Source organism: Rutidosis leptorrhynchoides, chromosome 4 (assembly GCF_046630445.1).
Source record: "Rutidosis leptorrhynchoides isolate AG116_Rl617_1_P2 chromosome 4, CSIRO_AGI_Rlap_v1, whole genome shotgun sequence".
NCBI classification, from domain to species: domain Eukaryota; kingdom Viridiplantae; phylum Streptophyta; class Magnoliopsida; order Asterales; family Asteraceae; genus Rutidosis; species Rutidosis leptorrhynchoides.
In genome coordinates this window covers 237,490,373-237,562,461 of record NC_092336.1, presented here as the reverse complement: position 1 = coordinate 237,562,461, position 72,089 = coordinate 237,490,373, and the positions used below count along the sequence as shown (strand labels likewise).

The 72,089-nt window shown below is 33.2% G+C and overlaps 1 protein-coding gene and 1 non-coding gene across 2 annotated transcripts; one reads left to right on the top strand and one right to left on the bottom strand.

Moving 5' to 3' along the window:
* The first annotated feature begins 32,876 nt into the window (after positions 1–32,876).
* On the top strand, positions 32,877–41,064 carry LOC139843390 (ion channel CASTOR-like). The gene is made up of 12 exons (XM_071833459.1): positions 32,877–33,317; positions 33,422–33,493; positions 34,058–34,666; positions 35,379–35,561; positions 35,887–35,946; positions 36,033–36,236; positions 37,269–37,517; positions 38,150–38,248; positions 38,841–39,035; positions 39,176–39,268; positions 39,512–39,778; positions 40,466–41,064. Exons 1-12 carry the CDS (start codon positions 32,877–32,879, stop codon positions 40,682–40,684), a joined length of 2,691 nt encoding a protein of 896 aa, XP_071689560.1. The 3' UTR covers positions 40,685–41,064.
* A 16,310-nt stretch (positions 41,065–57,374) lies between these two features.
* LOC139845892 (small nucleolar RNA R71) lies at positions 57,375–57,481 on the bottom strand. The gene has a single exon (XR_011758645.1). It is a non-coding gene; the product is annotated as a small nucleolar RNA R71 (small nucleolar RNA).
* Between the last annotated feature and the right edge of the window lie 14,608 nt (positions 57,482–72,089).

The window sequence follows — 72,089 nt, the reverse complement described above, 5'->3', positions numbered from 1 at the left end:
GTAACAATTAAATAAATAAAGCCCAAGTAATTAACTAGTTACATTAGTTAATTAAAAATGATTAATAATAATTAATCATGAACGTAAATAATATTCAAAATATTATTCGTGAAAAGCACGTGTCGAAAAGACGAGTCGGGCCATGAAAAGCCAAATACGGTAACAAGTAATATGTATAAAAATACATTTATTAATGCACAAGTATTAATAATAAGTATTAATAATTATACGTTAGAAAATCCAGGGTTGTTACATTACCCACCTGTTAAAGAAAATTTCGTCCCAAAATTTTAAGCTGAGGTAGATGGAGGAGTTGGGAAAAGGTGAGGATACTTCTGCATCATTTGATCCTCTCATTCCCAGGTAAACTCGGGTCCTCGTTTGGCATTCCATCGAACTCAGACGATCGGAATCTTGTTGCATTTCAAAGTCTTGACCTCATGGTTCATAATTTCAACAGGTTCTTCCACGAAGTGGAGTTTGTCATCAATCGTAAGTTCTTCTAGTGGTATTACAAGTTCCAGTTCAGTAAGACACTTCTTCAAATTCGATACGTGAAAAGTAGGATGTACTAAGCTCAATTGAGTCGGAAGATCCATACGGTAAGCAACGGTTCCAACACGCTCCAAGATTTCGAAAGGACCAATGTATCACGGGTTTAACTTCCCACGTTTTTCGAAACGAAACACACCTTTCCAAGGTGCGACCTTCAACATTACACAGTCACCCACGTTGAATTCAAAGTCTTTACGTTTAAGGTCGGCATAACTCTTTTGGCGATCACGGGCCGTCTTAAGTCTCGCTTGAATTTGGACAATCTTTTCGGTTGTTTCATGGACTACCTCGGGTCCGGTGATTTGCTTTTCGCCTACTTCGGCCCAACAAATAGGAGAACGACACTTGCGGCCATACAACGCTTCGAAAGGTGGAGCATTAATACTTGAATGATAACTGTTGTTGTAAGAGAATTCGGCTAGTGGCAAATGCTTTTCCCAAGCCTTTCCGAAATTAATGACACATGTGCGCAACATGTCCTCTAAAGTCTGGATCGTTCATTTGCTTTGTCCGTTGGTCTGTGGGTGATACGCAGTACTCATGTCGAGACGAGTCCTCAAGGATTCTTGCAAAGAACGCCAAAATCTAGAAGCAAAACTGGCATCTCGGTCTAAAATAATCGATAAGGGCACGCCATGACGAGATACAACCTCTTTTATGTATAGTTGAGTGAGTTTCTCCATCGTATCCGTTTCCTTCATGGCTAAGAAATGTGCAGATTTGGTAAGACGATCAACGATAACCCAGATGGTATCATAACCTCCTACCGTCTTTGGTAGCTTTGTAATGAAGTCCATTGTTATCCTTTCCCACTTCCATTGCGGGATTTCCAGTTACTGAAGTAAACCAGAGGGCCTCTAATGTTCGGCCTTAACTTTCGAGCAAGTCAAACACTTTCCAACGTAAGTAGCAACGTCCTTCTTAAGATTAGGCCACCAATACTGTTCCTTAAGATCGTGGTACATCTTACTAGCTCCGGGATGAATCGAATATCTTGACTTGTGGGTTCGTCTAGAATAAGGCTTCGCAAATCCCCATAACTAGGCACCCAAATCCTTCCGGCAAAGTATCGGAGTCCAGTCTCCTTAACCTCGAATCGAGAGACGAGAACATTCAAGTGTTCATGAGAAATATTCTCCTCCTTGAGAGCCTCATCTTGGGCTACTCGGATCTGGTTGTTGAGATTCGAATGGATGGTGATGTTTAAGGCGCGGACACGAAGAGGAACCGTCCTCTCCTTTTGGCTCAAGGCATCGGCTACAACATTCGCCTTGCCAGGATGGTAAAAAAGTTCACAATCATAGTCGTTCAGCGTCTCAATCCATCGGCGCTGTCTCATGTTCAGTTGTTTCTGATCGAATATGTGTTGGAGGCTTTTATGGTCGGTGAAGATAGTACTTTTAGTTCCATAAAGATAGTGTCTCCACAATTTGAGCGCAAAGACAATGGCTCCAAGTTCGAGATCATGAGTAATGTAGTTTCGCTCGTGAATCTTCAGTTGACGAGAAGCATAAGCAATAACCCTCGCTCTTTGCATTAATACGTAACAAAAACCATTTTTCGAGGCATCGCAATATACGACGAAATCGTCACTGCCTTCAGGAAGTGATAAGATAGGTGCGGTGGTCAATTTCTACTTCAAGGTTTGAAATGCTGATTCTTGTTCATTTTCCCAAACGAACTTCTTCCCTTTGTGAGTTAGTGCGGTTAAAGGACATGCAATCAGAGAGAAACCTTCAATAAATCTTCGGTAGTAACCGGCGAGACCTAAAAATTGGCGAATATGTGTCGGAGTAGTGGGGGTTTCCCACTTGCTGATATCTTCGATCTTCATGGGATCAACTTTGATACCCTGGTCGCTTACAATATGACCCAGAAATTGGACTTCCTTCAACTAAACTTCACACTTGGAGAATTTGGCATAGAGTTGTTCGTGTCTCAAGAGTTCAAGTACTAGCCGAAGATGTCGCTCATGTTCTTCTTCACTTTTGGAGTAGATGAGGATATCATCTATGAAGACGATAACGAACTTATCCAGGTATGTCTTGCATACACGATTCATGAGATCTATAAACACGGTAGGTGCATTGGGTAAACCGAATGGCATCACGAGGAACTCATAATGACCATAACAGGTTCCGAACGCAGTCTTCATCACATCACTCTCCTTCACCCTCAACTGGTGATAACCTGATCGTAAATTGATCTTAGAGTATACGCTTGATCCTTGCAGCTGATCGAAAAGATCGTCAATTCTGGAAAGGGGATACCGATTCTTGATCATCAATTTGTTGAGTTCGCGGTAGTCGATACACATGCGAAAAGATCCGTCCTTCTTCTTCACAAACAAAACAGGAGCATCCCAAGGCGAAGAACTTGGTTGGATAAATCCACGGTCTAATAATTCTTGTAGTTAACTCTGCAACTCTTGCATCTCGGAAGGTGCGAGTCGATAAGGTGCGCGAGCTACAGGTGCAGCTCCTGGCACTAAATCAATCTGAAACTCCACTGCTCTCGAGGGCGGTAATCCAGGCAACTCTTCTAGAAAGACATCGGGAAATTCGTTCATAATTCGTACCTCATCCACACTCTTCACCTCGGTTTCTAATGTTTTCACATGTGCTAAAACAGCAAGACGTCCTTTCATCATGATCTTTTGTGCTTTCATGCAACTAATGAGATTCAAATTCGAGTTACATTTCTCCCCGTAAATAATCAGTGGCACACCATTCTCACGAGGTATTCGGTGGATCTTCTCCCCACAGAAAACCTCGGCTCTTACCTTGGACAACCAGTCCATACCGACTATCACATCAAAGCTTCCTAATTTGATAGGTATCAGATCAATCTCAAAATCTACACCAGCTAAGTTGATAATAGCTCCTCGACCAACTTGGTCAACTTTCTCAATTTTCCCATTGGCTAACTCAACAAGCATACTTTCATCTAAAGGAACTAACGACCAGTCTATCTTAGAGCAAAAGTGTCTACATACATAACTCCTATCGGCACCAGTATCAAATAAGACAGAAGCAAGTAGATTATTCATAGTGAATGTACCTGTGACCAAATCAGGATCCTCACGGGCATCCCTAGCGTTCACGTTGAAAACCCTTCCAGGTGCTGGTCCACCATCCTTTTTCTTGTTCGAGCACTCATTCTTGAAGTGGCCCTGTTGTCCGCATTCATAACACTTCCTTGGACCGGTAGGGTTTATCTTCACAGTTGGGGTGGAGATCTTGCAGCCCTTGCCAATATGCCCAGTCCATTTGCACTTTTCACATACCACGTTGCAGTACCCGGTATAATGCTTGTAGCATCTCTTGCACTGCAGCATACTACACTTGTAGTTTGGGTTCGAGCTGGTGTTCGGGTTGGGGTTGTTTCCCTTGAAACCTTTATGCCTCTTAGTTGGGTTTTGATCGCTTCCCTTGTTGTTGTCCCACTTACGTTTCTCACCACTAGCTCCCGATTCTGATTTTACTTTCTCTGGCTCTTGTTGGGTGATTTGGTTCATCAGGGTGTGTGCCATGTGCATAGCTTCTGGGACATTAGCTGGTTTTGAAGAGGCGACATTTCCCTGAATGGACTTGGGAAGTCCCCACAAATACCGTTCCATTCTCTTAAATTTTGGGGTAACCATCGTGGGGCACATCAGATCTAATTCCAGGTACCTTCAGTTATAACTATCGAGATCGTTTTCTACCACTTTCAATCCCCAAAACTCAGTTTCCATCTTCTGTATTTCCATTCTGGGCCAGTACTCTTCGATCATGGCCCCCTTAAATTCCTCCCACAGTGTAGCATAGGCTTTGTCAATACCCTTAGCCTGAGCAAATGTGTTCCACCAGGTTAACGTACCGTCTGATAGTGAACATGAGGCATACTTAGTTTTGTTCGTCTCTGAGCAGTTGCTTACACGGAACACAGCTTCTAATTTCTCAAACCACCTTGTCAGTCCAACTGGCCCCTCGGTACCACTAAAATTGTGGGGCTTACAGCTTTGAAATTCCTTATAGGTACACCCGTTATGATTGTTCTGGATAACCGGTGGAGCTCGGGGGTTCATATCCGCTATGGCAGCGGCTACTCGTTCAGCTATCATTTCCTCGATATGTGCTGCTGTGGGCGTTGATCTTCCGTTTGCCATTAATCTTCTAAACAAAAATTTTGACTTAAGTCAAAATCCAGCATTTAATAAATAATAATATAATATATGGTAACCAACATGGAATCAACACAGCACATGTTAATTAAGTAATGCAACTAGATACAGATACCACAAAATCATCATACAGTACGTAAATAGAACACCGTACAAAGTTAAACAACATTAAGTTCCATTCATTAATAAGAAAGTTGCATACATCCGCATAAGGTTCGTACAATACATGAGTAAAACATGAAACTACAAATTAGATTACATAATGAAATCTAATACAATAGCCCTATGGTGACGGTGGGATGGGGGATACTGGTGGGGCAGGCGGTGTTGACGGTGCTGGTGGTGATGGTGGTACAGACGGTCCAGTTCCAGAAGTAGATGGTGCGTAACGGGAAGCCTTACGTACAAATGGATTGGCAGGATATGCACAACCTGCTTACGGGCGGTAACCTTAACCCTCAGTCCATGTGCGTTAACAAACGACCTACCTCCATTAACCCCTGGAATAACAGTACCATTGAAACGATACCGCTTCTTCGGCGAGGTGGAGGGTGGCTGCACGAGCGCCTCCTCAGGGTCCTCGTCAGAATCCTCGCCGTTGGAGTCATCGGAGGATGAGTCGTCGGATGATGAGTCGTAGGAATCATCGGAGGGTGGATCTACTCGGCCAGTAGTCATCAGTCGGTATCTGCCAGGTGGGATCGGCACGACACGTCTATCAGGAAGGCGTCTAACCCAATGCCTAAGCTCATTACGGAACACACCCTCCTCATTTCCCCCAGGAATCACAGCACCACTTGAATGGTGTTATGGCTCCGGGAGTCCTGAGTTGGGCGGAGCTGGAATCTCCTGTGGATCCTCGCCTCCGTCTGAGATGGCTATCGGGTCAGGTGCATGGCTACTGTCTCCAGAGGATGAATTGCCAGAGTCGCTGGAAGGTAGCGACGATGGGATCGGTGAATCGACAGCAGCAACAGGTGAGGTGCTAGATGATTCCGAGTCGCTCGCCAAATCAATGATAATGCGTGGAATGTCCGACATCTGAACAAGGAAAATAACTTTTTCCATGTCAGTAAGTCATATAGCAAGCACGTATTAGGCAAAGTAACTACAACAGTCTAGAGCATCTATAGCAGTAAATAGCATGGCAATAATAACGAGTACTACATAAGTATCATGCAATCGAAAGCAGATAGTATCATGCAGTAGTGAAAGCAGGTAGCAGTATATGACATATAGCAGTAAAAGTAAGCAGCAGCATGCAGCAAGTTCCGCAGAAACAAGTAAACTAGCAAGTTGTAGATTAGTCCTATTAGTGAATCCTATTCGGTCGGGTCCAGACTCACTAATGCAACCAAATTCCCTACAACCAATGCTCTGATACCAAATGTGATACCCCGTACAAAATCAACGTGTACGGATCATCAACAACTAGATCATTACAAGGTCAAACACTATATGCTGTTTCAAAATAAGTTTGCATTCATAAAAAGGGTGACGTCTTAACCAACGTCAAATGTTTAACATACGAAAGCGTGCTTCTGCAAATAGAAGGCAATAATAATAGTACGTGACCCATAGGTTGTTACAAATTCATTGTTTCAAAAGTAACATAGTTTGAATGCAAAATAAATGTTTCATGCGGAGACATCTCTAAAAGCAGCGGGAGTCTACAGCAAGACTAGTACAGCGGAAGCAATCATACCTCTAAGCACCTGAGAAAAACATGCTTAAAAATGTCAACACGGATATTGGTGAGCTATAGTTAAGTTGTAACAGTAATGTAAGGTAGGCTACTAGATTTCGTATTTCAAAACAGTATGAAAAGTATATGTTCAACCGTGGGCACTTGGTAACTAACTTAACGTATATCACCCCCCTAATAGTACACTTGGCGAGTAAGTATATTTACAAAGTATTAAACACTCGTTAAATGCTAGCGCGACTAGCCCGAGTAGGGATGTCAAACCCTATGGATCCATATCTAAGATTCGCGTTCACCGGTTCAAAGACCAATGACTAAACGTTATCGAGCTAAGGGGAAAGTTTATGCCGTTGTATAACCCACACATATAATAAGTTTAAGTACTCATGCCTAGTATGTAAAATGTAAAATTGCGCAAGTATTCTCAGTCCCAAAACAGTTAAAGTAAAAAGGGATGTTATAACTCACAGTAGAAAGTAGTAAAGTCGATACGCGGTAGGTAATCAAGTAGTTGATCCGAAAGGTCCTCAACCTAAGTCAAAAGTTACTAAGTCAGAAAATCATTCCCAAAGGTTTAAAAGTATGTAAATTAGGTCTTAAGTATCATCATCATTCATCATTCATCAAAAAGGGTAAAGTAAGTTTCATTCAAGAATAGAGTTTAAAACACAGGCTGACTTCGTTCAGTCGCCACGGCCTCTATACAAACTGAAATGAGGTGAGACCAGTGGCCATAGCTCCGTATATGAGTCCCCTAGTAGCTGACCAAATTCCAGAACCAAATTCATCTTCTTTGACCGTGGTGACGGTTTAAGTGCGAGTAGGTCAGAAATTTCGGCACAACGTTAATAGGGTGTAGTGACTTTCGGGAGGCCATAAATCCTAAACCGTAACTCGGATTAAGATGAGGTCTAAATGGAAAATCATCTAATTGAACCGAACTAACTGAAAATCAACTTTCCAGTAGCCCATGTGGTCTGATAAAACCCATAAAATAGTAGGTAAGGTGTTCCGATGGGTTCTTGGTGCTTGATGCTCATCACGGTTCTCATCCTTGATGCTTGTAGCTTCAAGTGTACAACTCATTGATGTGTTTGTATCATCTTTACCAAGTTTTGACCATCATAACACTAGTAAAAGTCTAAGATATGTAGCACAACTCAATTAAGGGTTGTATGAAGGTTGTTGAACCAAAGTTACATCAAGATCTTAGATCCGACACATCCCTGAACTCTAATGGTAATATTAAGCTACAAACTTGAAAGTAAACTAAATAAACAAGATCTTAAGTTGTAGAACTTAGTTATTAGTTAGATCTTGAAGATCCTAGACCAAAATTCTAGATCTAATATAAGTGTATAAAGTTATAATTAAAAGTTTACTTCCATGTTCTTGAACTTACAAGTTTAACTTTAATTTCAAGAAATATGAGATCAAGTTTAACTAGTAATACTTGACCAAAGTAATAATTAAAATACTTACAAAAGAAAGAAATAAACTAAAGTTACAAGTATTATGTTCATGTTTGTTTCATACTTAAGAAGATTCAAATCAAAGTTTGGATCTTAGGAGAGTAAACTTTAAGTCTACAAAACATGAACACAAGTAAGATCTTAAAGCTTATGAACTTTAGATCTTTAAAATATTTAAGTGTAGAACCATAAGTTATAGAAACTTAGATCCTTGTTCTTGGTTTTTCATCAAATAAAGATGGAAGTAACAAGATTACATGAAGATTCAAGCTATATAACTTGATCTTTAACAACAACAAACAACAAGTAACAAAACAAGTAACTAAAATGATGATGATAGATTCGGTTTTAAGGAAGAAAAGAAAGAATAAATTAAGATGTTACTTACAAAGTTTTGAGAGAAAAAGAGAGAAAAGAGTAGTAAGTAAGTGTGTGTGTGTGTGTGTGAAAAATGAAGCAAGACACTAGTAGATATGTAACAAAAAAATAAAAAAGAACTCTCCTCCCTCCTAGCTATGGCCGACGGTATTGAGGGATCAAAGAGGGAGGTCAAATGCTCACTTTCATGCATGGGAGCTTGGTGTATGATAAGAAGGGGTAATAAGGTTAAATGTATGGAAAATTGGTCATGCATGCTTGTACATTTTGTCTCCTCATTTCACTAATTAATCTAGTTTAAGCCTTAATAATTCACTAGCTTAATGATGGGCTAACTAGTCCATTAAGAAAGTAGGGTGGGCTTCCAAGTCCATGTCCATTAATAAAGGCACAAGTCCAAGTATGTAACAATTAAATAAATAAAGCCCAAGTAATTAACTAGTTACATTAGTTAATTAAAAATGATTAATAATAATTAATCATGAACGTAAATAATATTCAAAATATTATTCGTGAAAAGCACGTGTCGAAAAGACGAGTCGGGCCATGAAAAGTCAAATACGGTAACAAGTAAAATGTATAAAAATACATTTATTAATGCATAAGTATTAATAATAAATATTAATAATTATACGTTGGAAAATCCAGGGTTGTTACATACGTATCCCAACTTCTACATATCATGAGTTTCACCTCCGCTTCCTTGCCAATTTCGAGCTGCCTAAGAAAGGCGTATGCTTTTCTCTCAACACTGCCGCCGGATGTTTCTTTAGCATGTGCCATTGTAATATTATTAATTTAATATTCTGTTGCAGGTGATATTGTACACAATACTGAGTGACCTTGCAATTTATACCCATCCCAAACATCTATCTGGTAATGCAGGAAACCAATGGCCTCTTCAACAGATGAATTGAATTAAAATATTCAATTGGACAAACGAAGGGCTCTGCAACAGGCACATTCAATTCAGATATTGAATTGGAGTAATATTAAACAGAGTAACCGACCAATTTTTTAGCAAACCAAATATCTTGAATTAAAATTGACTGTAATATACGAATTGAATTGGGTTCGCGTTGGGAAAATTGGGGTTACCGAATACAGATCTGGGATGAAGGGAGGTGGTCAATTGAATTATGTGGAAGGTAGGGTTCATGCAGGAGATGCAATTTCATAACCGTCCAACATGAATCTGCAATTTAAGTCGAATAAGGAGAAGAAACGGTGGAGAGATAGAGTTGTGGCCAGTAGCGGGATATAACAATTTAATTAAATAAATTTATCATTTTTAAATGTAATTTAGAATCCTTTTTATGTATGAATTGAATTTTTATATATATAGTAATATAGTAAACGTATTAAAATTCCAATTGTATGAATAATTAGCATGAAATAAAGGAATAAATAGTATGGAATTAATTAGGCTGATTTATGACACAGGGTGTCACTATTTAGGTAGTAATAGATTATTATTATTGTTAGTATTATGATTGTTTTTGTTATTATTAGTATTATAACCATTATTATTATTATTATTATTATTATTGTTATTATTATTATTATTATTATGACTATTATTATTATTATTATTATTATTATTATTATTATTATTATTATTATTATTATTATTATTATTATCATCATCATTTTTAATGTAAGTAGTATTATTATTGAAACTAATTTTTTTTATAAAAATTATCATTTTATTATTAGAACTATCATTATTATTAATATTAGAATTATCATTATTATTTTTATTATCATTTTTATTATTTCTAACACTAATATCATTATTTTTATCATTATTATTATTAGTATTAATTATTAATATATCAAATAAAGATTTTTATATAAAAATATATTATTTACATAAAAATAACTATATTAATATGTTTGTAATAAATATTAATTATCTATTTAATGTATATAAAAATAAATATAGTTAATTTAGTTATTAAAGAAACGTACAAGTTACTGAAATAACAATTAATAATAATATCTAAACTTGTTCGATTACAAGTATATGTTTTAATAAATATATGAATAATATAGGTTCGTGAATCCGAGACCAACCCTACACTTGTTAAATGACGTCATATGTATTTTTACTACAAAATACAGTATGGTGAGTTCATTTGATTCCCTTTTTACTCTTTTACAATATATGTTTTGGACTGAGAATACATGCGCAACTTTTATAAATGTTTAACGAAATAGAAACAATTACTTAAAAACATTCTACGAATGAGTCATTATGAGTACACCGGATATCACCCCTTTATAGTCTGGTAATCTAAGAATTAGAAAACCGAGCTCCTAATTGACGTGAATCCTAAAGATAGATCTATGGGCACTAACGAGCTCGAGTCAGAGAATTTGAACTTCTTTAGTACTTCGAAATAGGTATACAACCTCCAGCTTTAAAAGATATGATCTTTTTGTGAGGTGTACACAACCATCATATTTAAAAGAGTGGCCTGATTGTATGTCTTTGCATGACCGTGCGAAATGCCGGTATGCAGGGGATATTCTATATGCATCTTGTTAAGGTCGATTACCAGGTGTTTGTAGTTTGTATGAATGACTTTTATCTCCATGCCGTGCGAAATGCCTGATACGAGATGATGTTTATGAAAGATATTAAAAATCACGAGGCAACCTACGGGGGAGAAAATGATACGAACCTACTCTACTAAGCATTATGAAATATAGTTTTGTACACGAGATAGGTGTACTGTATTTAAATCTTGTGGTGTATTAAAATGATGAATTTTATTGTTTACGATAAACCTATGAACTCACCAACCTTTTGGTTGACACTTTAAAGCATGTTTATTCTCAGGTATGAAAGAAATCTTCCGCTGTACATTTGCTCATTTTAGAGATATTACTTGAAGTCATTCATGGCATATTTCAAAAGACGTTGCATTCGAGTCGTTGAGTTTCTCAAGATTATTATTAAGTCAATTATAGTTGGATATATTATGAAATGGGATGTATGCCGTCAACTTTCGATGAAATGAAAGTTTGTCTTTTAAAAACGAATGCAATGTTTGTAAAATTTAAAAAAAAAGGGTCAAGTACCTCGCGATGTAACCAAATGTTATTGTATTCGTCCTTATGGATTAGGACGGGTCGTCTCATGTGGTATCATAGCGGTGGTCGTAGCGAACCAGGTCTTGCATTAGTGTGTCTAACTAGTAGTTATTAGGATGCATTAATGAGTCTGGAGTTCGACCTAGTAGTTGTTAGGTTACCTTAATAAGTCTGGACTTAAACCTGGTCCGCATGTCAACAGTTTTGCTTATCATTCTTGTCAAAAATTATCTGCTTACCATCTTTAGTCTAGACACATCTTACTGCATTGATTGCATGAATAGCGTATAGACAACAATTCATATCTTAGCGTATCTGCTAATTCATATCTTAGCGTATCGGTTACTGTAAACTTTGCCTGACATATTCCGTAAACTCCTCCGTAATCTACGGGATCTTCTGTACTATATTTAGATATTCTATGCAATTGGAATATCATCCGTTATCCAAAAATCATTTCATATCGAAAACCCTTTATCTAACCGTACAAGGTGGAACTCACAACTAGTTCAAGTCCCTCGAATTCCTACAGCTATTCCGATATGGATTTCCACTTGAACTCCGAAAGCAGTATAACCTGAATGGATCAACCAATCAGCCATCATCTATTCTGGATGAATTGGGGGTGGGTTCGTAGTCGACTTAATTAATGGAGATGCGAAGAAGGCGATCCTTTCCACCAATCGAATTCACCTATTGGCCAAGAACCTGAAGCACTTACACGTGAATCTGTTCGTAATACCATTTTCTCTCTCAATTTCAGAATATCACGTCATGATTATATACTATCTTGTATTCTAGATCTTATTCATCCGCTCGTTTCGACCGACAATCATCCCGAAATAATAAAATAATTCAATGAGCTTCGCACCCGAGTTGTATCCTTGAAAAAAAATATGGTGCAAAACGTACCAGCTTCAGTAACATCACTGGCACCAACAGTACCACTAATAGCAACATCTGCATCCCACACCTCAGCATCACAATCTGTCCCACGAACATCAACATCATACGCACCATAGATACCAAGGATTATCAATAACAATAACCGATGAAGTATTGATCCATAACTTTATTGAAGAAATATTATGCGAAGAATATGTGGTTCCTAATAGTTTTAGAGATTACTTATTCTAGCTCCAAACTGAAAATCACATGAGTTTAATATCATATTAACTCATTAAATTCATGATTACATCTGAAGAAAATATATATGTATATATGTTTTCATAAAGATTGTAATTAAAAATTCCTTTGTACAAACTGTTAATGGTGAAAATATTTTAACGGGTAGGTAATACCCGAGGAATATTTAGATTTCACATTAATAAGTTACACTGTACATTCTTCGAATCTGATTCAACGTTCATTTACTATTCTACTTACATTCACAGATATACGAATCCGTTCACCATAGAGTAATCATTTTCATTCAATTTCACAATTGGATTTGACTTATTAGAATCCAACAAGTGGCATAATGAAGAAAACATTGGACAAAATAAAATTTGTTAGAAACAAACAAATTAACTATGAGAAAAATTTTGTTAAGAATCCAAGCTAACTGTTCCTAGCTAACAGATTACATTTTTATTTATCGCAATTTTATTTATCGTCATTTAAATTCTTTTATTTATTTTACGCACTTTAAATATCGGGACACGTATACAAGGTTTTGACATATCATATCGACTCATCTATATATATTATTTGGAATAACCATAGACACTCTATATGCTGTAACGCTCGAGTTCGCTATACAGGGTGAGGTTGATTCTACAATAATATATATACTTTGAGTTGTGATCGATTCTGAGACATGTACACGGGTCACGACTCGTATTAATTAATTCGAATATTATATATTAAACTATATATGAATTATTGAATTACTAACTGTAGACTACCAATATTGGACAATTAAAATGAATTAAAATATTGATTATAACATATGAAACTAAATAATTCTTCAAGTTTGCCACTTGATTTCATCTTAAACCTCATTTGTATCTTGACAATTACAATCTGCGTTCAAACCTTTCATGATTCTTGAAGACACCTCAATCGAGAGAATGAACCAATCGCACTTCATCTACGGAAGGAAATATTTATGCATACAGTTATGCACCTGAAAAACTCTTGGAAAGTGAGTAAACGTTTAACACGTAGCTATGCTAATTCCTTTAGCGTATTATTACCCAAAATAACTTTGCCGTTCTTTTACAAAATAGCCAATTTTGTCACAGCTCCAGCAAGACAACTTCGACTTTTCATTCAAAACAACCTTATTATAACCTTGATATATATGTGTGCTCATTTATTTGTTACCGGAGAACCTTTTATATTCCACCATATTACCAGTAGACATACCAGCAATCTCGTTGCTCCTAGCTTCAATCTCTCCGACAAATCACTATATTTATCTATTGAAGCCTTATCATGAAACTCATAGGCATCTTGTAATGATAATTACCCTACCAAATGCCGGGAGGCATCTATCGATAACCTCGAATTTTCTCAGCGATTCTACGACAACAATTATATATATATATATATATATATATATATATATATATATATATATATATATATATATATATATATATATATATATATATATATATATATATATATATATATATATAACTCCTATCTCCTGGATTTACGAATTTAAATTCGGAATTTCTAAAAAACGCTCTAGCCTATGAATCAGTTTTCTGAGTTTTGAAAAAGCTGATGAAGCAGCGCAAACTAAAGACTGTTTAAACAGTCAAAAGTTTGATGATAAAGAATGAAATGTTGAAAAAGCTCAAAGATTTGGATACTGAAAAATGAATTGGGCAAACCATGAAGGAGACTCTAAACAAATCACAAGGACTAAACTTGTACATAAAGAATCCTGATGATTCTGTATCTGATGAAATCTTTAGCGAACACCTTGCTTCTAAATCTAAACCCTTACGGACAAATCTTCTTCATCATCCTTCGATATTAGAAATTCTAAGATATCATCGTATCTTTCATTATAAATATCCTCAATATTTCTGAAGATATCTTCATAAATATTCTTGTCCGATATTAATTATCTCTCCGCTCTACCTGTGTTATATCATAAAAGAAAACTGTTTTAGTTTCTAAATCTCTGAAAACTTAGAGTTTGAATTATGAATGATTTTGAAGTAGTGTTGGAAATTGATGCATGAGTTAGTATAATATAATGACACTTGATCAACGTGATTATATTACAGTAAGTCATTCTGAATTTCTAGTTAAACGTGATGATTCACAGACTATAACGTCATCATGTGCCATGTTACACGACTCTTACATTCTAGCTAATCTCTGAACATATCAAGAACATGTTTTTAGTAACAGTTCTATCTTTTTCAGTGAATTCTGAAAATTTGACAAATGTTTTGAAAATATGAATTGAAATATGAAAGATGAGAGTTGCGGAAATAATGGAACGAAAGAGGTTCATTTATAGTGGAAATATCCGACAGAGCAATCAAAACAGATTATCGTATTTAACCAAAGAAGATCCTATTTCCTTAATTATCAAAGAACCAAATATTATTACGAAGATTTTCTCTAAATCCCTTGCATTCTGGAAATCAACCATGACTACGTCAAAAGTTAAATCTCTTTCTCAATCTTTTGTGATAACTTCACTCGTACTTTTCACGAGATCAAATTGATTTATCTATATTACTCGAAGATGATAAAACTCTAAATTTCAACTCATATGAATCATGAAAACATTTTTATTGTTAGCCATGGCCATCCCAATCAAATTTCGGGACGAAATTTCTTTAACGGGTATGTACTGTGACAACCCGAAAATTTCTGACCAAATCTGAAGTTAATCTTAAGTTGTTTCCGACACGATAAGCAAAGTCTGTTAAGTTAAGTCTCAAAAAAATTTTGAACTGTTTACATGAATTCATTTAACATGTGACTATTCCCAACGATTGACGAACATTGATGAATAAATAAATATGTAATATATATATATATATATATATATATATATATATATATATATATATATATATATATATATATATATATATAACTAATAAATATTTAATAAATTGTATAACTAATAAATATTATATAATAAGTGATAATATACTAAACTTAATTACAAGTTGAGTATAAATATTATATTAATACTATTATCATTACTAGTATTATTATTATTATTAGGCAATATTAATAATATAGATTTTTATTATTAGTGTGTGTGTGTGTGTATATATATATATATATATATATATATATATATATATATTATAATGTATAAATATTAAATATTAATTGTATGTTATTACATAACTAATAAATCGTAATATTAAATGAAATTACAAATTAAAACATAAACATTATAATAATGTTATTTTTACTTTCATTATATTAATATTAACAGTAATATTTGTATGATTAGCACTATTATTTTTGATATAAAATATATATATATATATATATATATATATATATATATATATATATATATATATATATATATATATATATATATATATATATATATAATTTGATATATATATATATATATATATATATATATATATATATATATATATATATATATATATATGTTATTATTACTAATATTAGTATCAATAATAATATAATTTGTATTATCATTATTATTATCAACTCCATTAAAATTTTATTATTATTATTATTATTATTATTATTATTATTATTATTATTATTATTTGTATTTAGATTACTATAATTATAATTATCAATTATTAAATAAATCGTACGTACCAATTAACATCCAATTTCAGTTGCAGGCATCTATCAAAAACTGTATTTGATTTTTGTCTGAATCTCCTAATTTGTTAAACATCCAAATCGATTGGTACAATTTGTTAGAAGTCATATTCACCTTTTATTTTTATTTTTTTCTGTACTAAACGAATAATCTGTGTCGAGCAAATCAAGCTATCAAACAAACGTAAGTGAGTCACATTAGCTGTAAATATGCCTTTTAACCTCTATACAACTCTTCACTAATGCAATTCAGTAGAAGAAAAGAAAAGAACAAAATCAAATAAATAAATAAAGAAACCGTTGTCTTCTGTGCTTGAATTCGTTTGAGCCAAAATCATATTGTAAGTATTCATGTCTTCTCTTTAATTTGATGAAACCAAATCAACCACAAACTCACTTACTTTTCTAGTTGGCGATTAACTCATCACCACTTTCGGCTAGAGTCATAGCCAAGAACCATCAACACAAATTCCACCTTGCTTGCTTCCATTCCTTTAATGTCGCTGCTTTGTATCGATTTATGTCATAACTTGAACACCCACATCAACCCCGTAAAGGCTACTACTATGATGGCCTGTTGTTGCACTAAATCGAAACAAACACAATATTAGTTACTATTCGATGATGATCAACTACATGCCTCTTCAACTCTTGATAACCACCACAACGACACCATGATCTCACCATCCTCACCACCTTCACACTATCATCATTCCATAAAACCATCACCCTTCACCAACGAGACCGTCTTAAAACAAATCAACACCTTCTTTCACTACCATTAACCATCACTTCACCTTCATCACAACCACTTAAATTAACTGCTGCAAAAACCACTGTTCCTATATTTTTTTCAACGAACAACCCATCGAACAAACACTTTAATGGTTGCTATAATTTGGTGCTGCAGTTACAGCTACAAAATCACCTGTGATGAACTAAGCTGCTATTCCTTTTCGTGTTTATGCATTCGAAAACCATGTAAATTTATGACACTTTGTTGAAAACTAAGTTGAAGAGTATGTTGTTAATGCAAGTCGACAAGTTTATATAGTTAGGGAGTAAGTGGACGGTATTGGGGTAATTAACTTACTCAAAGATAAAGCTTTCCACTTTGATGATACGAAAGCCCCACCAAGTTGTAGTGCGTACTAAAAAAAGAAAGGAGGTATCTTTTTTTCGGTGTAGTAGATAAAAAGGTGTTCACGATAATGATAAAAATAGATTTAGGTGGGGTCGATGGCGTTGATATTTGAAATGTTCTCTATATTTTTGATCGAATTAGAATAAGTATGATATGATAATGAAACGAATCAAAGAATGATGACGAGTTGATATGATGTTGGTTAACAATGAGATATATAATGAGGATGACAATAGAAGTTAGGAATTAAGTATGATGATGATCATGATTATAATATTGATGATAAAGATGTCGATGATTTGATGATGATGATGGAAACGATCGTGAGATGTTCGATGCTGATAAACATGATGATTATGATTACGGTTACCATGTTTTTTATGATAATAAAGTTATATGATCTTGATGATGATCAATGTAGATGATGGTGGAGTTGGTGAGGATGATGACAAGAGGGTTGTTATGTTTGATTGAAGTCCAAGCAGAAATCAAAAAAAAAAAAAACGTGAACTCTTATTATTATTTGACGTTACTTGGGCCACTAAACCGAATTCATAAAACCCACATTTTAATTGGGCTTAGTAAAATGTTGGGCCACCTCGTTCTAGTTTCTTGTTGGGCTGAATAGAGAATAAATGGAAACAGGAATACGGGTTAAATAGAATTAAGCTGGGAACTAAATCAGAAAACCATGGCAGAGGGATTGGTTTGGTGTGGTGTGGGTTAAACGAGAGGTCATGGGTTCAAGTCCTGTCTGGGCATTTTTTTTTAAAAAAAGCTTGGAAAGGGTATACACTTTTATTTAATTCTATCATTATTATTATTAGTTATCATTATGTTTATTATTATTATTATTATTGTTAGTATTATGATTGTTTTTGTTATTATTAGTATTATAACCATTATTATTATTATTATTATTATTATTATTATTATTATTACTATTACTATTATTATTATTATTATTATTATTATTATTATTATTATCATTTTTAATGTAATTAGTATTATTATTGAAACTAATTTTTTTGTAAAAAATATCATTTTATTATTAGAACTATCATTATTATTAATATTAGAATTATCATTTTTTTTATCATTATTATTTTTATTATCATTTTTATTATTTCTAACACTAATATCATTATTTTTATCATTATTATTATTAGTATTATTAATATATCAAATAAAGATTTTTATATAAAAATATATTATTTACATAAAAAATAACTATATTAATATGTTTGTAATAAATATTAATTATCTATTTAATGCATATAAAAATAAATATAGTTAATTTAGTTATTAAAGAAACGTACAAGTTATTGAAATAACAATTAATAATAATATCTAAACTTGTTCGATTACATGTATATGTTTTAATAAATATATGAATATTATAGGTTCGTGAATCCGAGACCAACCCTACACTTGTTCAATGACGTCATATGTATTTTTACTACAAAATACAGTATGGTGAGTTCATTTGATTCCCTTTTTACTCTTTTACGATATATTTTTTGAAAGGACCCGTTCATATACATTATAAACGATTCACAATAGTTGATTACATCGCGAGGTATTTGACCTCTATATGATACATTTTACAAATATTGCATTCGTTTTCAAAAGACAAACTTTCTTTACATCGAAAATTGACAAGCATGCATACCATTTTATAATATCTACTATTCAACTATAAATAATCTTGATGAACTCAATGACTCGAATGCAACGTCTTTCGAAATATGCCATGAATGACTCCAATTAATATCCTTTAAAATAAGTTAATGCACAGCGGAAGATTTCTTTAATACCTGAGAATAAACATGCTTTAAAGTGTCAACCAAAAGGTTGGTGAGTTTATTAGTTTATCGTAAACAATAAAATTCATCATTTTAATAGACCACAAGATTTAAATACAGTACACATATCTCGTGTACGAAAACATATTTTATTATGCTTAGCAGAGTAGGTTCGTATCTTTTTCTCCCCCGTAGGTTGCCTCGCGAATTTTAATAATTGTACCCGTAACCCGAGTAAATAATAATAGTACGCGTAACCCGCGAATTAAAAGTCATTCATACGAACTATAATTCACCTGGTAATCGACCTTAACAAGATGCATATAGAATATCCCCCGCATACCGGCATTTCGCACGGTCATGCAAAGACATACAATCAGGCCACTCTTTTAAACATGATGGTTGTGTACACCTCACAAACTGATCATATCTTTTAAAGCTGGCGGTTGTATACCTATTTCGAATTACTAAAGCAGTTCAAATTCTCTGACTGGGGCTGGTTAGTGCCCATAGATCTATCTTTAGGGTTCGCGTCAATTTGGAGATCGGTTTCCAAATTCTCAGATTACCAGACTAAAAGGGGTGATATCCGGTGTACGTCATAATAACTCATTCGTAGAATGTTTTTAAGTACTTGTGTCTATTTCGTTAAACATTTATAAAAGTTGCGCATGCATTCTCAGTCCAAAAAAATGTAAAGGGTAAAAAGGGCAAATGAAACTCACTTTCACAGATTTTCACTTTATCGAAAAATAAGACTTGGCCATTGGTCGATTCACGAACCTATAACAATATGTACATATACATTAAAGTATGATCGTGATATATTTACAACATTTGTTATTACGTTTTAATGATCTAAGTTTATTAAGTCAGCTGTCCTCGTTAGTAACCTACAAATAGTTGTCCACGGTTAGATGTACAGAAATAAATCAATATATATTATCTTGAATCAATCCACGACCCAGTGTATACACATCTCAGGCTAGATCACAACTCAAAGTATATATATTTTTGAAATCAACCTCAACTCTGTATAGCGAACTCGAGCATTACACCATATAAAGTGTCTATGGTTGTTCCAAATAATATATATATACATGGGTCGATATGATATGTCAAAACTTTGTATACGTGTCTATGGTATCTCAAGATTACATAATATATGTTAGAATACATGTATAATACAATATAAGTTAGCTAGGATATGATTAATATAGATTTGTTATAAAATTTTCGTAGCTACAACAAGTAAAATTTTCCAATCTTGTTTTACCCATAACTTCTTCGTTTTAAATCCGTTTTGAGTGATTCAAGTTGCTATGGTTTCATAATGAACTTTAATTTATGAAACTAAAAGAAAAAGTATAAGTTTATAGTCAGAAATACAGGTTACAAGTCATTTACTAAAGAGGTAGTCATTTTCGTCGAAAGAACGACATCTTGATGACTATTTTGAAAAAACGTACTTCCACTTTGAGTTTAACCATGATTTTTGGATATAGTTTTATGTTCATAAGAAAAATAATTTTTCCAGAAGGACAACTTTTAAATCAAAGTTTATCCTAGTTTTTAATTATTAAACCCAAAACAGCCCCCGGTTTCAATACGACGGCGTATGTCCGGTTTTAAGGTGTTCTTCGTGTTTACAGATTTTAAATCATTAAGTTAGCATATCATATAAATATAGAACATGTGTTTAGTTGATTTTAAAAGTCAAGTTAGAAGGATTAACTTTGCTTGCGAACAAGTTTAGAATTAACTAAACTATGTTCTAGTGATTACAAGTTTAAATCTTCGAATAAGATAGTTATATATATATGAATCGAATGATGTTATGAACATCATTACTACCTCAAGTTTAGTAGATAAACCTACTAGAAATTATGAAAAAATAACTTGAGCTTTAAAGGATCTTTGATGGCTTGGAAGTTCTTGAAATAGAATCATGACACGAAAACAAGTTCAAGTAAGATTATTACTCGAATTAAGATAGTTATAGCTATAGAAATTGAATCAAAGCTTGAAAATGAATATTACCTTGATTTATAAAGATAACCTACTGTAAATAACAAAGGTTTCTTGATCTTAGATGATTACTTGGAATGGATTAGGAAACTTGGAAGTAAACTTGTAAACTTGGAAGTGTACTTGATGTGTTCTTGAGTAATTGTTTTTATGATGATTATAGATAATAACCAAAGATTGTATTTGATGATTTTTGCTTAAAAAATAGTAAATTAGACGTTCATGAAAGAGTGTGTGTGTTTTGAGAAAGAATTGGGAAGAAAATTGGAAGTGAAATGGAGTAGGTGGTGAGTGGTGAAGGTGAGTGGGGTTAAAAAGGAGTTCTTGTTTTTGTTTCCTTTCTCATAAGTCATGCTAGTTGTCTAATGATGGTTCCCACATATCTTGATGACTCATTAAGGCTGCTAAAGAGCTGATCAGTGAGTGTATATACCAATAGTATATATATCTAGAAGCTGTGTATTGTACGAGTATGAATACGGGTGCATACGAGTAGAATTGTTGATGAAAATGAATGAGAATGTAATTGTAAGCATTTTTGTTAAGTAAGAGTGTTTTGATATATGTCTTGAAGTCTTTCAAAAATGTACTAATACATCTAAATACACTACATGTATATACATTTTAACTGAGTAGTTAAGTCATCGTTAGTCGTTACATGTAAGTGTTGTTTTGAAACCTTTAAGTTAACGATCTCATTTAATGTTGTAAACCCATTGTTTATTATATCTAATGAGATGTTAAATTATTACATTATCATGATATTATGATGTATGAATATATCTTAATATGATATATATATACATTAAAATTTTGTTACAACGATAATCGTTACATATATGCCTCGTTTTAAAATTCTTAAGTTAGTAGTCTTGCTTTACATATGTAGTTCATTATTAATATACTTAATGATATATATAATTATCATTTTATCATGTTAAATATAGTGTAACAATATCTTAATATGATACATATGTATTTAGTAAGACGTTGTAATAACGATAATCGTTATATATATCGTTTCGAGTTTCTTGACTTAGTAGTCTCATTTTTATGTATATAACTCATTGTTAATATACTTATGGAGATACTTACTTATCATAATCTCATGTTAACTATATGTATATCCATATATATCGTCATATCATTTTTACAAGTTTTAACGTTCGTGAATCGCCGGTAAACTTGGGTGGTCAATTGTCTACACGAAACTCATTTCAATTAATCAAGTCTTAACAAGTTTGATTACTTAACATGTTGGAAACATATAAAAATTAAGTTTAAATATGATCAGCAATTTCCGGGTCGTCACAGTACCTACCCGTTAAAGAAATTTCATTCCGAAATTTGATTGAGATCGTCATGGCTAACAATAAAAATGTTTTCATGACAGATATGAGTTGATAAATAAAGTTTTATCATTATTGAGTAATATGGATAAAATACTTCAATTACTCGAAGCGTATGAGTGAAGTTATCGTAAAAGAGTGAAATGAGAAAATAGAGATTTGCCTTATCTTTTGACGTCATCATGGTTGATCTCCGGATTAAAGAAAATCTTTGTAATCTATATGGGATTTGATTCTTCGGTGATTAAGGAAAATATGATCCTCTTCGATTTAATGCGATGATTCATCTCGATTTTTCTGTTGGATATTTCACTATAAATCCACCTCCTTCATTTCCTTTTAATTCACACCTTCTATTCTTTCTCCCTCAATACTTACTTTAAAATTATTCGTCAATATGCTTCATCTAGTGTTGATTCTCGATATACTCCTCACTTTCATATCTGTCGCTCTTCTTTTTCATCTACCTCCAGAAGAATCTATTTACTTCAACTATACTCTTGGTTTTATAGTGTTTTAGTTCTCCTGTGTCTTTATATTGCTATATGCATCGATATATATGGTTTATAGTTTTTGGGTTGTTGTTGGGTTTTATATCTTCCCTTATATTTCGATGTCCCTGCTTCTGTCTTCTATAATCATTGTCATCCCCAGTTAATGCTCTCTTTTATTTGCTGCGATTTATACTCCAATTTCTATTTCGGAGTTTTGTCCTTTCGTTTCTTCTTTTTGCTATTAAGCACCGCTTGTAATGGTCCAGAATTCGCATATATGAATTTCGGAATGAACATTGTTAATATTCTAAGAAGGAAATTGTAATGGCATGATCTTGACTTGTCAAATTACTAGAATACCTCGAAAAAGGCCGAATCATCAACAATTTTTTTTTTTGATATTTTAGAGGTTAAAGAGAATACAAGAGTCGTGTAACATAGCACATGATGACGTTATGATCTGTGAATCATCACGTTCCATTTAGAAACTCAGCATGACTTACTGTAATATAATCACGTTGATCAAGTGTCATTATATTATACTAACTCATGCTTCAGTTCCCAACACTACTTTAAAACATTCATACTTTATACTCGAAGGTTTCAGAATTTAGAAACTAAAATAGTTTCTTTTATGATGTAATACAGACAGCGCGAAGAGGTAAATGATTTCAGATAAGAATAATTATGGAAATATCTTCAGAAATATGTAGGATATTTATAATGAAAGATACGATGATATCTTAGAATTTCTAATATCAGAGGATGATGAAGAATATTGTCTGTAAGGGTTTAGAGTCAGGAGCAAGGTATTCGATAATGACTTCAGCAGACACAGAATCATTTGGATTCTTTGAAGGTAGATTTCGTCCTTGTGATTTATCCTCAGCCTCCTTCATGGTTTGCTCAATCCGTTTTTGTGTACCAAATCTTCTCTTTTTTCTGAGCTTTGCCAGCACACTACTCTTTATCATCAAACTTTTTACTGTTAAGGTCGTTTATAGGTTTTGCTACTTCATCAGCATTTCGAGAACTAATTCGCAGTTCAGGGTGTTTTTCAGAAACTTCACATTCGAAATATGTAAGTCCAGGAGATAGAAGTTATATTTATATATAACTGTTGATGTAGACATACTGCGAGATTTCAAAATACTTATTGCTAATTCCTGATGATTCGTATGACAATTCTCATTACAAGATGCAGATGAGTAAATGATGGGGTTTTGATAAATATAAAGATTTTTTGGAAAGTCAAAGATCAGTGAAGTTGTTAATAAGTTTACTGCTAATGTGGCGAGATATGAAAGGTTCCCCGGCAATAATGATGAAGGGGTAATCGTTATAATAAGGCTTATTTGAATGAACAATTGAAGTTGGTTTGCTGGAGCTGTGACAAAACTGTCTATTTTTAGAAGGGATTGAAAAATTATTTTAGCTAGTAAATGCCAAAAGGTCTGACACGGATACGTGTTAAATTATGACTTTGGTTTCAAGAGTTTGTCAGGTACGTAACTGTGGATAACATGTGATTGGATCATCATCTCGATTGTTCATTATTTGAAGTGTCTTCAGGTATTTCGAAGGGCTTGAACACAGATTATAATCATTAATATATATACGATGTTCTAACACAGTTTTGAAGTCAAAGTATAGTTTTGAAAGATGTAAAAATCTAAGAGTGATGATTTTGGTTATATCTCGAGTTGAATTATGAGATTTAAAAATCAGAATGTGTAATTGAACTTGAATGAATATGGTTATTTTGATTCATATGAAAGAATGTATATTGTTGAGAAAATAGTGAGTATAGTTGATGATTGCTGAATCAGATTTGAAGAATGTAACATATTAATTGTGAATTTATATATATCCCTCGGGTATTACCTACCCGTTAAAAAATTTTCACAATTAATATTTTGTACAAAAGAGTTTTATTACAGTCTTTATGAAAATATATTTGTACATATTTTCTTCAGATGTAACATAGATTTAATGAGTTAATGTTAAATTAAACTCGTTTGATTTACGATTGAAACTAGAATGGAATAATCCCTAAAGACTTTAGAAATTACATAACTCTTACGGAGTATTTCTTCAATGAAATTGAATTTATGAATCAATACTTCGTTATTTGTTGATGCATGATGTTGGTGTTCGTGGAATTCTTGTGAGTTTCACAAGGTACGAATGATATTTCTTAGAGAGTTTTGAGTATATCGAAGATGAAGGTGTAAAATCAAACATATATTTGAATAATACACTTGATTTATTATGAATTGGAATTTATTGAATTGAGACATAGATTGTAGTTAACGATGGTTAAGTCGCGGATGAAGGACGTACATTATTGCATTTTAGTAATATGAATTAACCGAGTAGTTAAGATTCAAAAATAATAGCTTAGTACGGAAAGATTTTTTTTTAAAAAAATTATATATATATATATATATATATATATATATATATATATATATATATATATATATATATATATATATATATATATATATATATATATATACATATATTTTCTTCAGAGGGAATGAGTTAATACTTCATAACTCGTTGATACAATATACGCGTTATTGATTCGTAATGATGTCCACGGTGATTCTTGAACTGGCAGAGTTTGTGATGTTATAGGTGCTGCTGATTTTTGACAATGCCGACGGCACTGACTGTGCTGGTGATGCTAACGGTACTGTTGATGCTGCTGGTAAAACAATATAGCTTGTAAATCACGCATAATTCTTGTCAGGGTTTCTACTATTTCTTCTATCATTTTGGTCCATTCATCTGTGTTATGGTTAGGGCTAGAATAGTTAATCTCTAAGACTTTGGAGATTAATAATAGCCGCGGAATGTTTCTCCAATGAAGTTATGAATCAATACTTCATCTTTTGTTGTTGTTGGTCTTCCTTGTTATCTATAGAGCTTATGACGTTGAAACTCGTGGGACAGATTGTGAAGTTGAGGTTTACGACGCTGTTGTGGTTGGGGGTGGTAATGGTACTGTTGGCGTTGATGATGGTGGTATTGGTTATACTGCTGGTGCTGCTGCTGGTGTTTGTAACCTTTGCACCATATTCTCCAAAGCCACTAACCGTGCGCGAAGCTCGTTGACTTCTTCTATTACACCGGGGTGATTGTCGGTTTGGACGAGTGGATAAATAAAATATAGAATTTGATGTAGTATATAATCGTGACGAGATACTCTGGAAATAAGAGAGAAAATGTTGTTTCGGACAGGTTCGCCGGTAAGTGCTTCAGGTTCTTCATCAAGAGGGCAATGTGGTGGATGGAAGGGATCACCTTATTCTTGTCTCCAATGATTGAGGAGGCTACGAAACCATCCCCAATTAATCCAGAATAGATGATGGCTAATTGGTTGATCCATTCCGGTCACACTGCTTTCGGAGCTTGAGTGGGATTCCATTTAGAAATCCGAGGAACTTGAACTGATGACGAATTCCATTTCATACGATTTGATAAAGGATTTTTCGATACGAAATGATTTTCTAGCTATCTTGTGGTATTCTAACTATATAGAATATCTATATATATAGATCAAAAGATTTCGTAGATTACGGAGGAATTTACGGAATATGTCAGGCAAAGTTTACAGTAATAGATACGATAAGATATGATTTAGCAGATACGCTAAGATATGAATTTTGTCTATATACTATTCATGCAATCAATGCAGCAAGACGTGTCTAGACTAAGAATGATAAGCAGGTAATTTCCGAAGTATGAAAAGTAGGTAATTTTCGACACAAATGATAAGCAAAACTTTTGACATGCAGACACGGTCGAAGTCCAGACTCACTAATGCATCCTAACGACTTATCAGTTAGACACACTAATGCAGACCTGGTTCGCTAAGACAACCGCTCTGATACCAACTGAAAGGACCCGTTCATATACATTATAAATGATTCACAATAGTTGATTACATCGCGAGGTATTTGACCTCTTTATGATACATTTTACAAATATTGCATTCGTTTTCAAAAGACAAACTTTCTTTACATCGAAAATTGACAGGCATGCATACCATTTCATAATATCTACTATTCAACTATAAATAATCTTGATGAACTCAATGACTCGAATGCAACGTCTTTCGAAATATGCCATGAATGACTCCAATTAATATCCTTTAAAATGAGTTAATGCACAGCGGAAGATTTCTTTAATACCTGAAAATAAACATGTTTTAAAGTGTCAACCAAAAGGTTGGTGAGTTCATTAGTTTATCGTAAAGAATAAAATTTATCATTTTAATAGACCACAAGATTTAAATACAGTATACATATCTCGTGTACGAAAACATATTTCATAATGCTTAGCAGAGTAGGTTCCTATCCTTTTCTCCCCCGTAGGTTGCCTCGCGAATTTTAATAATTGTACCCGTAACCCGAGTACATAATAATAGTACGCGTAACCCGCGAATTAAAAGTCATTCATACGAACTACAATTCACCTGGTAATCGAACTTAACAAGATGCATATAGAATATCCCCCGCATACCGGCATTTCGTACGGTCATGCAAAGACACACAATCAGGCCACTCTTTTAAACATGATGGTTGTGTAACACCTCACAAACTGATCATATCTTTTAAAGCTGGCGGTTGTATACCTATTTCGAATTACTGAAGCAGTTCAAATTCTCTGACTGGGACTGGTTAGTGCCCATAGATCTATCTTTAGGGTTCGCGTCAATTTGGAGATCGGTTTCCAAATTCTCAGATTACCAGACTAAAAGGGGTGATATCCGGTGTACGTCATAATAACTCATTCGTAGAATGTTTTTAAGTACTTGTGTCTATTTCGTTAAACATTTATAAAAGTTGTGCATGCATTCTCAGCCCAAAAAAATGTAAAGGGTAAAAAGGGTAAATGAAACTCACTTTCACAGATTTTCACTTCATCGAAAAATAAGACTTGGCCATTGGTTGATTCACGAACCTATAACAATATGTACATATACATCAAAGTATGATCGTGATATATTTACAACATTTTTTATTACGTTTTAATGATTTAAGTTTATTAAGTCAGCTGTCCTCATTAGTAACCTACAACTAGTTGTCCACGGTTAGATGTACAGAAATAAATCAATATATATTATCTTGAATCATTCCACGACCCAGTGTATACATGTCTCAGGCTAGATCACAACTCAAAGTATATATATTTTTGGAATCAACCTCAACCCTGTATAGCGAACTCGAGCATCACAGCATATAGAGTGTCTATGGTTGTTCCAAATAATATATATACATGGGTCGATATGATATGTCAAAACTTTGTATACGTGTCTATGGTATCCCAAGATTACGTAATATATGTTAGAATACATGTATAATACAATATAAGTTAGCTAGGATATGATTAATATAGATTTGTTATAAAATTTTCGTAGCTACAACAAGTAAAATTTTCCAATCTTGTTTTACCCATAACTTCTTCGTTTTAAATCCGTTTTGAGTGATTCAAGTTGCTATGGTTTCATAATGAATTTTAATTTATGAAACTAAATATAAAAAATATAAGTTTATAGTCAGAAATACAGGTTACAAGTCATTTACTAAAGAGGTAGTCATTTCGTCGAAAGAACGACATCTTGATGACTATTTTGAAAAAACATACTTCCACTTTGAGTTTAACCATGATTTTTGGATATAGTTTCATGTTTATAAGAAAAATCATTTTCCCAAAAGGACAACTTTTAAATCAAAGTTTATCATAGTTTTTAATTATCAAACCCAAAACAGCCCCCGGTTTCAATACGACGGCGTATGTCCAGTTTTAAGGTGTTCTTCGTGTTTACAGGTTTTATAGATGGTTCTGTCCCTGGTTGCCATGCGATTGCATGGCTTTCCAGGCCATTTCCCATTTGATCGCATGGGGTGGTCTGCCAGCTCACACATGTTTTGTTATTTTTCCCGTCGACATATTATTATAATTATATTTATATTATATATAATTTATATTAATTATATATATATTATATTATATTCTCGTGTATAGGTGACTTGTAATTTTAGTTCCGATAACTTGTACGTTGACGCTCGACTTATGTCCCGGTTCCGGTTTTTCGAACGTCCTTTCGTACGCTAAGAAAACTTGTACTTTACGTCTCGCGACACGTACCTTTATTAATTTATTTGCAATAATTTATATTACAAGAAATGTAATTTATACATTTGAGTGTTTTGATCATTTGCTTTATTAAATCATCGTCTCGTTATTAATACATATATATTCAATATTCATAGACACGTTTTAAATATACGTCACAAGTTATTTATATATTTAATTCTAAAAATTAATATTCCAATTTATTGTATATATATATATATATATATTTATACACATATTCATTAACAAATGGTTGTTCGTGAATTGAAGGGTAAAGTCCAATGGATAATTAAACGTATGACATCATATTAATGTAGCACGATAATTTGTCTATCTGATCGACATCCATTATCTAAGTTATTTATACTACATATTTTCACTTTTCATTAAATATTATGAAAGTTAAATAATTTATTTATCAAGAATCACGAGGAAATTATTGTAAAGCATGAATTGAAAATTAAATAGGAATCTCCACTAACCCTTGTCTAGTTCCCGTTAATTGACACATTTGTTCTTACTTGTAAATCATTTTACCGTTTTCTGAATAAAACAGATTTCTTAACTCACAGTGGACCTCATAACAGAGACCCGTAATCATATCATAATGTATCTAATAATTCAATCATTTGAGATTATCTTTTATTTTCGTCGATAAATATATTAAACATATATTGAAACAAATGCGTTCATGTAAAGTATTATACATCTAATACTTTGTTAACATTTTCAATTACTATAACCTTATATTGTATATACATATCTATATGCACATAAATGTTCGTGAATCGTCGAGCATAGTTAAAAGGGTAACTGAATACATGAATATAATTCCAAAACTTTTGAGACTCAATGATACATACTTTGCTTATCGTGTCGAAATCATAAAAAGATTAAGTTTAAATTTCGTCGAAAATTTCCGGGTCGTCACAGATATTTATTGGAATTTATTCAAAGCTCGATAAAATGTGGCAAAGTGGTTGTGGGGGGAAGACGTTATGAACGTGGCCCGAAAACAATATAAAATTCAAACCAAGAGCCGACAATTCGCTTTGAGGATGCGTGGAGAGTTTTAAGGGATTGCCCGAAGTTTTTAGAAGGTGAAGATATAACGGCTGCCAACAAACAAAAACAAGCCGATGATATACCAATAAATGTTCCAACCAAGGGTAGTTCCAACCCGTACTCAAGCACGAACCCCGACCCAACCCAATTTGAAAATTTACTTAAAGATCACGTCCCAATCCGACGTTCTCCAAGTCGAGCTAAAAGTCAAATGGATTCGTACTCATCCGATGCCGCGAGTCGTATGTCATTCGACGAAGTTCGAATTAAGATAGCTCAATCTGCCGAAGCTTCTCAACTAGCGGCGAATCGAACCATGGAAAAGCTTTGTGAAGAAAGCGAGACGAGAACAATATTAAAAAGTTTGAAGCTACTTTCTAAACCGGTGTCACGTGACTTGCCTCCCGCAGAATATGAAATGATGATGAATTATCGAGCGAGACTTAAGAAAAAATATGTTAAGGTATTGGCACGTCCCGACGACGACGAGTAGTTTAGTTGTTTACTTTTTTAGTATTTTATTTTTATTTATGTCGCATATATATATATATATATATATATATATATATATATATATATATATATATATATATATATATATATATATATATATATATATATATATATATATATATAAGTTTTCTGTTTAATTAATTATTTGATTTTTTTTTAAAAAATAAACAATAATTAAAAAATATGAAAGAAAAGAGTCAATGTTAGGAGTGTTTAGTGCTGGGTTTAGTCATAAGAAGGAAGCGTTGATGTGACGCTGATGTGGCAGCTAGGGATGGCAATGAATCGGGTGATGTCGTATCCATATCCATTTAATTTTGTTCATCCATATCTATATCCATATTCATTTAGTTTCAGGTCATCCATCCATATCCATATCCAGTGGATTAAACGAGATAATGGATATCCAATGGATATTAAAATTTTGTTATAATATTTTCCAATATGCGATTAAAATAACAACGTAGTATAGCAATAATGAATATAGCATGGAATATGTAAGTTTATTTTTTATATATACGTATTTTATTGTAATATATTATAGTTATTTTATTATAGAGTTGAAAGCATAATGTAAATCTGCCGGTAAATGAACTTGTAATAGTAAATATGTAAGCATATATCTATATTTATGTATTTGTAAACGTATTTCGGGTGGTAATTGATATATCCATGGATGAAACTTTTCATCCATGTCCATATCTATATCCATTTAGGCTCATCCATTTTCGTATTCATATCCATTTAGGTTCATCCATATCCATTACAAAACAGGTGGATCTGGTGGATATCCACCGGATCGGGTGACCATTGACATCCCTAGTGGCAGCTAGTCTTGGAGGACTAAGCTGTCACCATTGAGACCACTCTAATGTCAACATTTAACTGGCATATACCACCCTTTTATTATATTAATGACAACCCTAAAGATCGTTAACAAAATTCTTATTAAAATAGTAATTTATCGCTTAGTTAAGACTTAAACCTCTCCAAAAAAAAAAAAAATTGTTCAAACGCACCAAGTGCTAAAAGAATAAAGCATAAATCGTCATTATATATAAAAGTTTCATTATTAGCCCAACTTGTTTGTATTGTAGGTAAGTCATTTCTGTTAATTAATTTGAATTGATTAATTGAAATTAATTATCAACACTAAAGTAATATATGTTTTGTTTGAATAACGATTGGGATCACCCGAGAGGGACTAAACCATCCGTTGCGATCATCTCCCGTTTCGACTATGCCGATGCAGCGATAATAACCCCGCCCCCATCGCTGCCCGGGAGGAAACCTTGAAACCAATCCAAGGGTACGGCCAAGTAAAAACCCCCTCCCCTTTACCCCCCAAACGATATGGGAAAGGTGCCATGGGTGGATAATTCATGGCAATGATGAAATTGTGTTTTTAATATGTAGCCAACGGGGGTTGAACTCCTGACCTCCCCAAAAGGAGGCAGACCACCAACCACTGGACCGCATCACAACTTCGTAAAGTAATATATGTAGTATGAAGAATATTCATTCGAATCGTTAATTTTTATTTGAGATTTTATAATTACATGTGATTGAAACTTACAATCACATGTCATGACAATTAGATGTGATTGTCCTATATTTTTAATCACACGTGATTGTTATGACAATAACTATATTGATTTAAGGACTGAGATTTATCTCCTGAATTTCAAATAAAATTAAAGATGCAAATGATTATTTTCTAGTATAGTATAAAGATATTCATTCAAATTGTTAATTTTACTTGAGATTTTATAATTACATGTGACTAAAACTTACAATCACCTGTATTTTTAATCACACGTAATTGTCATGACAATAACTATATTGATTTAAGGGCTAAGATTTATCTCTTCAATTTCAAATAAAATTAAAGATGCAAATGATTATTTCTTAGTATATTATAAAACATACGGAGTAATTTAATAATTAGTTTTTAATTTAAATTTATTAGTTAAAATTTTAATTTAATTAACTTAATTAAATTTAATTTAATTTAATTTATGATTTAAATTTAAATATAGAATGAAAATGAAATAAAGTAATAAGTTCACAAAACAAACAAAAAAGGAGGCCTCGGATCGTTGACTTAAATAACGAATATAAACTTCACAATCATTGACCAAAACATTACCGATGGACTCACACGAGTCACCGGCATCACCACCGTCCGTCAGCCGTGACTGGTTCTTTCCAGCACCATCACCTCACTTCACTCAGCAATCGTCCGCCGTTCACCGTCACAATATTCACAAACCTCCGGCCAGAAGATTCTCCACATACTCTAAACCTACCAATTCTCCTATCACTGCACCGTTGACTAATACTTCATCATTATCACCGTCATCTTCAGCTAGCGCACAAATTTCGGATCGTGACCTAAAATATGCAGGATTCCGCCGTCGTACTAATTTTTCGAGACAGTATCAACGATCGCTTACACCTGAAGCTACTGTTTCATCAGTCGCACATCAAATTGATAAAAAATGTGATGTTTCCGGTGATAAAGTTACCAATTCGGATATGTTTACTGGTGACCGGATGAAATTCCGGTGGCAGATGGCGTTTTTAGTTGCTGTTGGTTTATCTCTATTTTACTTGTTTAATTGTTATATGTATGTGTATGTGTATGTGTATGTGATTAAATTGATATTTATTTGTGTTAGTTTTGTGTGATGCAGATTTTGATAACGGCGTTTTCTTCATTGCTGCATAAGAATATTTCGTTGCGTAATCATGCTAATGACCTTCAGGTAATAATTATTCAATTCAAAATTCAAAACTTAGACGATTAACTCTAGTTAATAATTAGTAGTGTTAACCAAGTTGGTGGTGGTGGAGTGGACAAGGGCCTACCCTTCTAAGGCTTCTAAGGAGGGAATCATAGGTTCGAGTCCATGCAAGCTACTAAACCCCCTCTTGGCCACAGAGGTTCATCCGCGATGACTCTGGGCTGCCCGCAAAGCGGGTAGTCGCCCTGGGATATAGTAGCGTGGAGGAAACCCATGTAAATAAAAAAAATAATAAAAAAATAAAATAAAAAATAATTAGTAGTGTTTGACTGCGTAACTTTTGCGGTCAGTCCTAAGACTAATAGAAGAATATGATGCATTTATATATGTTCATATATATGTGAATTGTAGGTGCTATTGTTTTATTTAGAAATTAAAGTTTTTTAATCACTTGTAACAGATTCTAATGTATATGCTTTTGTTGTATTAATTAAATCAGCTCATCAACTTATTGAGTGTGGCAACATGTGATTATATAACTTATTTATCTGGTCATGATATAGACATTTTGTTTTGCCTTTTTAGTCCCAGATTACGAAGCTTAATGGGAGATTACGACTCTGCAATTTAGTGGAACCAGCAGATATTGTTAATCCGGATCCTCAAGAAAACATCAGTTTTCCCAACAAGAGATTGAAAACAATAGCATTGTTTATCTCATTAACACTTCTTTCAATTCCTTTTGTACTTCTTAAGTATGTGGATTACATTTCAAAGTCAAGATCGCAAGATAATTTGAAGGAAGAAGCATCTTTAAATAAGCAGCTAGCATATAAGGTTGATGTGTTTTTATCAGTACGCCCATATTCAAAGCCATTGACGTTGCTGGTTGCAACTCTTTTACTTATCGGTGTTGGTGGATTGGCACTTTATGGTGTTACTGATGATGACTTGGTTGATTGCCTTTGGTTGTCATGGACTTATGTTGCTAGTACAGGGAACCATGCCAACTCTGAAGGAGTTGGTCCACGGTTAGTTTCGGTGTCTATAACGTTTGGTGGGATGCTTATATTTGCAATGATGCTTGGACTTGTTACTGATGCAATATCTGAGAAGTTTGACTCGTTGAGAAAAGGGAAAAGTGAGGTTGTTAAGAAAGATCACACACTAATTCTTGGGTGGAGTGATAAATTGGTGAGTGCTACTTATCTTGTTTAAAATTTTCAGACTTTGGTGATGTTACTTGATAATTTTTTGATAATGCCAATGTTATAATAGATGTGGCAAGATGGGCGGGTTTGGAAGGTTGGCTTGTTAAATGAAAATGGGGCCTTTTATATGACGAGTCAGAACAGGTTGGCTTGGGTTGGTTGGGCTGATTTTCAAACACTTTTCTATCCGTTTTGTTTAGTATTTTAGAGAATAGTTTGATTAAACTAAATCTTTGAATCAAGGTTGCAAAAATCACTACTCGGGGAGTACTCGGTGGGGACTTTTTAGGGAGTACTCGGATGTTGACCAAGTTTGACTTTGACCAAGTTTGACCAAATTTTGACCAAATTTTGACTGATTTTCTGAGTAATCTTGAGTTTTGAACGTTTTTCCAAGTAATCACGAGTTTTGCTGACTTTGACCAATTTGACCGAGTTATCGCCGAGTACTCCACAAGTTGGAAAGACCGAGTACTCGCCGAGTAATTTTGAGTTCTGCAACATTGCTTTGAATACAAACGAGTTTGAAGGATATATAAAACAGTCTCGTGTTAAAAAATAGTAATTAAAATAGATGTGTGACAACTTTGAATCTGTTTAACCTGTTTTCATGTGTTGTTGGATCTTGTGTACTTATTAATGTTTTTTCAATAAATTAGTGACAAACCTCATATGCAATGTTATTACTGACTCAGGGATCATTATTAAATCAACTGGCGATAGCGAATGAGAGTATGGGTGGAGGGATTGTGGTGGTGATGGCTGAACGTGACAAAGAAGAGATGGAACTTGATATTGCTAAAATGGAATTTGACTTCAGACAAACATCTGTAATATGCAGAAGTGGAAGTCCTTTAATTTTGGCCGACCTAAAGAAGGTACAAATATATTTCTAAATTTCTTTTATAATAATTTAACAAAAAAATAAATATGGTTACAAAATACAGTATAATTCTGAATTTTTTCTCCATATTAAATGATTTAGGAGACTCAATACATGAAACGTTCACTTTCAGCCTTCAAATTATTAAACCTGTTTAGTTATATTCGTTAAATTTCTTTATCTGTTTCTCCTACTGAGATAAAACATAATTCAAATCGAGCTATCCTTGTCTTTTTCCCATGAAAGGTCATTAGATGGCTAATAAATAACCACTCGTACATATGTAATCTCTTTGAATAACGATTGGATAAACTTAATAGGTATCTGTCTCCAAGGCACGTGCAATAATTGTACTTGCTGAAGATGGAAATGCCGACCAGGTTATCAGTTATCTATAAATAAAACATACATTCATTTATTTAATCATAAACTGATTATTAACACCGAAAGCTGTGATCTGATGCAGAGTGATGCAAGAGCTTTGAGAACAGTGTTAAGCCTAACAGGAGTTAAAGACGGACTCCGGGGACATATTGTAGTGGAACTCAGTGATCTTGACAATGAGGTCCTGGTCAAACTTGTAGGCGGGGATCTTGTTGAAACTGTTGTGGCTCATGATGTAATTGGTCGTTTGATGATTCAGTGTGCTAGACAGCCTGGACTTGCACAGGTCAAACTTAAATTATTATTATTATTGTAGATCATTTAGCAAATTAGCTTTATGGTCTTGTTATCTTGAGTTTGAGATAGATGGAAAACTAGACAAACAAACAAAGAAGCAAAACACTTTTCAACCCACATTAGTTAATATTGGTTGATCTGGTTTGATCAATCTTAACAGGTCAAATGGGTTAAGCTCAAAATTGTCTATATAATCAATCCGATAAAATAGGTTCGGGCCCTAGCATAGGCTCGGATTGGCTACTTAGGCTCGGGTTTACTATTACAAACGTAATTAAATTGTAATTTTTCAATCTAGTCCCTCCACTTTCAATTATCCCCTTTTAGTCCTCGCCAATTTTTCACTTGCACCTCTCCATTATTTACAATTTAACCCCTCCTACTTTTTTGTCCGCTTTTAGTCCTCACCCATTTTTCATTTACAGTTTACCCCCTCCTACTTTTTTGGTCCGCTTTTAGTCCTCGCCCATTTTTCATTTATGATTTACCCGATCCTACTTTTTTTGGTCTGCTTTTAGTCCTCGCCCATTTTTCATTTACGATTTACCCCCTCCTACTTATTTTGGACCTATTTTTAACAACTTTCTACAAAAACAAAAGAGGCAGCGCGCTGAACCTCCCACTTGTTTATATCAATAGGAAAACAGGTTAAGTAAATCAAATGGGTTGACAGTCGCATAAATTTGTTATTCAAATGTTTCTAACCTTCTAACCTTGTATTGCCAGATGAAGCTAATATTTATTATAGAGTTGTGTTCATAACCGTATCTGATACATTAATTATTTTTGAAACTAAATACGGTTATGAAAATGTCGTTGGTGAAATCCCACCGACCCGAAATAGATCATCATTTAAGCCCCTCTTATAACTCTCTCGACCCACTCTAGAATCGTCACTTCAGTCCCTTTAATCAACCCATTTTGCTGTATTTTTTTTCCTATCTACTAGTACTTCCATTTTTGTTGCTTATTCTATAATTATCATCAATTCAATAATCATTAAATGTGATCAACACTGCAGGTGTGGGAGGATATTCTTGGATTTGAAAATTGTGAGTTCTACATTAAAAGATGGCCACAGTTGGATGGTATGCTGTTCGAGGATGTCTTAATTAGCTTTCCGGATGCTATCCCTTGTGGAGTTAAGTCAGTTGCGTACGGTGGTAAAATTATTCTTAATCCCGACGAATCATATGTTCTACAAGAAGGTGATGAAGTACTAGTTATAGCAGAGGATGATGATACATATGCGCCAGTAGCATTACCAACGGTAATTTTTTCCTTTTTTAACAAAATCATCTAGTATTCCATTGTTATAAATTAACCCTTTGAGATCTTAAATAAATGAAATTTCATTCATACAATGCAAATTGAATGTGTAATAAATCCCAATCTCCTAAATGAAAAGGTCAATTGGAAAATGGTACTGTGGTTACCCATTCTTTTATACACCGTAGGTCCATAACTGTGTTTGAACAGATTATAGCATGGACCTAAAATACTATTCAGCTGCATTATTAGCTAGATACCTCTATAGTCAGCATATGTTTCGCTTGTAGATGTCTTCCTTTTTTGAGTGGCAAACAAAACACACACACACACACACACACACACACACACACTCTTGACCCAAATGGGCTTTAACCTACAACTTCTTGGCTTGTTAGCGTGATGCCAAAGGCTTTCTTGGTGGGGGGCATAACGTAATAAAACTTACAAAAGTATAATAAATTTGGTCATCAGGTGAAAGAAGCACCATTCATACACATATCCCGACCAGCAAGAAAGCCCCAGAAGATTCTACTTTGTGGATGGAGGCGGGACATTGATGATATGATTGTGGTGAGTTCTATCAATCGAAGTCCCTAATAATTTCTTCTTTTCTGCACCTTAATACTGCAGGTTTGGAGGGGAAATCTACCTAAAGCGTTATTTGTTCCAAATTCACTCGAAAAGATCCTTTTGTGTGGTTGGCGACGAGATATTGAAGATATGATTATGGTAAAGTCGCAAGGAATCTGATATGTTCTGCCTAGATTCATGGGTCGGTTTGGGTCATGAGTTATCTGCAACGGATTAGCTTAGTCATACAAAAATTTAGTTAAAGAGAAACCTATCAAATGGGTCGAAGGGATGAAAGTCATTCCAACTGTATTGTCAATTGTCAATGCTTACATCATTTGAAGTTGTTTTAATATCCTAAGTTAGTTTATTATATGTAATTACATTGTTTTTATGATCATATTTTACTCACGCTTTTTTAGAAAATTGACAATTTACCTCTATGGGTCGATCCAACCCCAAGTTTTAAGAAAGACGATTGATATATATTTGCGGGTCAACCCAAACTCATTTGACACATACTATATTAACCTGTTTTGCTGTTGTATCCTGCCAGTTTCAATACATTACCCAACCACCCATCCCACTTATTTTGCACTCAATATTTGGGGTTAACATGTCAGATCATTTCCTTGATACTCATCAACGTTATAGCTATGTGTTATTTTCAGTCTAATATTCACGTTCTTTATTTATACCTTTTTAACGCATAAGTTGCTTTGAACCGTTTTCTGTTGTACATATATGTTAGGTACTTGATGCCTTCTTGGCAAATGGTTCAGAGTTATGGATGTTTAATGAAGTATTTGAAGGTGTGAGGGAACAAAAGCTCGTTGATGGTGGTTTAGACATTGACCGATTGATGAATATAAAGCTAGTTCATCGTGAAGGGAATGCTGTCATACGTCGTCACCTCGAAAGCCTTCCCTTAGAATCTTTTGATTCAGTGAGTAGAAATATTACTGAATTTTAGCTTTTTTCTAATGTGTTTGAAATTATCAACCCATTTACTTATTAATGTAAAATTTCAACCCATTTACACGATTCTTTTGGCCTTAATTCTGATGTTTATTATGGTTGTTACAGATCTTGATTCTGGCTGATGAATCTGTTGAAGATTCAGCAATACAAGCTGATTCCAGATCTCTTGCTACTCTGCTATTAATACGTGATATCCAGGTATTTTGCACCTTTTTACTTGCATTATGTAGGTTTAAAAAATCTATATTATTACATCATTAATCCAAATGTATGCTTTTAAAACTCTTTCAGCACCTTTTTAGGTGCTACCCACGTGACTTATTTGACTCATTCCCGTTTTGGTTATTTGAATCGTTTAAAGCATGCTTCATATCAAACAAATTTTAAATAAATGGGTCAAAATTGCCACCTTTACGTGTGACTTGGTTCGTTACTTTGCAGGCTAAACGTCTTCCATACAGAGAAGCAAAGGCTTGTCAAGGTCGAAAAGGTAGCTTTTCACAAGGTTCTTGGATAGGGGAAATGCAGCAGGCTTCAGATAAATCGGTTATAATTAGTGAAATCCTCGACCCACGTACTAAAAATTTATTATCCATGTCAAGAATTAGTGATTACGTTCTATCAAATGAACTTGTTAGCATGGCATTAGCAATGGTTGCTGAAGACCGCCAAATAAACGATGTCCTTGAGGAGCTTTTTGCCGAAGAGGTAATCTTATTTATTATAGATTCAGTTATATTTTTTTTAGTTAAATGAGTACATTGCACTTTTTTTTGGAACAACAAACACACGCTCCCTTATTTGTCCACGACGGGACTCGAACTCAAAACCTTAAGATTGACGAGTTACCTTCCAATCAATCGAAAGACATCAATCTATTTCTATTATTTTATTTAAAACTTATTAGTTTTGTGTCGGTTTATTTGAGTCATTATAAAGAGCAGAAGTAGTTTTCACCTTTTACCGTGTCTGATACACTACGTTTGGTTATAATAAGTAGATCTTGTAGGTACAAGGTACCAAACACATTTTGTTGAAGGTTATTTATTTATTTATTTGAATATCAAATGACTTTGTCGAAGTTTTATATAAATTGTACAAAAGATGTATTTTAGAACGGGTTAAAAAGGGTGCAGATAGAATTTAAAAAGGGTGCAGAAGTAGTTAACACTTTTATGTACGCAAATAGAATTTATCTATAAATATACATTTTCTAAATATATGACTATTACAAAATAAATCCAAATTTTCCTCAAATGGAATGATTGAGAAGGTTGTCTGGATCAATAATAAATTTTTTGGAGTTATTATTTCTTTTTATCCAAATTATTATTTTGAGCTTTTATATGTTGCCAAGCTTCAATGGTGACTAAGCATCTGTTTTGGGTGAAACAGGGGAATGAAATGCACATAAGACAAGCAGATCTGTATATTCAAGAAGGCGAAGAATTGAGTTTCTACGAGATTCTATTGCGTGCTAGACAACGGAGGGAAATAGTAATCGGGTACCGTTCAGGCAACTTAGAGAAAGCTGTTATAAACCCTCCTCGGAAAATGGAGAAAATGAGGTGGTCAGTAAAAGATGTATTTGTGGTAATAGCTGAGAAGGAATGACAATTGGTTATAAAATCTGGTTTTTTCATTTAATCTTTCGGGTAAAATTATAAGAATAATTTAGGAGGATTGTAATATCTGGATAAAATTGTCCCTAGATGAAACATGATGTACAGTAGTATAGAAACATTTGTACATAGAAATCAAAAAGAAAATAATGAACGTAGGTTAGTGAACAACTGAATGTTCGGGTCATGGAACAAAATTCGGTTCTCAAGATTCCATCATATTCAAGTAAACAAATGTACGTTTTTTCAGTGCAATCCCAGCCGATGATCAAAATACAATAGCATTGCATGATGACACTTGTATGATCAATGCATGTAATATGTTCATTGATGTAAAACTAAGTACAAAAGTCTGGATGTTAAATTATGTATTCATGTGTAAAGACCCTTTAGCGTACGACATGTGAATAGATTAGCACTTAAGAGATGTAAGTTCGAACTTTAATAAATGGAGAGCGTTGGCTGAAGGGCTAAGTTTGTTAAACTGCATCCAGTTATACTAGTTTGCCCACCCTTCTAACGATCTCAAAGTGCTACAATTGATACAGATCCCCAATATGTTTGTACTTAGGAACCACACTACATGAACTATAAACATAGAGCTGAAATTGTTGATCCGCTACAAACCAAAATCAACCTATTGAAACAACCATAGCCACCATCCATACTTTTTAGAACGGTAGTTAGGAGTCACTGACGGGGTCCGAACGCGATATCCGAACCCACTTACCTGATCATTTCCCTGAACGAACCAATAAAATCCTACCGTCCCTCAGGAGGAAACCCCCACGACAAATGAATACGCGCATCGAGTGTGGTAAAACTCCCTCGGGTGAGGCTCAAACACGTAGACGTCCGAAACCTCTGATGTAGTGACCCGAATTTTTTCATGATTATATATTATATGAGATTAATATTTACATGAATAAATGTTTCCAACATGTTAAACAATCATACTTGTTAAGACTTGATTAATTGAAACGGATTTTGTGTTAACGTTTGACCACCCAGTTTGTTCGATGATTCACGAACGTTATAACTTGTATATGACATGATAATATATATATGAACATATATATATGTGTAACATGATGAAATGATATTTAAGTATCTCGTTATGTATATTAACAACAAACTATATACATAAAACAAGACTACTAACTTAAGGAATTCAAAACGATATCTATATGTAACGATTATCGTTGTAATAACGTCTTAATATTTATATATCATATTAAGATATATTAATACACTATGTTATCATGATAACATAACAATTTAGCATCTCATTAAGTACATTAACAATGGGATTAATTACATTTAACGTGATTGTTAACTTAAGGTTTCAAAACAACGCATGCATGTAACGACTAACGATTATTTATTGACACAATTAAAATGTATATATATATAGTGTATTATGATGTATTAATACACTTTTGAAAGACTTCGAGACATATCAAAATACTTCTACTTAACAAAAATGCATACAATTGCATTCCCATTCATTTTCATCAACAATTCTAGTCATACAGTATTCATACATGTATTATACACAGCTTCTAGACGTACTTACTATGGGTATATACCAACAGGAACTAGGATGAGATTTCACTCTTGATTATGTCATGCATGACTAATCAAGTTTAACTTCTACCATGAACTAGTCAACCAACTAGAACTCCTTTTAACCCCACTCACCACTTACCACTCATCATTCACTCCATTTTATTCCAATTTTCGTTCCAATTCTCTCTCAAAACACACACACTCTTCCATGAACGTCTAAACTACTATTTTTCCAGCAAGAAATCATCAAATACAAGCTTTGGTTGTTATCTATAATCATCATAAAAACAACCACTCAAGAACACTTCGAAAACCCTTTCAAGTTTGCTAGATTACTCTCAATCTTGTAAATCCATTTCAAGTAATCATCCAAGATCAAGAAACCTTTGTTATTTACAGTAGGTTATCTTTCTTGTTCAAGGTAATATTCATATTCAAGCTTTGATTCGATTTCTATAACTGTAACTATCTTAATTCGAGTAATAATCTTACTTGAACTTGTTTTTGTGTCATGATTCTACTTCAAGAACTTCCAAGCCATCAAAGATCCTTTTGTAGTGACCCGAACTTTTCCATGTTTATATATATTAATTGAGATTGATATTTACATGATTAAATGTTTCCAACATGTTAAGCAATCAAACTTGTTAAGACTTGATTAATTGAAATATGTTTCATATAGACAATTGACCACCCAAGTTGACCGGTGATTCACGAACGTTAAAACTTGTAAAAACTATATGATGACATATATATGGATATATATATATAGTTAACATGATACTATGATAAGTAAACATATCATTAAGTATATTAACAATGAACTACATATGTAAAAACAAGACTACTAACTTAATGATTTTTAAACGAGACATATATGTAACGATTATCGTTGTAAAGACATTTAATGTATATATATCATATTAAGAGATATTCATACATGATAATATCATGATAATATAATAATTTAAAATCTCATTTCATATTATAAACATTGGGTTAACAACATTTAACAAGATCGTTAACCTAAAGGTTTCAAAACAACACTTACATGTAACGACTAACGATGACTTAACGACTCGGTTAAAATGTATATACATGTAGTGTTTTAATATGTATTTATACACTTTTGAAAGACTTCAATACACTTATCAAAATACTTCTACTTAACAAAAATGCTTACAATTACATCCTCGTTCAGTTTCATCAACAATTCTACTCGTATGCACCCGTATTCGTACTCGTACAATACACAGCTTTTAGATGTATGTACTATTGGTATATACACTCCAATGATCAGCTCTTAGCAGCCCATGTGAGTCACCTAACACATGTGGGAACCATCATTTGGCAACTAGCATGAAATATCTCATAAAATTACAAAAATATGAGTAATCATTCATGACTTATTTACATGAAAACAAAATTACATATCCTTTATATCTAATCCATACACCAACGACCAAAAACACCTACAAACACTTTCATTCTTCAATTTTCTTCATCTAATTGATCTCTCTCAAGTTCTATCTTCAAGTTCTAAGTGTTCTTCATAAATTCCAAAAGTTCTAGTTTCATAAAATCAAGAATACTTTCAAGTTTGCTAGCTCACTTCCAATCTTGTAAGGTGATCATCCAACCTCAAGAAATCTTTATTTCTTACAGTAGGTTATCATTCTAATACAAGGTAATAATCATATTCAAACTTTGGTTCAATTTCTATAACTATAACAATCTTATTTCAAGTGATGATCTTACTTGAACTTGTTTTCGTGTCATGATTTTGCTTCAAGAACTTTGAGCCATCCAAGTATCCATTGAAGCTAGATCCATTTTTCTATTTTCTAGTAGGTTCATCCAAGGAACTTAAGGTAGTAATGATGTTCATAACATCATTCGATTCATACATATAAAGCTATCTTATTCGAAGGTTTAAACTTGTAATCACTAGAACATAGTTTAGTTAATTCTAAACTTGTTCGCAAACAAAAGTTAATCCTTCTAACTTGACTTTTAAAATCAACTAAACACATGTTCTATATCTATATGATATGCTAACTTAATGATTTAAAACCTGGAAACACGAAAAACACCGTAAAACCGGATTTACGCCGTCGTAGTAACACCGCGGGCTGTTTTGGGTTAGTTAATTAAAAACTATGATAAACTTTGATTTAAAAGTTGTTATTCTGAGAAAATTATTTTTATTATGAACATGAAACTATATCCAAAAATTATGGTTAAACTCAAAGTGGAAGTATGTTTTCTAAAATGGTCATCTAGACGTCGTTCTTTCGACTGAAATGACTACCTTTACAAAAACGACTTGAAACTTATTTTTCCGACTATAAACCTATACTTTTCTGTTTAGATTCATAAAATAGAGTTCAATATGAAACTATAGCAATTTGATTCACTCAAAACGGATTTAAAATGAAGAAGTTATGGGTAAAACAAGATTGGATAATTTTTCTCATTTTAGCTACGTGAAAATTGGTAACAAATCTATTCCAACCATAACTTAATCAACTTGTATTGTATATTATGTAATCTTGAGATACCATAGACACGTATACAATGTTTCGACCTATCATGTCGACACATCTATATATATTTCGGAACAACCATAGACACTCTATATGTGAATGTTGGAGTTAGCTATACAGGGTTGAGGTTGATTCCAAAATATATATAGTTTGAGTTGTGATCAATACTGAGATATGTATACACTGGGTCGTGGATTGATTTAAGATAATATTTATCGATTTATTTCTGTACATCTAACTGTGGACAACTAGTTGTAGGTTACTAACGAGGACAGCTGACTTAATAAACTTAAAACATCAAAATATATTAAAAGTGTTGTAAATATATTTTGAACATACTTTGATATATATGTATATATTGTTATAGGTTCGTGAATCAACCAGTAGCCAAGTCTTACTTCCCGACGAAGTAAAAATATGTGAAAGTGAGTTATAGTCCCACTTTTAAAATCTAATATTTTTGGGATGAGAATACATGCAGGTTTTATAAATGATTTACAAAATAGACACAAGTACGTGAAACTACATTCTATGGTTGAATTATCGAAATCGAATATGCCCCTTTTTATTAAGTCTGGTAATCTAAGAATTAGGGAACAGACACCCTAATTGACGCGAATCCTAAAGATAGATCTATTGGGCCTAACAAACCCCATCCAAAGTACCGGATGCTTTAGTACTTCGAAATTTATATCATATCCGAAGGGTGTCCCGGAATGATGGGGATATTCTTATATATGCATCTTGTTAATGTCGGTTACCAGGTGTTCACCATATGAATGATTTTTATCTCTATGTATGGGATGTGTATTGAAATATGAAATCTTGTGGTCTATTATTATGAATTGATATATATAGGTTAAACCTATAACTCACCAACATTTTTGTTGACGTTTTAAGCATGTTTATTCTCAGGTGATTATTAAGAGCTTCCGCTGTCGCATACTTAAATAAGGACGAGATTTGGAGTCCATGCTTGTATAATATTGTGTAAAAATTGCATTCAAGAAACTTATTTTGTTGTAACATATTTGTATTGTAAACCATTATGTAATGGTCGTGTGTAAACAGGATATTTTAGATTATCATTATTTGATAATCTACGTAAAGCTTTTTAAACCTTTATTGATGAAATAAAGGTTATGGTTTGTTTTAAAATGAATGTAGTCTTTGAAAAACGTCTCATATAGAGGTGATAATGCTAAAAACGAACATATATTTCATAGCATTATTCCTCAAGAAAGACAAGCTTTTAGTTGCAATTGTTCTATTTACAAGTGATATTCGTTTGTATAATAAAAGGTGAAGACAAAAGACAGATTCGACGAATTTTAGACGCAAACGACCAAAAAGCTCAAAAGTACAAAAGACAATCAAAAAGGTTCCAATTATTGATAAGAAACGTCTCGAAATTACAAAAGTACAAGATTCAAAACGCAAAGTACAAGATATTAAATTGTACGCGAGGACGTTCGAAAATCCGGAACCGGGACCAGAGTCAACTCTTAACGCTCGACGCAACGGACTAAAAATTACAAGTTAACTATGTATATAAATATAATATAATATATAATTAATTATATTAATTATATATATATTATATTTATAAATAAAAAACCGTCGGCAGAGAAAAACTCCAAGGACTGAGCTGTAAAAGTAACCTCCGCGACTCGCGGAGTTTGAAGGCCAAAATCACCGCGAGTCGCGGAGCCCCAAATTTCGACTCTGGCTATAAAGCAAACCGAATTCTGATCAAAATTCATCAATCTTTTTCTTCTCTTATCATACGTAAAATTTATATATATATAATTTATATTTTAATTTTAATTATAATTCTAATAATAAGGGTATGTTAGCGAATGTTGTAAGGGTGTAAGTCGAAATTCTGTCCGTGTAACGCTACGCTATTTTTAATCATTGTAAGTTATGTTCAACCTTTTTATATTAATGTCTCGTAGCTAAGTTATTATTATGCTTATTTAAAACGAAGTAATCATGATGTTGGGCTAATTACTAAAATTGGGTAATTGGGCTTTGTACCATAATTGGGGTTTGGATAAAAGAACGACACTTGTGGAAATTAGACTATGGGCTATTAATGGGCTTTATATTTGTTTAACTAAATGATAGTTTGTTAATGTTAATATAAAGATTTACAATTGGGCGTCCCTATAAATTACCATATACACTCGATCGGACACGATGGACGGGGTATTTATATGTACGAATAATCGTTCATTTAACCGGACACGGGAATGGATTAATAGCCACTAGAATAATTAAAACAGGGGTGAAATTACATTCAAGGGTAATTGGTGTAATTGTTAACAAAGTAGTAAAACCTTGGTTTACACGCAGTCGATAACCTGGTGTATTCATTAAACAAAGTATTAAAACCTTGTTACAATTCGAATCCCCAATTAGTTGGAATATTTAACTTCGGGTATAATAATAATTTGACGAGGACACTCGCACTTTATATTTATGACTGATGGACTGTTATGGACAAAAACCAGACGGACATATTAAATAATCCAGGACAAAGGACAATTAACCCATGGGCATAAAACTAAAATCAACACGTCAAACATCATGATTACGGAAGTTTAAATAAGCATAATTCTTTTATTTCATATTTAATTTCCTTTATTTTATATTTAATTGCACTTCTAATTATCGCACTTTTATTTATTGTTATTTAATTGCACTTTTAATTATCGTACTTTTTAATTATCGCAAGTTTATTTTATCGCACTTTTATTATTCGCAATTTCATTATCGTTATTTACTTTACGCTTTAATTTAAGTCTTGTATTTATTTTACATTTTACATTAGGTTTTAACTGCGACTAAAGTCTTAAAATCGACAAACCGGTCATTAAACGGTAAAAACCCCCCTTTATAATAATAATATTACTTATATATATATTTGTATTTTTAATAAAAGTAAACTAATATAGCGTTGAGCTTTGTTTAAAGATTTCCCTGTGGAACGAACTGGACTTACTAAAAACTACACTACTGTACGATTAGGTACACTGCCTATAAGTGTTGTAGCAAGGTTTAAGTATATCCATTCTATAAATAAATAAATATCTTGTGTAAAATTGTATCGTATTTAATAGTATTTCCTGCTAAAATTAATAACTATTTTATATACACCTCGCATAACATCAAGTATTTTTGGCGCCGCTGCCGGGGATCGAACCCGGGTCACCCGCGTGACAGGCGGGAATACTTACCACTTATATTTAAAAAAAAAAAAATAGTTATTAAAGCGATACAAATTACACATTAATTACAGTGTAATAATTATTATTATTTTTATTTAAACCCTAATTAGGTTATCTTAATTAATTATTTAGTTTAGTTTATTTATTTACTTTGTTATTTTTAAATTTTAATCTAGTTTTTATAAATATATAATTTAATAGTTTTATAAAATAAATAATATAAAAAAAAATAATAATAATATTTTTATAACAATAAGTAATTTTATCACTTTTTATATCTTTTTATATATTGTCGTATTTTTTTATTTGTTTTAGCGTAATTTGTATATTTTTCGCTCGTAATTAGTTTTAAGTTTAGTATTTGCCGTAGTTTATTTTTAATTCTAGATTTTTAGGTCTTGCCGTAAAATCCCTTAAGTGCTTATTCCTTAGACTAAGATTTAAGTGCTTTAGAATTTTGCGACGCCGCTTTTTGTGCTACTTTCTTATTTTTATTTTTCGACGCCTATTTTTCTACCTTTTTATTTTTCGACGTTTTTCGACATGCAATCTATTTCTTTCTTATTTCTCGACGCTCTAGTTTTTAGGACTTAGAATTTTCTCTATTTCTTATCTAATATCTCAAACGGAAAGAAAAATTATTTAAGCGGTTAAATTAATGGACGTTGACATTTTTCTGCTTCGTAGTAATAGTTGGATTTGTTAGTGGCTGAGTTGTGGCTTTTCCGATTTAAAGGTGCCTGGCTCCCTGCTACATCTTTTGGCTATTCGAAACGTGGGCAAAAGCAGAAAAGTCTATTAATTGGACAACTTATATAAGTTTTTCTATTTTTATAACTAATAGGATAATTAGTGAACGCACCACATTGTAGCTAAAAATTTGTCCATCGCAATAAAATGGAAAATTTTGAAAACAGGGCCTTGGAAACTCTTTTTGAACTCCAAAATCAATTAAATCAATACCCTCAAACGAGTGTTGATAACAATTCATTCGGTCAATCTTGGATCGCGAACGACGAAACAATAACTGGTTGTGAAATCTGTGGAGATTATCACTCAACATGGGAATGTTACTATTACGTTCCTATGGAAAATTACGCATCCACGGAACCTGAATGGAACGATTACGAAGAACACAATTCAAATTGGGATTATTCCCAAGAATATATCCAAAGTCAACAACCAGAAGACGAGGAAAATTACGTGTCCGAAAATTCTTTAAACATTATAAAAATCAAACTCGAAGAACTCGATGCTCAAAATGAACAAATGAGAGAGTTTGTAAACCGGCAAGCTGAAACTCTATCAAATTACACACCTGTTGATCTGAGGAGACATGTTCAAAAAAATCCCATATCATCGAATTTTGATGAATTCGAGAGCTCCGAAATCACCAACTACCCCGATGATACTTTTTATTCAGTCTTACCAAATTCACAACATATCGACACATTAGCCTCTACAGACAAAATCATCGATCCATCAATGGATAAAGAAGAAGTAAGGGTGACAAATTGGCACTCTTGGGAAAACGATAACGTTGAAAATTTTACCCCCGAGACCAAAATGGTGAGACCAATAAGTACCGTTAATGAAGAAGAATCTACTCCAATCCCGAAATTCACCATTCCACAACCTTCCAACCCAATATTCTCAATAGACGAGTCATCTAGCGAAGATGAACTACGAGCTTTAATAGATAATGACACCTTGAATTTCACCCAATTGGGTAATAGAGGTGAAACCTTTGATCCCGAGAATGAACGGAAGGAAATGTTAGGAATTATCCACCCTATAGAAATATGTATGTCAATGTATATCGATCCATTTGACCAAGAACCAGAAAAGAGACATATCCATTTACTAAAAGCTACACTTAAAAAAGAATTAAGTAGTGACAATCGGGCGAGTCTAAACTTTAAACCCATTGATATATTATACACCACCCGAGATGTAAATAACTGGCTCACTACTCTAATTCGTGGAACTTATTCTACCGACTTCACATGTCGTCAGCTAAGAGTGGGGAAGTTTAACCCCACTTAACGTTAAATTAGGGGTTCGGGTTATTGCATAACTCGTTAATAAAAATGCACGATTAGGGTAAAAGACGCATTTTCATATATTAGCAAACAGTTCAGAAAAGCAACCGTTTTTGAAGAAAAAAACATGTGTGATAAAACAAGAAGGAATGAACGATGAGGCGCGCCATCTATCATTCGACGAGCTTTGTAATTACAAAATGGGTATTTTTTTATCACTTTTCTACACTAATCACCCTCATGAATTTATAATTATAGTCTGATTTCATGCTAATGAGGGCATTGCATGATCTCAAGTGTGGGGAAGGGTTATAAATTCTCTCGGGTTTACACTTGGTTTATTTGCCAAATTTTGTGAAAATTTGAAAAATTTTCAACTAAATGAAGTCAAAATCATGTTTATACATATTTATGAACGATGAAAACTAGGTGTTAATACCGAAATTATCGATACCTCGAAAAGGACATAAATTGAGAAACAACCCAAAATGCTTGAATTCATTTAAAATGGAATAAAGGAGAATAAAAAGGCAAAGAAAGAAACTAAGTGTGGGGAGAATGTACCAAGTTATTCAATTAAAAACTATCTATCACATGTTTCTGTAAAGTTTATTGCAGGTGCTTTTGTTTGGACTAAATTAACTGTTTTACCCTATTTACTGTAACATACTTGAAAGAAAGATGGATCTACACGATGAATCAATTCCATCATTAAAAGGAAGTAAAGTCTTCTGAAAAAGACACGCGCTTCTTGATTTAGGTCAAGAAGTTGTCGTCCAGACCAGCTGTAGGTTGACGAAAAATCTAGAAAAGTCATCACTAAAATCAGCAGGAAATCCACGGACCTCAGCATCAAACAGGGTCGCCAAGTGGTCAGATTTATCCCAACCATGAGAAGGATTTATCTCGTAAAATGGGGAGGGCGCCGTGCAAATTAGCTTGATAAGACTAATGAATCAGACCCCCAGAAAGGATAATCTCCTCAAAGATTAAAAATCAGCTTTTAAGCCTGATATTACTCAATCCTTGAGATTGACTTTAAAGATTGAGAATTACAACTCATGGAATTCGATGATATCTAAACTCGAGCTTGAACGAGAAAATATTTTGATCAAAAATAAAACCGATTTGTTTTCTGAAAACCCATTTTCAATGCGTTCATTGAACGTAAAATCCTAGGAATTCACCTGGAATTCATTAGGTCACCTGAACCAAATCGGGTGTCAACCGTAAGAACGGTGGTTGCATATTGGTCGAAGACAGGACCTTGTGCCAAGACCGAAAAACTATAAGGTGATCTTTACTATTGCTCCTACAAAGGATAGTATTGCATCCGACACATTAAAGACCATAATCAAAAGCATGTCACGGGACATTGCCTTAACAGTTGCTTGTTCATCGCTTTCCTTTACAACCGGACGATAGTTTACCGAAAGGTAATATACGGGACAAGTAAACTGGACGTGTTGCTTTCCTAATACAACGTTAGCAAGTGGGTGACACAAAACCATAAGTTTTGAGCTAAAATTTTCAAATCTGAAACCCACCAACCCACAAAAATATTTTGCAAACACCGGTGAAGGGTTATTCCGGAAAACCTGTCTAGGGTAAAATCTAGCATGAATTTTCAAAAGATCAAATGTTTTCATAAAGATCAAATTTCCTAACGGATCTAAATTTTCATAGTCATGTGGGACTGTAAACCACAAATGCTACTATCATTGTTTATACCGCCGTATCAAAATCATTGATGTACAAAGTGTGAAGAATAAAGAAGTGATTCTAGTGTGTTTTATTTCAAGACTGTATTGCTTGAGGACAAGCAACGTTCAAGTGTAGGGATATTTGATAGTGCTCCAAATGAACATATATTTAGTATCAATATCCCTCCGATATGTAAAGATTTCAGTTGCAATTGTTCCATTTTCATGTAATATTCATTTATATTAAATAAGTGCGAAGACAAAAGGCGAAAACAACGAATTGAAGACGCAAAGGTCCAAAAAGCTCAAAAGTACAAGATACAATTAAAAAGGTTCAATTTATTGATAAGGAACGTCTAAAAATGACAAGAGTACAAGTTACGAAACGCAAAGTACAAAATATCTCAGCGTACGCAAGGACGTTCGAAAATCCGGAACCGGTACATGAACCAACTCTCAACGCTCGACGCAACGGAAAAAAAATTACGAGTCTACTATGTATATAAATATAATATAATATATAAATAATTATAAAAATTATTTATATATTATATATATTTAAATAAAAACCGTCGGCAGCCTTGGATCTTGAACTTGTGGGCTGGTTTTGGAACCTCCGCGACTTGCGGAGCTGGAAGGCCAAAATGGCCGCAACTCGCGGAGCAGTGAATTTCAGTTCTGGCTATAAAAGCTCTCGAGTTCTGCATGTAAAATAATAATAATAATAATAATAATAATACTCCATAAGATAATAAATAAATAAATATATAATATATATATATATATATATATATATATATATATATATATATATATATATAGTATAGATTAGTGTTATATTAGATTAGTTCGGGTTATGTAAAGGTTATTTTACGGGTTTTTGAAGTCGAAATTCTGTCCGTGTAACACTACGCGATAAATACTCAATGTAAGTTATGTTCTCCTTTTTAAATTAATGTCTCGTAACTAAGTTATTATTATGCTTATTTGAGCCAAAGTAATCATGATGTTGGGCTAATTACTAAAATTGGGTAATTGGACTTTGTACCATAATTGGGGTTTGGACAAAAGAACGACACTTGTGGAAATTAGACTATGAGCTATTAATGGGCTTTATATTTGTTTAACTAAATGATAGTTTGTTAATGTTAATATAAAGATTTACAATTGGGCGTCCCTATAAATTACCATATACACTCGATCGGACACGATGGGCGGGGTATTTATATGTACGAATTATTGTTCATTTGACCGGACACGGGGATGGATTAATAGTCAATGGACTCATTAAAACAGGGGTGGATTACATTCAAGGGTAATTGGTGTAATTGTTAACAAAGTATTAAAACCTTGGTTTACACACAGTCGATAACCTGGTGTATTCATTAAACAAAGTATTAAAACCTTGTTACAATTCGAATCCCCAATTAGTTGGAATATTTAACTTCGGGTATAATAATAATTTGACGAGGACACTCGCACTTTATATTTATGACTGATGGACTGTAATGGACAAAAACCAGACGGACATATTAAATAATCCAGGACAAAGGACAATTAACCCATGGGCATAAAACTAAAATCAACACGTCAACCATCATGGTTACGGCAGTTTAAATAAGCATAATATATTTTATTTCATTTTTCCTCGTACTTTTATTTATTGTCATTTTAATTATTGTTATTTATTTTACATTGTTATTTAAATATCGTCATTTACTATACGCTTCGCTTAAAATATAAATCGACAAACCGGTCATTAAACGGTAAACCCCCTTTTATATATTATTATATATAATTATATATATTTTGTACAAATATAGTTGTTTAAAAATATAGTGTGCAATAAGCCCGCTCCCTGTGGAACGAACCGGACTTACTAAAAACTATACTACTCTACGATTAGGTACACTGCCTATAGTGTTGTAGCAAGGTTTAGGTATATCCATTTTGTAAATAATTAAAACTTGTGTAATTTGTATCGCTTTTCGTATAAAAAAATATATAGTATTTCACGTACACCTCGCACGACATCAAGTATTTCCTTAATGGATCTAAATTATTGATAAGGCTAAAAAGGAACATATATTTCATAGCATTATCCCTCAAGAAAGACAAGATTTTAGTTGCAATTGTTCTATTTTCAAGTAATATTTGTTTATATTAAATAAGTGCGAAGACAAAAGGCAGATTCGACGAATTGAAGACACAAAGGTCCGAAAAGCTAAAAAGTACAAGATACAATTAAAGTGGTTCAATTTATTGATGAGAAACGTCTAAAATGACAAGAGTACAAGTTACAAAACGCAAAGTACAAGATATTAAATTATACGAAAGGACGTTCGAAAATCCGGAACCGGTACCCGAGCCAACTCTCAACGCTCGACGCAACGGTGTAAAAAGTACAAGTCAACTATGCACAAGAATATAATATAATATTTAAATAATTCATAATAAGAATAATATTAAATAATAAAAAGTTGTTAATTGAGCATAGTTCAGGGGTCATAAGTGAAAATTTCAATTTATCATTTGCCTATAAAAGGCCATCTAAATCGATGATTTAGATACACCTTTTTCCAATCTTATTTCTTTCTTATGTAATTTATATTTATATTTATAATATTAAGTTTAATTTAAGATTAATAATAATTGGGTTATTGTAAGAAATGTTTTACGGGTTTTAAAGTAGAAACTCTGTCCGTGTAACGCTACGCGATTAATCACCACTGTAAGCTATGTTCTTCCTTTTTAAATTAATGTCTAGTAGCTAAATCATTATTATGCTTATTTAAGCCGAAGTAATCGTGATGTTTGACTAAATATTAAGACGGGGTTATTGGATTTTGTACCATAATTAAGGTTTGGGCAAAAGACCGACACTTGTGGAAATTGGACTATTGACTATTAATAGATGGGGGGTATTGTCTAATTGAGTTACAACTCATTGGAGTCTGTCGAACCTATCTTCAAATTAATTATCCTAATAATTAATAATGATTATGGTTGTCCTATTTAGTGACGTTCATATGGAATCTATTATAATCATTTAATTAATTATTCGGGTTGGGTAATTGATTATTCAAACTGATCAAGTGGGTAAATTAATATTCATATCTAATCAAAACAGGGGTAGATTACATACAGTGATAACTGGTGTAATTGTTGACAGAAGTGATAACTGCGTCACAGTTTAAATCCTTAATTAGTTGGAATATTTGACTTCGGGTATAAGGGTAATTTGACGAGGACACTCGCACTTTATATTTATGACCGATGGACTATTATGGATAAAAACCAGATAGGTATCAAATAAACCATGACAAAGGATAATTAACCCGAGTAACAATTAATTAAAATCAAAACGTTAAACATCATGATTACGGAAGTTTAAATAAGCATAATTATTTTATTGTATTTTTCATCGCACTTTTATTTTCTGTCATTTTATTTTCTGTCATTTTATTTATCGCAATTTATTTTACGCACTTTAATTTTTGTCATTTATTTTTACGCTTAAAATCGACAAACCGGTCATTAAACGGTAAAACCCCCATTTTATAATAATACTACTACTTATTTATATATATATTTTTACAAATAAACTTAATAATATAGCGTTAACTTCACCAGCTCCCTGTGGAACGAACCGGACTTACTAAAAACTACACTACTCTACGATTAGGTACACTGCCTATAAGTGTTGTAGCAAGGTTTAGGTATATCCACTCGATAAATAAATAAATAAAACTTGTGTAATATTTCGTCGCATTTTGTAGTAAAAATTAATACTATTTAGTACACCCCGCTGCACACATCAAGTTTTTGGCGCCGCTGCCGGGGAGCGCTAAAACGCTATATTTTTAATTATAATAATATTGAAATAAAATATAATAATATAATAATATTGAAATAGAATATAATAATATAATAATATTGAAATAGAATATAATAATATAATAATATTTTAGAATGATAAGTAAAATTTTAAAAAGTCGTATTTATTAAATACTTCAAGGGTATATTATGTAACTTGTAATTAATAATTTCTATCATGTCGCTTTCATGTGAATAGTAAATTAATTAATTTCTTTTCATTTACTATTCATGAATAGTAAATGAATTAAAAAAAAAAGTTTTGAAAAAAAATAATAATTATAAAAAATTATTAATTTGTAAAAAAAAAAATCGTTTTAAAAAAAAAAAAAGTTGTAAAAAATAAACGTTTTTTTTTAAGAAAAAAAATTCGTTTTTAAAAAAAAAAAAAAAAAAAATTTGTAAAAAAAAAATTCGTTTTTTTAAAAAAAAAAAATTAAAAATTTTTTTTTTTTTTAAAAATAATAAATAATAATTTTTTTTTTTAAGTTTTATTACCTTTAGATTTTTAAACTATAGTTACAATTTTTAGTATTAAGTTTAGTTTTGCATAGTTATTTTTATTTCTAGAATTTTTAGGTTTGCCGTAAAATCCCTTAAGTGCTTATTCCTTAGACTAAGATTTAGGTGCTTTAGAATTTTGCGACGCCGTTTTTCGCGCTACTTTCTTATTTTTATTTTTCGACGCCTATTTTCCGACCTTTTATTTTTCGACATTTTTCGACGCGCAATCTATTTCTTTCTTATTTCTCGCCATTCTAGTTTTTAGGACTTAGAATTTTTTCTACTTCTTCTCTAAATTTCTTAAAATTACGAAAATTTATTTTAAGTGGTTAAATTGATAGACATCAAAATTTTCTGGTTCGTAGTAATAGTTGGATTTGTACGTGGACCGGGTTATTGGAGCCAAACAGTACTCAATTATATTGAGACCAAACGAATCCTGCCCCTCTGCTGCATCTTTTGGCTATTCGAAACGTGGGCAAAATCAGAAAAGTCTATTGATTGGATAACTTATTATAATTTTTCTTTCCTTTTAAAAACTAATAGGATATTCAGTGAATGCACCGAGCAAGACGTTCACCACCTTTTATACGTTCACCACCTGTAACTCGATCAAGACATTTAGCAAATATTGTCGCCGTTGATTTTTCTTTAGAATCATCATCCAGTCGAACAAATACTCCAATTCAAATTTCCGACAATCCATCTTTTGAACCCGATTTCACAACTAAGAAACTGGAGGATATTCAAGGACAATTCCAAGATCCTGAACCACAAACCGTTAAATCAGAGTCCTCTAGTGATTCGTATTCAACGAATTCAATTATGGAAGTAACGGAACCTCTAAGTATGGAAGATCGAATGAGAGCTAAACGCACGGGCCAAGGTCACGCCATTATTAAGCCAGAAGTTAATGCTCCAGATTATGAAATCAAAGGACAAATTCTACATATGGTAACTAATCAGTGCCAATATAGTGGTACGCCAAAAGAAGATCCCAACGAACATCTTCGTACGTTTAAAAGAATTTGTACACTATTCAAAATCCGAGAAGTGGAAGATGAGCAGATCTATCTCATGTTATTTCCCTGGACTTTAAAGGGAGAAGCCAAAGATTGGTTAGAATCGTTACCTGAAGGGGCGATTGACACATGGGATGTCTTAGTTGAAAAATTTCTTCAAAGATTCTTTCCGGCATCTAAAGCCGTGAGACTTCAAGGAGAAATTGTTACGTTCGCGCAAAAGCCAAATGAAACATTATATGAGGCATGGACAAGATTCGGAAGGATGTTGAGAGGATGTCCTCAACATGGTTTAGACACTTATCAAATAGTACAAATATTTTACCAAGGTGTCAATGTTGCTACAAGAAAAGACATCGACATAACAGCTGGTGGTTCCATTATGAAGAAAACCGCAACTGAAGCTTACAAAATTATTGATAACACAGCCTCCCACTCTCATGAGTGGCACCAAGAGAAAGATATATATCGTTCATCTAAAGTGGCTAGAGCCGATTCTAGCCATAACTTTGATTCCGTTTCCGCAAAAATAGATGCTTTCGAGAGACGAATGGAAAAGATGAATAAAGATATTCACGCAATACGAATCAGTTGTGAGCAATGCGGTGGACCACACTTAATGAAAGACTGTCACATTGAACAAACAATGGAACAACGTGAGAATGTTGTCTACATGAACCAAAGGCTGGAAAATAGTTATCAGAATAATTATCAACCGCCAAGGCTAAACTTCAATCGAAATCAAAACATTCTTTACAATCCAAATGGAACCAACAATAACTCGTACAACCAACAAGGTACGAATAACCAACCAACTCAAAACAACACTTTCAATCAACAAAGACCTGGCTTGTATAAACCACCACAACAAACCGAAGAGAAAAAGTCAAATATGGAAGAAGTGGTATTTAAGCTAGTTGAATCTCAAACACAATTTATTGAAACTCAAACTCAAATGAATGAGAGGTTTGATCAGTCATTTAGAACTCAACAAGCTTCTATTTTGAATCTAGAAAAACAAGTAGGTACTCTTGTTAGATTGATGAGTGAAAGGAAACAAGGAAAGCTACCGAGTAATACTGAAGTAAATCCTCAGAATGAAAATGTTAATATGGTTTCAACAAATTCTAAAAAACCAGCATCAGAAGATGGGAAGGTTTTAGATGAGAGTAACAATGAAGAAGTTACACCACCACCACCCGAGTATGTAAAGCCAGTGGTGGCACCATACAAACCACCCATCCCGTTTCCAAGAAAAGGAGTTGAGTATGAGCAAGTAATAAGTAATAAAGTTTGTGATACCTCTGGAAAGAAGAAGAAGAAGAATAAAAAAGTGCAAGAAACAAAAACAGTAGAAGTAAACCCGGTGAAGACAGTTCCACCAAATCCTCCACCTAGGGTAGGTGATCCGGGTGAATTTATTGTTCCTTGTCTACTTAGTGACTGTGTCATGTATGATGCACTAGCAGATTTAGGTTCAAGTGTGAGTGTTATGCCTCTTTTATTATATAAGAGATTAGGTGTAGGTGAGTTAACTCCAACGGATATGAGTGTTCGACTCTTTGATCAAACCATTAAGCACCCAGTTGGAATTGCTGACAACCTACCCATTCAAGTAGGCAATTTAACCTTTCTAGTCGAATTCATTGTCATTGACATAGAAGAGGACCCAAACATTCCTCTAATTTTAGGTCGACCATTCTTAGCGTCCACCGGGGCGTTATTTGATGTAAGAAAGGGTAGAATGACACTTAGTAATGATGAGAAATCGATCACCTTTATGATTCGAAAGTCTAAATATCCACAAACCAAAACCGTTGAACCAATAAAAACGATTGGTAAGAACCATGTTGTTTTACCAACTCCAACGGTAGTGCTTAACAATAATAAAACGCCTAAGTGTGGGGAAGATGAAGTAACACCTAATGATGACATGATAACAAAGAACCCCGTTGTTGATACGAAATTAGATAATCCCGTTATTAATAGTTCAATGAAGAAACTTATTAAACGGATTCGCGATGCTAGAACCAAGGGGAACTTTAAGTTATGTAACCGATTAGTATCCAATCTGTCGCCTAAAGAAAAGGCGAAGCTAGTTGAAATTGTGGATATAACACATGAATCCGACCAATGGCTTAAAGAAAAAGTCACGGATATGCAAGTTGATTATGGACCAAGAGAAATTGACGATGAAGCTAATCACAATTTCGACACCACAGCTACCTAAGTGTGGGGAGATTCAAATGTTCTAAAAAAAAATGCTGTCTAGAATTAGTTGTTCTGTTCTCGTGTAGTTCCGAGAATGGAATCCGATTGGTCTTTTCCGCTAGCAGACACTAAAGAACTAGTTTTCTTCCCCCATTCTGAATTTTTTTTTTGTTTTGTAGGTTTTATATTAAATTAATATGTTTTTTAAAATTTATGTTTTGTGTGTTTTTTTTTAAAAACAAAAATGTACTTTATTTCATTAAGTTAAAAAAATGATTTCTAAAATTCGTCGTGAGTTGAAGATTAGGTCGTTGAACCAAAATTGTTTTACCCGAGGGCGGGACGAAAAATTTTGTTATCATTATTTTTAATTTTATTGATTTAAAGTATGCCAAAAAATACTATGTTTTATAAATTTTTGAATGTGGGGTTATATACCAAACTTCAAAAATATATATATATGTTTGTATTTTATGTTATGTACAAAACAGGGTAAAACAGCGCACTTTCAAAGACTAGCATTAAGTTCAGCAAAAGCTAATAATTTTGACGACAATATCAAATGTGAAATAACAACAATATGTTTGCAAACTCGGTATTTTTAATCACTTTTCTACGCTAATCACTGATGTCAAAGCAGAGGGGTATAAAATACTATTAAATTTTTGCAGGAAACACTATTAAATACGATACAATTTTACACAAGATATTTATTTATTTATAGAATGGATATACTTAAACCTTGCTACAACACTTATAGGCAGTGTACCTAATCGTACAGTAGTGTAGTTTTTAGTAAGTCCGGTTCGTTCCACAGGGAAATCTTTAAACAAAGCTCAACGCTATATTAGTTTACTTTTATAAAAATACAAATATATATATAAGTAATATTATTATTATAAAGGGGGGTTTTTACCGTTTAATGACCGGTTTGTCGATTTTAAGACTTTAGTCGCAGTTAAAACCTAATGTAAAATATAAAATAAATACAAGACTTAAATTAAAGCGTAAAGTAAATAACGATAATGAAATTGCGAATAATAAAAATGCGATAAAATAAAATTGCGATAATTAAAAAGTACGATAATTAAAAGTGCGATTAAATAACAAATAATAAAAGTGCGATAATTAGAAGTGCAATTAAATATAAAATAAAGGAAATTAAATATGAAATAAAAGAATTATGCTTATTTAAACTTCCGTAATCATGATGTTTGACGTGTTGATTTTAGTTTTATGCCCATGGGTTAATTGTCCTTTGTCCTGGATTATTCAATATGTCCGTCTGGTTTTTGTCCATAACAGTCCATCAGTCATAAATATAAAGTGCGAGTGTCCTCATCAAATTATTATTATACCCGAAGTTAAATATTCCAACTAATTGGGGATTCGAATTGTAACAAGGTTTTAATACTTTGTTTAATGAATACACCAGGTTATCGACTGCGTGTAAACCAAGGTTTTACTACTTTGTTAACAATTACACCAATTACCCTTGAATGTAATTTCACCCCTATTTTAATTATTCTAGTGGCTATTAATCCATTCCCGTGTCCGGTTAAATGAACGATTATTCGTACATATAAATACCCCGCCCATCGTGTCCGATCGAGTGTATATGGTAATTTATAGGGACGCCCAATTGTAAATCTTTATATTAACATTAACAAACTTTCATTTAGTTAAACAAATATAAAGCCCATTAATAGCCCATAGTCTAATTTCCACAAGTGTCGTTCTTTTGTCCAAACCCCAATTATGGTACAAAGCCCAATTACCCAATTTTAGTAATTAGCCCAACATCATGATTACTTCGTTTTAAATAAGCATAATAATAACTTAGCTACGAGACATTAATGTAAAAAGGTTGAACATAACTTACAATGATTAAAAATAGCGTAGCGTTACACGGACAGAATTTCGACTTACACCCTTACAACATTCGCTAACATACCCTTATTATTAGAATTAAAATTAAAATTAAAATATAAATTATATATATATATATATATATATAAGTTTTACGTATGAAGAGGAAGAAAAAAAAATATGAAATTTGATCAGAATTCGGTTTGCTTTATAGCCAGGGTTGAAAATTGGGGCTCCGCGACTCGCGGCAAAATGCCCTTCAAACTCCGCGAGTCGCGGAGATAGAAATTACAGCTCACACCCTTGGAGTTTCTCTGCCGACGGTTTTATATATATAAATATAATATATATATAATTAATATAATTAATTATATATTATATTATATTTATATACATAGTTAACTTGTAATTTTTAGTCCGTTGCGTCGAGCGTTAAGAGTTGACTCTGGTCCCGGTTCCGGATTTTCGAACGTCCTCGCGTACAATTTAATATCTTGTACTTTGCGTTTTGAATCTTGTACTCTTGTGATTTCGAGACGTTTCTTATCAATAATTGGAACCTTTTTTATTGTCTTTTGTTCTTTTGAGCTTTTTGGTCGTTTGCGTCTTCAATTCGTCGAATCTGTCTTTTGTCTTCACCTTTTATTATTTAAACGAATATCACTTGTAAATAGAACAATTGCAACTAAAAGCTTGTCTTTCTTGAGGAATAATGCTATGAAATATATGTTCGTTTTTAGCATTATCAAATATTCCCACACTTGAGCGTTGCTTGTCCTCAAGCAATATTGTCTTGAAATACTAGAATCACTTCTTTATTCTTCACACTTTGTACATCAGTGATTTCTATACGGCGGTATAAACAATGGTAGTAACGATATGGTTTACAGTCCCACATGACTATAAAAATTTAGATCCTTTAAGGAAATTGGATCTTTATGAAAACATTTGATCTTTTGAAATCTAGTTTTTACCCTAGATAAGTTTTCCGGAATAACCCTTTACCGGTGTTTGCAAAATATTTTTGTGGGTTTGGTGGGTTTTAGATTTGAAAATTTTAGCTCAAAACTTGCTGTTTTGTGTCACCCACTTGCCAACCTTGTATTTGGAAAGCAACACGTCCAGTTTACTTGTTCCGTATATTACCTTTCTGCAAACTACCGTCCGGTTGTAAAGGAAAGCGTTGAACAAGCAACTGTTTAAGGCAATGTCCCGTGACATGCTTTTGATTATGGTCTATAACGTGTCGGACGCAATTACTATCCTTGGTAGGAGCAATAGTAAAGCTCACCCTTATAATTTGTCGGTTTGACACAAGGTCCTGTCTTTGACCATGCTATGCAACCACCGTTCTTACAGTTGACACCCGATTTAGTTCAAGTGACCTAATGAATTCCAGGTGAATTCCTAGGATTTTACGTTCAATGGTAATGAACGCATTGAAAATAGGGTTTTCAGAAAACAAATCGGTTTGTAATTTTTGATCAAAATATTTTCTCGTTTAAGCTCGAGTTTAGATATCATTGAATTCCATGAGTTTGAATTCTCAATCTTTAAGGTCAATCTCTAGGATTGAGTAATATCAGTCTTAAAAGCTGATTTTTAATCTTTAAGGAGATTATCCTTTCTGAGGATCTGATTCATTAGTCTTATCCAGCTAATTTGCATGGTGCCCCCCATTGTACGAGATAAATCCTTCTCATGGTTAGGATAAATCTGACCACTTGGCGACCCTGTTTAATGCTGAGGTCCGTGGATTTCCTGCTGATTTTAGTGATGACTTTTCTAGATTTTTCGTCAACCTACAGCTGGTCTGGACGACAACTTCATGACCTAAATCAAGAAGCGCGTTTCTTTTTCGGAAGACTTTACTTCCTTTTAATGATGGAATTGATTCATCATGTAGATCCATCTCTTCTTTTCTTTCATTGGGTAAAACAGTTTAGTTTAGTTCAAAGTAAAAGTATTTTCAGTTATTTGTTACAGATATATGTGACATATGTTTAAAATAATTTGGTAAATTTTCTCACACTTGGCTTTTTATTTTTCTTTTTATCGTCCTCTATTCCATTTTAAATGAATTTTAACATTTTAGTTTGTTTCTCAATTTATGTCCTTTCCGAGGTAACAATAATTTCGGTGTTAAAACCTAGTTTTATCGTTCATAAATATGTATAAACATGATTTTAAATTCATTTATTTGAAAAATTTTACTAGAATTGGGTAGTCAGTATATAAGACTAGGGCTGTTCTTTTTTATCAGAGAGCACTAGATTCTAATACAACTACTGCTTTACTAGTATTTTTAATGGTAACCAAGTGTTTAATATAAAAATTTTAAAATCCGAAAGAATTTAACCCCTTCCCACACTTAAGATCTTGCAATGCCCTCATTTGCAAGAAATCAGTAACAATTTAAATTATTGAGGGTGATTTGTGTGAAAATGATTAAATTTTTACCAAAGTTTCCAAATATATTGGCGTTTGTTTGCTGAATGATAAATGGTGCACATCATTTGTTCATTCCGTCTTGTTGTTATTTCACATATATTTTGCATCTTGTCGTCAAAATTAGTTGCTTTTGCTGAACATAATGCCAGTCTTTGAAAATGCGTTGTTTTACCCTGTTGTGTACATAAGATAAACTGCAAACATATATACATATTTTTGAAGTTTGGTATATTACCCCACATTCAAAAATTATTAAAATCTAAGAATAAAAGTTAGACAATTATAAAAATGATTACAATATTAACAAAAGTATTAAACATATCAATAATTACATATTACAAAATAAAAAAAATAATAAGTAAACTAAGGATGATATTGGTACCAATAGGGGTTCCACGCATAACCATAAGTGCTATAGAATGCTTCGGCAGGGTCATACGTAGGATATGGTGGCTGCATCTCTATCGACCAAGGAGGGAAGACGGGTTTCGGTGTAGGAATATAGTTTCTACCTATATGTTGGCAATGCGCTATGATCTGGTTCTGATGAACTTGCCAATCTTCAAATGCTCTCTGTCTAGCATTTTCATATTCCTGAGAAGCTATAAACCTATGCATTTCTTGCATCTCATTCCCCCCTCCTACATTACCTTGTTCCTGGTTTCTCTCCACCTGTGGATGTCTACCATGGTATCGTACTGCGGCGTTATTTCGCCGCTTCAAAACTTTCGCACCATGGTATACATTTAAACCTATAGTGTCTCGGGGTTCCGGCTCTTCTAGTAATAATCCCCCCCGACTTATATCCACACCGAGATATTCACCAATCAAAGTAATAAAAATACCACCTCCTATTATGCTATGTGGACGCATCCCCCGAACCATAGCTGATAAATAATAACCCACACAATATGGTATACTTACAGCGCTCTGTGGGTCTCGAATACACATATGGTAAAACAAATCTTGTTCATTTACCTTTTCTTTGTTTTTACCCCTTTGTGTAATCGAATTAGCTAAAAACCTATGTATTACTCTTAATTCGGCTCAATCTATATCCAAATAAGAGTAGTTTCCCCCTTTGAAACGGTGATGGCTTGTCATTTGACTCCACACACCGTGTGTATCAAAATTCTCATCTATCTTTCTACCGTTTAGTATCAATCCTCTACAATCGGCAGACGCTAACTCCTCAGGCGTATATATACGTAAAGCCTGGGCCATGTCCAGTAAAGACATGTGTCGCATCGAACCGCCTAACAAAAATCTAATAAAAGAACGATCGGTTAAACTAGCTACCCGATCATTCAACTCTATACTACATAACAACTCTTCACACCATACTTTATATACAGGTCTGTGTATGGTGAATAAACATATCCAGTCATTAAAAGAAGAATTACCATACCTCTGTACAAGTAATTCCCTAATTGGCCCGGCCAATTCTACAGCTTCCAAGGGTCCCCATTCTATGACCCTCGGTACCTCAACAACCTTGGAATGAAGAGTATGCAAACCCCGTTGATATTTTGGATAATCTATCCAAAGTCTGTCAAATCTCAGGTTCGGGTGCAACTCTTCCAAATGCATATCGGAAAAGGTCATGACTGGATGAGGTACATCCTGCTTGTAGTAGTTATCTACCTCCTGTTGTTCCAAGTTCTCAGCAGGAGCATGGCGGGCTTGGGATGAAGATTCACCCCTTTCATTCTGCAAAACACATCAAACACAAATTTTGTGCATCCAAATATGCATTAGTGTCAGCAAAATCATCAATCAAAATAATTACAATGACATTATCAATTTATATCAAACTTAAGCTTATTTTCACATTTTTATCAAATCTACACTTTTTCAAATAAGCATATACGAAAATTTTCGCCAAGTTCATAAGCATTCAACTCAAATATCATGTCAAAATAATCATTACTAGCAATTAAACAAGTCTCAAATGGCATTATCTTTCAAAAATCAAGTTCATGAATTTTAGACTTGAGAAAGTCCACTTTAATTCTCAAAAATCATGTTTAGGCTCAAAGTTTGGATCATTTAACTACCTAGACATGTTACACTACTCAATTTAGCAACAATTCATGACAAAAATCGGCCATAACCTGTTTATATCAAAAAGCCCCAAATTGCTCAAGAACACAAACCCTAGATTATTCAAAATTTGAAGTTTAAGGCTTCTAATCATGTTAAACAGCATCAATCTAGGTTATACAAGCATAATACATAAACAATTTAAGTCTAATTACACTAAAAAGCATCAAAATCAAATTGGGGAAAAAACTGCTCAAGAACACCAAATTTCGAATTAAATGGTGTTTAGGTGTAGAAATTTACCGTTTTTCTTGAGTAATTCTTAGATAGCATCCTTCTCAACATGATTTTAGCAAAAGATTTGGTGATTAACGGTTAAAAATTGAGATTTTTGGGGTGTTTTTGGGTGTATTTTCGTGGGTTTTCGCAGCAGAATTCGGGTGTTTTTGTGTTGTGGAGTATACTGATCGTTCAGCTATTTTTATTTTTTTTCTGGGTTTTGGTCCCTCCGCGAGTCGCGGGGATTTACCCTCCAAACTCCGCGACTCGCGGAGTTTGGTATTTTTTTTTTTTTTTTTTATTTTATAATCTTTAACTTATTAAAATAATTTAGTAATTAATTTTAAAATTTTGTTTCCCTTGTTATTTAGGACGAGGTCGTTTCGGATTGATGTCCTAGTCCGTCCTTCGACAAAATTTTAAAATTTGTCTTTTTGTAGCGATTGTTTTAAAAGCTAAGATTTTTGGGTTTTTTCAATGTTTTTGGCATACTTTAAATCAATAAGATTAAAAATAATGATAATAAAAGTTCTCGTCCCTCCCTCGGGTAAAGCAATTTCGGTTCAAAGACCTAGTCTTCAACTTACGACGAATTTTAAAAATCATATTCTTAACTTAATGAGATAAAGTAAATTTTTGTTTTTAAATTCACACAACATAAATATAAAATTCAAAATTAAAAATTAATAATTAAAAATTCACACCAAACTTAAAATTTGAAATGCATAAAATTAAAAATTTATATTTTAAAAATTAAAAATTCACACCAGACTTAATTTAAAAATTTATAAATTCATATCAAACTTATATTAATTTTTCAAATATTTACAATTTTAAATATATTGTTTTTACAAAGTTTACAATATTAATTTAAGATTTAAATATTAATTTTAAAAACATGGTAAAAATAAAATTAAAAATCTTTTTGTCTTTTTATCCCACTTTAATCAATCAAATATTATCAAAAATATGCGCCCCTCTTTTTGGTAAAGTAATTTCGGTTCCAAGACCTAATTTAACTCATGACGAATTTTTGAAATATTTTGGGTTGATTGTTTAAAGATATTTATACCTTAAGAATAAACGTTAAATTTCGCAGTGATGTAATAAATTTTTGAATGATATCAATAATTTCGGTCGCCAAACCTAATTTTATTCAATACCAATTTAATACTTTTTAGCGAACAAATTAGCGTTTATTATCAAAAGGTTAAAAATAAAAATAAAAATAAAAACTGTACAGACATACCTGTGAAATAGATTTCTTAGTTATATGATCTATTATATTCATAAGATAGTCGGTTTAATTGGTTTTCCATGGCTGCATAGGCGTAACCTCGAGCATTCATTGTCTTTTCTTCTAAACATATGAACGGTCCGTCTCTGCATAAAGTAACAAATTCGGTATTTGAATAGGTTTGATTATTTGAACATTTACCTCCATGTGACCATTTTCCGCATTTGTGACATCGTTCTAGGTGTCGTGCTCTTCTTTTCGCTGCGGATTTTGATTTTCCTTTACCAAATTGTAACTTATTATCTTCGCATCTGGATCCTTTTCTAACTCCGTCCATTCTTTCTCTGATTATTGATACTAATTCACTCGGGAGTATGTCATTATTTCTTTTAGTGATCAAAGCGTGTAGCATTAGACCATGGTTTAGTTCACAGGCAGTCTTCATTTCGTAAAAACCTAAAAAAATAAAAATTCAGAATGGGGGGAGAAGACTAGTTCTTTAGGGTCTGCTAGGGAAAGACCATACGTGTTCCATTTTCGAGAACTACACGAAAACAGACAATCTAACTCTAACAGAAATACATATTATCCTTTAAAGACTTGATTCTCCCCACACTTAGTTAGCTGTGGTGTCGAAATTGTGATTAACTTCGTTGTCGACTTCCATCGGACCATGTATGTAATGTTTAACTCTGTGACCATTAACTTTAAATTCAATCCCATTTGAATTTATCAATTCTATCGTTCCGTATGGGAAAACTCTTTTGACTATGAATGGTCCAGACCATCTTGATTTCAATTTTCCAGGAAATAGCTTGAATCGTGAATTGAAAAGAAGAACTCTGTCTCCTTCTTTAAATTCTTTTGAACTTCTGATTCTTTTATCATGCCATTTCTTCGTTCTTTCTTTATAGATTAACGAATTTTCGTATGCTTCATGTCTTAATTCTTCTAATTCATTTAGTTGACTTAATCGTAGACGTCCAGCTTCATGTAAATCAAGATTACATGTCTTCAAAGCCCAAAATGCTTTGTGTTCAATTTCTACTGGAAGATGACATGCTTTTCCATAAATAAGTCTAAAAGGTGTGGTTCCAATTGGAGTTTTGTAGGCTGTTCTAAAAGCCCAGAGTGCATCCTCCAATTTAATGGACCATTCCTTTGGATTTGTTCCTACGGTTTTCTCTAGAATACGTTTTAAAGCTCGGTTGGTATTTTCAACTTGTCCACTTGTTTGTGGATGATATGCGGTGGAGATTTTATGAGTTACTCCATATCTTTTAAGAACTTTCTCAAGTTGATTATTACAGAAATGAGTACCCCGATCACTTATTAAAGCTTTTGGTGTTCCAAACCTTGCAAAAAGACGTTTTAAAAAGTTTACTACAACTCGTGCATCGTTAGTTGGGAGAGCTTGTGCTTCCGCCCATTTAGATACATAATCAATGGCTACGAGTATATATAGATTATTATGAGATTTTGGAAATGGACCCATAAAGTCAATACCCCAAATGTCAAATACTTCACATACTTGGATGACATTTTGTGGCATTTCATCACGTTGACTTATTTTTTCGGCCCTTTGACATGCATCACAGGATTTGCAAAGAAGGTGTGCGTCTTTGTAAATTGTAGGCCAATAGAATCCAGCTTCATAAACTTTTCTTGCTGTTAGTTGAGGCCCATAATGCCCTCCTGTTGGTCCTGTGTGACAATGGTTTAAAATTTTACTAGCTTCATCTCCAAATACACATCGGCGTATTATTCCATCGGGACAACTTTTAAACAGATGTGGATCTTCCCAGAAATAGTGTTTTATATCACTGAAGAATTTCTTTCGTTTTTGGTACGATAATCCTTTTTCAAGGAATCCACAAACTAAGTAGTTTGCATAGTCTGCAAACCATGGGATTTCTTTATAATCTATCTTCAATAGATATTCATCAGGGAAGTTGTCTTGTATGGCCGATTCATTTAGAACTTCTAATTCGGGATTTTCAAGACGAGAAAGATGATCAGCGGCGAGATTTTCTGCTCCTCTTTTATCTCGGATTTCAATATCAAACTCTTGTAAGAGTAAGATCCAACGGATTAATCTTGGTTTAGCATCTTGTTTTGAAAATAGGTATCTAAGAGCAGAATGGTCGGTATAGACCACCGTTTTTGCTAGAACGAGATATGATCGAAATTTGTCAAAAGCAAAGACAATAGCAAGGAGTTCTTTTTCAGTAGTTGTATAGTTCGTTTGTGCTCCTTGTAATGTCTTACTAGCATAATATATAGGTTGAAATCGTTTTTCAATCCTTTGTCCTAAAACGGCTCCCATTGCAAAATCACTTGCATCGCACATTAGTTCAAATGGTAGATTCCAATTTGGTGTTATCATGATCGGTGCATTAGTGAGTTTTTCTTTAAGAATATTAAAAGATTTGATACACTCATCTGAAAAGATGAATGGCGCATCCTTTTCTAGGAGTTTATTCATAGGAGTGGCAATTTTAGAAAAATCTTTTATGAAACGTCGGTAAAAACCGGCATGCCCTAGAAAACTCCTAACTCCTCTAACATTGGTGGGATGTGGAAGTTTAGCAATTACATCTACTTTAGCTCTATCCACTTCAATTCCTTCTTTTGAAATTTTATGTCCAAGACCGATGCCTTCTTTAACCATGAAATGGCATTTCTCCCAATTAAGTACTAGATTTGATTTTTCGCATCTAATTAGCATTTGTTCCAGATTAACTAGACATGATTTAAATGTATCATCGAAGACTGAAAAGTCATCCATGAATACTTCCATGCATTCTTCTATCATGTCATGAAAAATCGCCATCATACACCTTTGAAAGGTTGCAGGGGCGTTACAAAGTCCAAATGGCATGCGTTTGTAAGCAAAAGTACCATAAGGGCACGTGAATGTGGTTTTCTCTTGGTCCTCGGGTGCTATTGGAATTTGAAAATATCCAGAAAATCCATCTAGAAAACAATAGTAACTATTTCCGGCTAATCTTTCCAACATTTGATCTATGAAAGGTAAAGGAAAGTGATCTTTTCTGGTGGCGTCATTTAATTTTCTATAATCAATACATACACGCCATCCTGTTACAGTCCTAGTAGGAATAAGCTCATTTTTCTCATTTGTAATGACAGTCATGCCACCCTTCTTAGGCACGCATTGAACTGGGCTTACCCATGGACTATCAGAGATTGGATATATCAAACCTGCATCTAGCAGTTTAATAATCTCTTTCTTAACTACATCTTGCATATTAGGATTTAGTCTTCGTTGGCGTTGCACATACGTTTTATGACCTTCTTCCATAAGGATTTTATGTGTGCAATACGAAGGACTTATTCCTTTAATATCATGAATCTTCCATGCAATGGCTGGTTTATGAGCTTTCAACACAGAAATGAGTTGTGATTTCTCATTTTCAGTAAGAGAAGACGATATTATTACAGGTAATTCAGATTCACCATGTAAATAAGCGTATTCCAAATGGTTTGGAAGTGGCTTTAACTCTAATTTCGGAGGTTCTTCTATCGATGATTTATATCGATATCTGTCTTCTTCTTTTAGCATTTGAATTTCTTCTGTTGTTGGTTCATATCCATTAGCTATAAGTGTAGCTAACATTTCAGCTTCATCAATTGGTTCATTACCTTCTCCTAAAGAACATTCTCCTGTTCCTTGTAATTCTGGAAATTCTTCTAATAATTCTGCATGTGCATCTATAGTTTGAATATAATAACATGTATCATCTGCAGATTGTGGTTGTTGCATTGCTCTATCAACTGAAAAGGTAACACTCTCATCCTCTATACTTAGGGTCAGTTTCTTACCGAACACGTCTATCATTGCTTTAGCCGTGTTTAAGAATGGTCTTCCTAATATGAGAGGAACTTGAGAATCTTCTTCCATGTCCAGAACAACAAAATCTACTGGAAATACTAAAGTACCAACTTTAACTAGCATGTTCTCCATTATCCCTCTAGGATATTTTATTGATCTATCGGCTAGTTGTATGCTTATTCTGGTTGGTTTCAATTCTCCAAGGTCTAGTTTAGCGTATAGTGAATACGGCATTAGATTTATACTAGCACCTAAGTCTGCCAATGCTTCTATTGAACTAAGACTACCTAGAAAACATGGAATTGTGAAACTTCCTGGATCAGATAGTTTTTCTGGTATCTTATTCAACAGCACTGCTGAACAATTAGCATTCATAGTAACAGCCGAGAGTTCTTCCATTTTCTTTCTATTCGTGATTAGATCTTTCAAGAATTTAGCATATCTTGGCATTCCTGAAATCACATCAATGAAAGGAAGATTTACATTTATCTGTTTAAACATATCCAAGAATTTGGATTGCTCGGCTTCAAGTTTTTCTTTCTTCATTTTACTCGGGTAAGGAAGTGGTGGTTGGTATGGTTTAACATAAGGTTTATTCTTAACTGTGTTATCTTCATTAACCTTCTCAACTACCGGTTCTTTTTCCTTATCTTGATCAGGTTGTGGTTCTTGTGGAGTAGGAATAGTTTCATCAGAAGTTACAGGTATTTCAGGTGGTTTAAGTGTTGTACCACTTCTTGTGGTAATAGCTTTAGCTGTTTCATTCCGGGGGTTAGCATTTGTATCACTAGGTAAACTTCCCGGTTTTCTTTCACCTATTAACCTTGCTAGGTTACTTACTTCTTGTTCCAGATTTTGAATAGAAGCTTGTTGATTTCTAAATGCTTGAGCATTTTGTTCATTGGTTTGTTTTTGAGATGTGAAAAACTGTGTTTGAGTTTCAACTAGCTTTGTCATCA

Bases quoted from the DNA above. Each gene is read 5' to 3' on its own strand.
- LOC139843390 (XM_071833459.1), top strand. From the start codon at position 32,877: ATGGACTCACACGAGTCACCGGCATCACCACCGTCCGTCAGCCGTGAC. The intron at 36,237-37,268 runs GTCAAACTTAAA...TCAACACTGCAG, and splicing joins GACAGCCTGGACTTGCACAG to GTGTGGGAGGATATTCTTGG. The intron at 37,518-38,149 runs GTAATTTTTTCC...TTAATACTGCAG, and splicing joins CGCCAGTAGCATTACCAACG to GTTTGGAGGGGAAATCTACC.